Genomic DNA, 72,089 nt, shown 5'->3' on the forward strand with positions numbered 1-72,089 from the left:
TTCCAATGCTTCGGGCCAGGCTGGGGATGTCAGTTAAATCCGCTGGTGATAGGCTGAAGTTTGGCCTGTTTACGATCTTCCCATGCGTGCAACCAGTTTTCATGAAAGCAACAACTGTGCCGCGAGAAGCTAGCAGGGCACAGAAGTCACCGTGCCCAGCTATAACTTCGTCAAGCGCATCAACTTCGCCCTCAATATGTTCGAAGGTGCCTGGCAGGTCCTCAACCGAAGGTTCAAATTTTTTAGAACTAGCTCCAACTGAGTTGAAGACCTACTTCAGCCGTTGCACGCATCGGTTGCCGAAGTTTAAGCATTTGTCCTGAAGCTCTTTCAAGGATTTTTGCAAATTCGAACTCTTTTCGACTTCGGCTTCAAGCTTCATATCAAAATTCTTCTTTTCTTGCTCGAAGCTTTCTGACTTTAGGAGGAGTTCACTGTTTAATCTGGCAATTTCAGTCTGGGCTTCTGCCAATGAACCCTCCATTGTTTGAAGAACAAAATCCTTCTTTTCAAGAGCAGCTTCATGATCTTTTATTTTACTTTCTAAGCCTTCAATTATAACCTCATTTTTCTTATCTTCGAGGTCTTGTTGCATCCTCAAGGCTTTACTTAGTAGCATACTCTGTGCAAAACAACCTTCATCAGAAATTACCTTCATCATAAAACAATAAAAAGCTCAGGGAAAAATTTTACCTTGAAGTTGGAATAAAATAAACTGCTGACGATATGCTATCGTCGGTAGAGACTGATGTCAGCTTCAAGCTTCGGAAAACCAACACTCTTCGATAGAATGCTGATAATCTTTGCTCCAGTTCGATCTCGAATACACCCTAAGCCTTCTTTGTTAATTCCGCCGAAGAGCATCGCTCCTGGCTGGTAGTCACAAGATATAGCATACTCCTGCAGCTCCTCTTTCTCAGCCTTGGATAATTCTTGACCAATTATATTTTGAAAATTGAAGCCTTTTTCTTCTGAAATATTTTCGGCAATTTCCTTCCCTTTTTCAGGCATTGTGGCCAGGGTTTCTTCGGCAGCTGCAGCAGCTTCTTCCGTAGCCATCTCCAAGAGCATTTTATTAATATCATATAATGTGCTTTCCAGATTGGTAGCTTCGACAGTAGCAGCTTCGGTAGGAGCAGCTTCGATAGAAGCAGCAGCTTCGGCAGCTGGTGTTATTTTTGACCCTGAGGCCGGCGGTGGCGTTTCTTCAATAGCTTCTATAACAGTAACAATCCTTCACTTTTTTGGCCCAACCACCTTCTTCGCTGCTGAAGGTGTGTCCTTCTGTAAAAGCTTCATCAGTTCCGGCTCCAGTGGACTTAGCAGCTTGATAGGTAAGGATTTAGTCATTACCTTTAAAATTTCTTCTACTTCGGCAGCAGAAGGTGTCGAAGGAGCTCCCTCTTCTATCTTAGCCATCTTTGGCTCTGCAGTTGCAGTTCTTCTCCTCTTCAAGGTCGCCACCTTCGGCTCAGGACTAGTTTTCCTCTTTTTAAAGATTTTTCATCTTCTTTTACCATCCTAGCAGCCTGTCTGCTCAAAACACTGACAACTCTCTTCCTTTTTTACCCCTTCGACACCCTTGTTGAGACGCTCGTAATCAGGATATTCAAAATTCAGAGCGTTCATTATGCGGTTTAACCTTCGTTTCGGTCTAGTACCGAAGGCCATAGTCATCAGTTGATCCTCTTTTTTGGTGTAATTTCCCAGCACTTCATTACACACTGTTTCAATCATTTCTAGCCACTCTTGGCAAGGTTCTTTAAATTGTTTTTCAAATTTAAACTGATAAGGAAGTCGCACAAGCTCAAGTCCCTTCTTCGTTCCTTTTAGTTTCGGCATGCTAAACTCGCTCAAGGTCGGAGATGTTCTGTTAGCCAAATATGCTTGAACTAGATCTCTGGTGCTGATCTGTTCGGCTACCACCCTGAATTCTGCTACAACTTGTTGGCATGGTGACCCCGACGTCATGCGGCACAGGGGTCTAGTCAACCCGAAGCTTAAACTCAGCGGGCTCATCACTAGCGTCTTCAACTTCTCCCTCTTCTTCTCATCGGCCTTAACATAGAACCACTCACTTTTCCAACCGGTTGGCCATTTGGTGCGATAGCTGAGCACTGGGGCCTTCATATCCTTGCGATATGCGAAGTTATAACAACCAAAGTTTTCATGCAGCCCGTCTTCTCTGGCTTTCGTCTGGTAATGCAGCTCATGCACTCGGCAGAAAGCTTCAGCATTCGGGTCCATTTGGCTTCGAAGGGCCCAGATGAAGACGCTGAGCCTAACGATAGCGTTAGGGGTCAGCTGATAAAGATAGATTTCGTAATTATCCAAAACCTCCCCAATCATCTCGTTCAAGGGAAACCGTAATCCCGCTCTGAAAAAACTTTTGAAAACTACCACCTCATCACTTTTCGGTGTCGAAGTGGTTTCTTCCCCGGCAAAATGAATCAGCTTTTTCTCAGCTTCTCTGAAGTAGCCCAGCTTCGTCATCATGGGCATATCAGCTTCAGAAATGGTAGATTTTCCAAAATCCAAGTGACTAGGTTTTGACGGGATCAGAATGATGTAGTCTTCTTCTTCCTCATCAGCAATTTCTTCCTCAACATCTTGTTCAGTTTCGGCAGCATGTGCACCTTGTTCAATGGCTTCCTCTGTCACAACTAGTCTCGATTGTCTCATCACTTCGGAAATTGGTGCAGTCTCAGTGGCTTTGGCCTGCTCTCCATCACGGGTCACCCTCGCAGTTGAACGTACTCTGGCCATCTGATGTTGAATTTCTTGCAGTTCTTACGAAGTTGATGATTTTTACAATTATGACGAAGCTTTCTCTTATGCCGAAGCTAAATCAAGTTGATGCTTTGCTCGAGAATGCGATGAAAAAGCTTCGGCTATGGTTAAATTTTTCAGCAGCACAACAGTGCAATGTCAATGAATGCTGTGGTAACTTCACACATACCCGTCTGTTTATATAGTGCTGTAGGTGTAAAGGTGTATCGTCAAGTTACTCGCACCCGCTGAACAGTTACCCGCACCCACTGAACGGTGGACCACTCGGCGCGTGGGAGGTGCGAGGCATGTATTTGCCGCATGGTGGGCCACCTCGCGCTCGAAATATTTTAATCGTTTCTCGGCAATGAGCTCAGGAAAGGTATTTTTCGGACCTTCGGCATTCTGAAGCCTTGGAGATTTTTTCACGGATCAAGCTCGTTACGAAAAACGATGTAGCACCACAAAGGGGCTACTGTTGGGGGTCTGCTTCGTCGCCGAAGGTCCTCTAAGAAGAAACACCTTCGGAAGATCAGCACAGAAGTAACGTCGAAGCTACCTTCCAGGGAGCTTCGGCATAACGACGCGCCTTGAGACGAAGGGTTGCACCGACTTAAAGATGAAAAGACAGATCGGTCCATTATAATTTGTGTCATGATTGTAATTAGTTGTAAAGGACATAAATGTAATTTTGACCGGGCTACGCCTCGTGCCTATAAATAGATGAACAGTACCCCCTTACTGTTCACGTTGACTGGTATTCGCTCGTGCGTCACACTTGTACTTTCACCTTTTGTCAAGCCGAAGGTACGAGTGTAATTCAATATTGTTCTTATTTATTCATGTAATATAATAAAGATATGTTAATAATGTCATATGATTATCCATGTTATTTCTCATGTTTCATATGCTTCGCCTTTCATTAACACATACTGAGATGATGAAGGTACGTCATTTATGACCTTCGTCCGAAGATCGTTATATCTTAAGAAAAATAATGTTCCGAAGGACAAAGGATATTAACTATTAACCTCTTTTTTGTGTTGCCTTGTTCTTAATTTTTAGCATTTAAGAACAAGTCTCTAACAACTCGCCTCCTGCAAATATGCGTGAGATGAGGAGCGGATGCGGGATGTTGTGAATATTGGGAGAAGATGCGGGATTCGTTGGAGTGAGAAAAGTCTGGTTTTCTCCCTAAAATGATTTTTCGGGTTGGTTTGCGTGGTTTCTTAGAGTTGTTCTAAGCGGAGGACCGACCTAAGCCTCTGTATATCATGTGATCGTACATTGTCCTAGGCCTAAACAAGGTGTTGTTTGTTTCGGGACCAAAGCCAGTAACGGTAATGGTATATGGTTGCGGTGCCATCCATTCCGATGCAAGCATTAACAAATTTCGTTTGGTTTGCGAGGCTGAGGGATGACGAGGGGAGCATAACTTGGATACCGCTGGGTGGAGACGGTAATGAGATTCTATGCGTCCATTTTTTATCACGCCGTCACCTGATACGAGCGGGCTCAACCAAACATAATGAGATTTGTGAAGCTGTTTGTTTTATGAACGCTTACCTTCAAACGCGGCCATGGCGATGGATGAGGAGAGGGCTCGCAGCGCTGGTCATCCATGGCTGCTCAGCACGTCGTCCACGGATGCGGATGGATGAGCGGACGGGGCTCAGCACGTCGTCCACGACTGTGGACGGATGAGATGGGGGAGGATTTTGCTAGCACCCAATGGAAAGTAAAATCCAAAATAAATAAAGTTCACCACCCAATGGAAATTAAAATATGTTCTCTGATTTAGGAGTGCGTTCAATCAAACGGGCATAAATAGAATGAGCACTGGACTTGTCCCTTGATCATGGCAAGCATTCAATCAGACAGTGCGTTCAACTCATATGGAAAGCAGAGATTTACTCGTTTATTCAATCAGACAGGAAAATGTGAGCAAATTATGTCACCTGCTATGCGAAGGACCAGGGTCGGTCCTGATATTTTGGGGCTAATCCAAAATCAATATGGAAGCCCTATAAGAAACTTTGATTCTGCTATTTTTTTAACTATGATATCTAAAAAATAAAAAAAGTTGATGATTTACATAATTTTTTCAAAATAATGTGACTGGAGACTGTTACAGTATTTTATGAGTTGTAAAATTATACAGATTATGTAATATAACTCTATATTTGCTTCACTACCGAAATACGGGCCTTTACCGAGTGTCAGGCTCTTTACCGAGAGCTTTTTATCGGGCACTCGGCAAAGAAGCCTTTGCCGAGAGCCACACTCGGCAAAGTCCTGCTCTCGTTAACGAGCTCGTTTACCGAGTGCGGGACACTCCACACAGAAACACACTCGGCAAAGAGTGAGTATTTTACTTTTAATTTTTCAAACTAGCCTAAACCTTAAAATCACAGTAAACCAAATTTAAATACATTAGAGCAAATTTTCTGAAAACAAATTTCAGCAAACTAAACATGGATTAAGCAACATAGGTTATCAGGGTGGGCCCTCCGGTAGGCTAGAATTAAGCAACGCGATAGGCACATGTGTACAACACCTTACGTCCTTCCCGCATCAATCAATATTTAGTATTCGTCATAAGCAGAATGTTGCACGACCTCGAAGAGATGATTCCAGAAAATCAGAGAGACGCAACAAAGAAACGAGAATAGAGATTTACCTATAACATATATGTATTTGGACATAATATGGACAAACGGGGCCCTACTGATCTTGGGGCCCTGAGCGGTCGCATACCCTCAGGGCCGGCCCTGCGAAGGACGAGGTAGAGATTTTGAAAGGGAAATAGGGTCAAACCTTTTCCTAAATGATTTTGGTGGTTGAATTGCGCAACACAAATAATTGGACTAACTAGTTTGTTCTAGACTATAAGTTCTATAGGTGCCAAAGGTTCAACACAAACCAATAAAAAGTCCAAGATAGGGTTCAAAAATAAAGGAGCAAAAGAAACCAAAGGCTACCCTGGTCTGGCGCACCGGACTGTCTGGTGCACCACCGGACAGTGTCCGGTGCACCAGGGTGGATCAACTCCAACTCCTCACCTTCGGGTTTCTGGAAAAGCCACTTTGCTATAATTCACCGGACTGTCCGGTGTGCCAGCGGAGCAACGGCTACAGCGCAACGGTCGACTCCAACGAAAACCTGAAAAGCGCTATAGTGCGCGGACAGTTCACGCAGAGTCAGAGCAGGCGCCAAAAGGCGCACCGGACAGTGAACAGTGACTGTCCGACTGTGCGGTGCACCACCGGATTTTTCGGTGGCCCAGGCTGACAGAGCTCCAACGGTCGGACCCTAACGATTGGGTGATGTGGCTAGCGCACCAGAAAGTTTCCGGTGGTGCACCGTACTGTCCGGTGCGCCCATCGACAGCAGCCCAACCCCAACGGTTGGTTTGGTGGTTGGGGCTATAAATACCCCCAACCACCACCACTTCAAGGCATCCAAGTTTTCAGCCATTGCATTCAATACAAGAGCTCTAGACTTCACTCCAAGACACAAACAAAAGATCAAATCCTCTCCCAAGTCCAAGATCACTCCAAACAGTTAGTGACTAGTGAGAGAGAGATATTTGTGTTTATTTGGGTTCTTGTCACTTGGATCGCTTTTCTTCTTCCTCCATTCTTGTTCTCAAGCAACTTGTAATCAAGCAAGAGAGACACCAAGTTGTGGTGGTCCTTGTAAGGGGTCTAAGTGACCCGTTGATTAAGGAGAAAAGCTCACTCAGTCTAGGTGACCGTTTGAGAGAGGGAAAGGGTTGAAAGAGGCCCGGTCTTTGTGACTACCTCAACGGGGAGTAGGTTTGCAAGAACCGAACCTCGGTAAAACAAATCACCGTGTCATCCGCTTTATTTATTTGTGATTTGTTTTCGCCCTCTCTTTCGGACTCGACTTTATTTCTAACGCTAACCCCGGGTTGTAGATTGTGCTTAAAGTTCATAAATTTCAGATTTGCCTATTCACCCCCCTTTAGGCGACTTTCAATTGGTATCAGAACCCGGTACTTCATTAGAGTCTAACCACTCGAAGTGATGTCGGGAGCATCCACCAAGAGGGAGATTGGGACCGGCGGCGACAAGTCTGAAAACTCGGGGAGAACCTGAGAGCACCTAGAGGGGGGGTGAATAGGTGATCCTGTAAATCTTAAAACTTAAGCCACAAAACTTGGTTAAGTGTTAGCACAATAATCACCAAGTGGCTAGAGAGAAGTCTTAGCAGAACACAATAACCAACAAGAGATCAATCACAGAGATGGCACGGTGGTTATCCCGTGGTTCGGCCAAGTACAAAACTTGCCTACTCCACGTTGTGGCGTCCCAACGGACGAGAGTTGCACTCAACTCCTCTCAAGTGATCCAATGATCAACTTGAATACCACGGTGTTTTGCTTTTCTTTTCTTATCCCGTTCGCGAGGAATCTCCACAACTTGGAGCCTCTCGCCCTTACACTTGAAGTTCACAAAGAAACACGGAGCAAGGGAGGGATTAGCAACTCACACAAGACTCAAAAATCAGAGCAACAACACGCACACAAGTCGCAACAAGAGCTCGCAACACAACCCAATGAGTTTACAACTCAACTAGAGCTCTAGATGCTATCACAAAGAAACAAATGCGTGGAATCAAAGTCTCGATGCTTAGGATTGCTTTGAGTATGCTTGATGTACTCCTCCATGCGCCTAGGGGTCCCTTTTATAGCCCCAAGACAGCTAGGAGTCGTTGAGAGCAATCTGGGAAGGCAATCCTTGCCTTCTGTCGTCTGGCGCACCGGACAGTCCGGTGCACACCGGACACTGTCCGGTGCCCGATTTCTTTCCTTAACTGGCGCAGCCGACCGTTGGCAGCCAGAGAGCTGTTGGCGCACCAGACATGTCCGGTGCACACCGGACAGTCCGGTGCCCCCTTCTAGCCGTTGGCTCGGCCACGTGTCTCGCGCAGATCGCGCGGCCGACCGTTGGCCCGGCCGACCGTTGGCTCACCGGACAGTCCGGTGAATTATAGCCGTACGTCGCCGGTAAATTCCCGAGAGCGGCCACTTCGCTTGAACCACCACCGGACAGTCCGGTGCTCCCAGACTGAGCAGATTCTTGGCTGCTTGAGCCAAGACATTTCCAATTGGATTTTTCCTGTTTCCAGCACTTAGACACAATACATTAGTCCATAAAACAATGTACTAAGTCGGAGAAACATACCTTTATCCTTGGTTTGTACTTTGTCTACCATTTTACATATTAGCATTTGTGTTAGACACTAAATCACCAAAATACTTAGAAATGGCCCAAGGGCACATTTCCCTTTCAATCTCCCCCTTTTTGGTGATTTATGCCAACACAATATAAAGCAAGTAGAACAAGTGCAAAATCACTTCAAATAAAACTTAAATTTGTTTTGAATCAGATTCGGCATATATGGATCACTCTTTGCCACCACTTGGTTTGTTTTTGCAAATCAAACTCAAATTTCTATCTCTAAGTCAAACACACATGTTAAGACATAAAGAGAGTCATTCCAAGAAAAATTGATTCAAGGTTTCAAAAACTCACCCTTTTTCCATAATCAACATTTCTCCCCATAACATTTCTCCCCACAAGAAGCCAACTTTTGACAAGAGAGACAATAAAAGAGTTTTGTCAAACCAAAAGCTCTATTCTACTATTTTCAAAATCTCTCAAGTGGTAGCTGATCCATTTATCACTTTGGCCTTTATTTTCTCCCCCTTTGGCATCAAGCACCAAAACGGGATCAATTTTGGCCCAGGAACCCCATTGCCTCACCAAAATCTTCAATAAGAATACAAAGGCAATAAGAGTACATGAGATGAACTTGGAATAAGTTACCCTCTCATCGGAGTGCAGTGGAAGTCTTTCATGGTCCAAGTCCACCTTTTCCCTTTCAATCCTTCTTTGAGACTAAATCAAGCAAACTCAAGCATATGGTTAGTCTCAAAGGGTCAAGTTGTAACACATCTCCCCCTAAACATGTGCATCACTTTGCAACGGACTTGTGAGGTCCAGGGAGTGTTTGTACAACTTGAGCACCATTACTAAGCAACAAAATGCATACGGAACATGATCAAAGGCATAAACACATGTATGCTATAAATCAATCCAAGTTCCGCGAATCTAAGACATTTAGCTCACTACGCAACCTGCAAAAGGTCTTCTCATCTAAAGGCTTGGTAAAGATATCGGCTAGCTGGTTCTCGGTGCTAACATGAAACACTTCGATATCTCCCTTTTGCTGGTGGTCTCTCAAAAAGTGATGCCGGATGTCTATGTGCTTTGTGCGGCTGTGTTCAACAGGATTTTCCGCCATGCGGATAGCACTCTCATTATCACATAGGAGTGGGACTTTGCTCAGATTGTAGCCAAAGTCCCTGAGGGTTTGCCTCATCCAAAGTAGTTGCGCGCAACACTATCCTGCGGCAACGTACTCGGCCTCAGCGGTGGATAGGGCAACGGAGGTTTGTTTCTTAGAATTCCATGACACCAGAGACCTTCCTAAGAATTGGCACGTCCCTGATGTACTCTTCCTATCGACCTTACATCCAGCATAGTCGTAATCTGAATATCCAATTAGATCAAAGGTAGACCCCTTTGGATACCAGAGCCCGAAGCAAGGCGTAGCAACTAAATATCTAAGGATTCGCTTCACTGCCACTAAGTGACACTCCTTAGGATCGGATTGAAATCTAGCACACATGCATACGCTAAGCATAATATCCGGTCTACTAGCACATAAGTAAAGTAATGACCCTATCATTGACCGGTATGCCTTTTGATCAACGGACTTACCTCCTTTGTTGAGATCAGTGTGTCCGTCGGTCCCCATCGGAGTCTTTGCGGGCTTGGCATCCTTCATCCCAAACCGCTTCAGCAAGTCTTGCGTGTACTTCGTTTGAGAGATGAAGGTGCCGTCCTTGAGTTGCTTCATTTGGAACCCAAGGAAGTAGTTCAACTCGCCCATCATTGACATCTCGAATTTCTGCGTCATCACCCTGCTAAACTCTTCACAAGACTTTTTATTAGTAGAACCAAATATTATGTCATCGACATAAATTTGGCACACAAAAAGATCACAGTCACAAGTCTTAGTGAAAAGAGTTGGATCGGCTTTCCCAACCTTGAAAGCATTAGCAATTAAGAAATCTCTAAGACATTCATACCATGCTCTTGGGGCTTGCTTAAGTCCATAGAGCGCCTTAGAGAGCTTACACACATGGTCGGGGTTCCGTTCATCCTCGAAGCCAGGGGTTGCTCTACGTACACCTCCTCCTTGATTGGCCCGTTGAGGAAAGCGCTCTTCACATCCATTTGGAACAACCTGAAAGAATGGTGAGCGGCATATGCTAGCAAAATACGAATGGACTCTAGCCTAGCCACAGGAGCAAAAGTCTCCTCAAAGTCCAAACCTGCGACTTGGGCATAACCTTTTGCCACAAGTCGAGCCTTGTTCCTTGTCACCACTCCGTGCTCGTCTTGTTTGTTGCGGAACACCCACTTGGTTCCCACAACATTTTGCTTAGGACGAGGCACCATCGTCCAAACTTCATTTCTCTTGAAGTTGTTGAGCTCCTCTTGCATGGCCAACACCCAGTCCGGATCTAGCAAGGCCTCCTCTACCCTAAAAGGCTCAACAGAAGAGACAAAGGAGTAATGCTCACAAAAATTAACTAATCGAGATCGAGTAGTTACTCCCTTGCTAATATCACCAAGAATTTGATCGACGGGATGATCCCTTTGAATCATCGCTCGAACTTGGGTTGGAGGTGCCGGTTGAGTTTCTTCCTCCATCACATGATCATCTTGTGCTCCCCCTTGATCACATGCCTCCTGTTGAACCTGTTCATCGTCTTGAGTTGGGGGATGCACCATAGTTGAGGAAGAAGGTTGATCTTGCTCCTTTTGTTCCTGTGGTCGTACTTCACCAATTGCCATGGTTCGTATAGCGGTCGTCAGAACATCTTCTTCATCTGCATCATCAAGATCAACAACTTGCTCTCTTGGAGAGCCATTAGTCTCATCAAATACAACGTCGCTAGAGACTTCAACCAAACCCGATGATTTGTTGAAGACCCTATACGCCTTTGTATTTGAGTCATAACCTAACAAAAACCCTTCTACAGCTTTGGGAGCAAACTTAGAATTTCTACCCTTCTTCACTAGAATGTAGCATTTACTCCCAAATACACGAAAGTACGATACATTGGGTTTGTTACCGGTTAGTAGCTCATACGACGTCTTCTTGAGGAGGCGATGAAGGTAGACCCTGTTGATGGTGTGGCAAGCCGTGTTCACGGCTTCCGACCAAAAGCACTCGGGGGTCTTGAACTCTCCTAGCATCGTCCTCGCCATATCGATGAGTGTCCTGTTCTTCCTCTCTACCACACCATTTTGTTATGGTGTGTAGGGAGCGGAGAACTCGTGCTTGATCCCTTCTTCCTCAAGGAACTCCTCCACTTGAAGGTTCTTGAATTCGGACCCGTTGTCGCTCCTTATCTTCTTCACCTTGAGCTCAAACTCATTTTGAGCTCTCCTTAGGAAGCGCTTGAGGGTCCCTTGGGTTTCAGACTTATCCTACAAAAAGAACACCCAAGTGAAGCAGGAAAAGTCATCAACAATAACTAGACCATACTTACTTCCTCCTATGCTTCTTGTTGCCTTGAGAGCAAGAGGTTGAGGCTCATTGATTGGACCATTCAATGCGTCGTCCACGTATCTTGCTTCCTTGATCATCATTCGCCCGCTTACAAACTTTCCAAGTATCTCCTCGGGCGTCATCTTGGTGTACCTAGGATTCTCACGAATATTGTTTACAAGATGAGGATCAAGGACAGTAAAAGACCTTAGCATTAGGCGGACGACGTCGTGGTCCGTCCATCGCGTGCTTCCATAGCTTCTTATCTTGTTGACAAGGGTCTTGAGCCGGTTGTACGTTTAGGTTGGCTCTTCTCCCCTTATCATAGCGAACCTCCCGAGTTCGCCTTCCACCAACTCCATCTTGGTGAGCATTGTGACGTCATTCCCCTCATGAGAGATCTTGAGGGTGTCCTAGATTTGCTTGGCATTATCCAAGCCACTCACTTTGTGGTATTCATCCCTGCACAATGAAGCTAGAAGAACAGTAGTAGCTTGTGCATTTTTATGAATTTGTTCATTAATGAACATGGGACTATCCGTACTATCAAAGTGCATTCCACTCTCTACAATCTCCCATACACTAGGATGGAGAGAGAACAAGTGACTACGCATTTTGTGACTCCAAAATCCGTAGTCCTCTCCATCAAAATGAGGAGGTTTACCAAGTGGAATAGATAATAAATGAGCATTTGTACTTTGAGGAATACGAGAGTAATCAAAAGAAAAGTTTGAATTGACCGTTTTCTTTTTCTCGTAGTCGTCGTCGTCCTTTTGGGAAGAGGAAGATTCGTCGCTGTCGTAGTAGACGATCTCCTTGATGCGCCTTGTCTTCTTCTTCCCGTCCTTGCGCTTGTGGCTCGAGCCCGAGTCGGTAGGCTTGTCATCCTTCGGCTCGTTGAAGATAGACTCCTTCTCATTGTTGTTGACCACCATCCCCTTTCCCTTAGGATCCATCTCTTCGGGCGATTAGTCCCTTCATGAAGAGAACGGCTCTGATACCAATTGAGAGCACCTAGAGGGGGGGGGGGGGTGAATAGGTGATCCTGTAAATCTTAAAACTTAAGCCACAAAACTTGGTTAAGTGTTAGCACAATAATCACCAAGTGGCTAGAGAGAAGTCTTAGCAGAACACAATAACCAACAAGAGATCAATCACAGAGATGGCACGATGGTTATCCCGTGGTTCGGCCAAGTACAAAACTTGCCTACTCCACGTTGTGGCGTCCCAACGGACGAGAATTGCACTCAACTCCTCTCAAGTGATCCAATGATCAACTTGAATACCACGGTGTTTTGCTTTTCTTTTCTTATCCCGTTCGCAAGGAATCTCCACAACTTGGAGCCTCTCGCCCTTACACTTGAAGTTCACAAAGAAACACGGAGCAAGGGAGGGATTAGCAACTCACACAAGACTCAAAAATCAGAGCAACAACACGCACACAAGTCGCAACAAGAGCTCGCAACACAACCCAATGAGTTTACAACTCAACTAGAGCTCTAGATGCTATCACAAAGAAACAAATGCGTGGAATCGAAGTCTCGATGCTTAGGATTGCTTTGAGTATGCTTGATGTACTCCTCCATGCGCCTAGGGGTCCCTTTTATAGCCCCAAGGCAGCTAGGAGTCGTTGAGAGCAATCTGGGAAGGCAATCCTTGCCTTCTGTCGTCTGGCGCACCGGACAGTCCGGTGCACACCGGACACTATCTGGTGCCTGATTTCTTTCCTTAACTGGCGCAGCCGACCGTTGGCAGCCAGAGAGCTGTTGGCGCACCAGACATGTCCGGTGCACACCGGACAGTCCGGTGCCCCTTCTAGCTGTTGGCTCGGCCACGTGTCCCGTGCAGATCGCGCGGCCGACCGTTGGCCCGGCCGACTGTTGGCTCACCGGACAGTCCGGTGCACACCGGACAGTCCGGTGAATTATAGCCGTACGTCGCCGGTAAATTCCCGAGAGCGGCCACTTCGCTTGAACCAGCCTGGCGCACCGGACACTGTCCGGTGCACCACCGGACAGTCTGGTGCTCCCAGACTGAGCAGATTCTTTGCTGCTTGAGCCAAGACATTTCCAATTGGATTTTTCCTGTTTCCAGCACTTAGACACAATACATTAGTCCATAAAACAATGTACTAAGTCGGAGAAACATACCTTTATCCTTGGTTTGTACTTTGTCTACCATTTTACATATTAGCATTTGTGTTAGACACTAAATCACCAAAATACTTAGAAATGGCCCAAGGGCACATTTCCCTTTCAGAACCCACTCAAGGGAGTCCGGCCACAAGCACAAGGAGGAATCCTCTTCCTCCATCAAGACACAACGGAAAGGTGACAAGAAGAAGATGAAGAAAGTGGTCTACTACGAGACCGACTCTTCGTCACCTTTCACCTCCGGCTCCGAATCGGCATCCGACACTTCTAAGCGCCATAAGCACAAGAAGTATAGTAAGATGCCCCTCCGCTATCCTCGCATTTCCAAACGCACTCCTTTACTTTCCGTCCCATTAGGCAAACCACCAGTTTTTGACGGTAAAGATTATTCTATGTGGAGTGATAAAATGAGGCATCACCTAACCTCACTCCACAAAAGCATATGGGATATTTTTGGGTATGGAGCGGAGGTACCGAAGGAAGGGGACAAGGACTATGATTCGGAAGAGGTCAACCAAATCCGGCACTTCAACTCCCAAGCCACTACTATACTCCTCGCATCTCTAAGTTGAGAGGAGTATAATAAGGTGCAAGGGTTGAAAAGTGCCGAAGAGATTTGGGACGTGCTCAAGACCGTGCACGAAGGAGATGAGGTGACCAAGATCACCAAGCGGGAGAAGATCGAGGGGGAGCTCGATCGATTCATGCTTAACCAAGTGGAGAAGCCACAAGCCATGTACAACCGGCTCAAGACCTTGGTCAACCAAGTGCGCAACCTCGGGAGCACAAAATGGGATGACCATGAAATGGTCAAGGTTATTCCAGGATCACTCGTTTTTCTTAACCCTACACAAGTTCAATTAATTCATGGCGATCCTAGATATAAGCTAATGTCTCCCGAGGAGGTTATAGGAAAGTTTGTGAGCTTTGAGTTGATGATCAAAGGCTCCAAACAAATCATCGAGCGAGGCGCCACCTCCACACCCGAGGTGCAACCCGTTGCCTTCAAAGCAACGGAGGAGAAGAAAGAAGAGTCTACGTCAAGTAGGCTTCCCATCGACGCCTCCAAGCTCGACAATGAGGAAATGACGCTCATCATCAAGAACTTCCGCCAAATCCTCAAGCAAAGGAGGGGGAAGGATTACAAGCCCCGCTCCAAGAAAGTTTGCTACAAGTGTGGTAAGCCCGATCATTTTATCACTAAATGTCCATTATCAAGTGATAGTGACAGGGGCGACGACAAGAAGGGAAAGAGGAAGGAGAAGAAGAGATACTACAAGAAGAAAGGCAGCGATGCCCATGTATGCTGGGAGTGGGACTCCGATGAGAGCTTCACCGACTCCTCCTCCGACGAGGACGCCGCCAACATCGCCGTCAACAAAGCCCTCCTCTTCCCCAACGTCGGCCACAAGTGCCTCGTGGCAAAGGACGACAAAAAGAAGAAGGTAAAATCTAGAGCTTCTACTAAATATGCAACATCTAGTGATGAGGCTAGCTCTAGTGATGATGAGGATGATTTGCTTACACTTTTTGCCAACCTTAATATGCAACAAAAGGAGAAGTTAAATGAATTGATTAGTGATATTCATGAGAAGGATGAACTTTTGGATAACCAAGAGGACTTTCTTATTAAGGAAAATAAGAAGCATGTTAAGGTTAAAAATGCTTATGCTCAGGAAGTAGAAAAATGTGAAAAATTAACTAGTGAGCTTAGCAATTGCCATGACACTATATCTAACCTTAGAATTGAAAATGCCAAATTAATTGCTAAGGTTGAGAAATTAAATGTTTGTGATGATTCTCTTGTCAACCTTAAAAATGATAATGCTAGTTTGATTGCTAAGATTGACAAGTTGAATGAATCACTTTCTAGCCTCAAGATTGAGAATGATAAATTAATGTCTAAGGCTAAAGATTTAAATGTTTGCAATGTTTCTATTTCCAATCTTAAGAATGAAAATGCTATTTTACATGCTAAGATTGATAAATTAAATGCATGCAAACCCTCTACATCTACTATTGATCATGTTTCCATTTGTACTAGATGTAGAGACATTAATGTTGATGCTATCCATGATCACCTAATTTTAATTAAACAACAAAATGATCACATAGCTCAACTTAGTGCTAAAATTAATGAGCATGAGATAGAAAATGAAAAATTCAGATTTGCTAGAAGCATGCTCTATAGTGGGAGACGCCCTAGCATTAAGGATGGCATTGGCTTCCAACAGGGAGGAAATGTTAAACATAATGCCCCTAAGAAATTGTCTAACTTTGTTAAGGGCAAAGCTCCCATGGTTCTGGATAACGAGGGCTATATTTTATATCTGCTGGTTATCCCGAACATAAGATTAGGAGAATTCATTCTAGGAAGTCTCACTCTGGCTCTCATCATGCTTTTATGTATAAGAATAAGGCATCTAGTTCTAGGTAATCCACTCATGTTAAATTGCCTAAAAAAAAATCTCCTATTGCATCAAATGAACCTAATGTTTCATTTAATACTTTTGATGCTTCTTATGTTTTAACTAACAAATCAAGCAAAGTAGTTGCCAAATATGTTGGGGGCAAACATAAGGGGTCAAAGACTTGTGTTTGGGTACCCAAGGTGCTTGTTTCTAATGTCAAAGGACCCAAGACCGTTTGGGTACCTAAGAATAAGGCCTAAACTTGTTTTGTAGGTTTATGCATCCGGGGGCTCAAGTTGGATCATTGATAGTGGGTGCACAAATCATATGACAGGGGAGAAAAGGATGTTCTCCTCCTACGAGAAAAATGATGATCCCCAAAGAGCTATAACATTCGGGGATGGAAATCAAAGTTTGGTCAAAGGACTTGGTAAAATTGCTATATCACCTAACCATTCTATTTCCAATGTTTTTCTTGTAGATTCTTTAGATTACAACTTGCTTTCGGTTTCTCAATTATGCAGAATGGGCTACAATTGTCTTTTTATGGATATAGCTGTTACTGTCTTTAGAAGAAGTGATGATTCAGTAGCATTTAAGGGAGTATTAGAGGGTCAGCTATACTTAGTTGATTTTAATAGAGCTGAACTCGATACTTGCTTAATTGCTAAGATTAATATGGGTTGGCTCTGGCATCGCCTACTAGCCCATGTTGGGATAAAGAATCTTCACAAGCTTCTAAAGGGAGAGCACATTTTGGGACTAACCAATGTTCATTTTGAGAAAGACAGGGTTTGTAGCGCATGTCAAGCAGGGAAGCAAGTTGGTATTCATCATCCACACAAGAACATCATGATGACCGACAAGCCGCTTGAGCTACTCCACATGGACCTATTCGGCCCGATAGCTTACATAAGCATCGGCGGGAGTAAGTACTGCCTAGTTATTGTGGATGATTATTCTCGCTTCACTTGCGTATTCTTTTTGCAGTAAAAATCACAAACCCAAGAGATCTTAAAGGGATTCTTGAGATGGGCTCAAAATGAGTTCGGATTAAGGATCAATAAAATAAGAAGCGACAACGGGACGGAGTTCAAGAACTCTCAAATTGAAGGCTTTCTTGAGGACGAGGGCATCAAGCATGAGTTCTCTTCTCCCTACACACCTCAACAAAATGGTGTAGTGGAGAGGAAGAATAGAACTCTACTTGACATGGTGAGGACCATGCTTGATGAGTACAAGACTTCAAACCAGTTTCGGGCTGAAGCAATTAACACCGCTTGCTATGCCATCAACCGACTCTACCTTCACCGAATCCTCAAGAAGACATCATATGAACTCCTAACCGGTAAAAAGCTCAATGTTTCATATTTTAGAGTCTTTGGTAGCAAATGTTTTATTCTTGTTAAAAGAGGTAGAAAATCTAAATTTGCTCCTAAGGCTGTAGAAGGCTTTTTACTTGGTTATGACTCAAAAACAAGGGCATATAGAGTCTTTAACAAGTCCACTGGACTAGTTAAAGTTTCTTGTGACATTGTGTTTGATGAGACTAATGGCTCTCAAGTAGAGCAAGTTGATCTTGATGAGCTAGATGATGAAGAGGCCCCATGCGTCGCACTAAGGAACATGTCCATTGGGGATGTGTGTCCTAAGGATTCCAAAGAGCCCACACAAGCACAAGATCAACCGTCATCTTCCATGCAAGCATCTCCACCAACTCAAGATGAGGATCAAGCTCAAGATGATGAAAATGAAGATCAAGAGGATGAGCCACCTCAAGAGGAGGACAACGATCAAGGGGGAGATGCCAATGATCAAGCCAAGGAAGATGATCAGGGTCAAAGACCGCCACACCCAAGAGTCCACCAAGCGATACAAAGAGATCACCCCGTGAACTCCATCCTTGGTGATATTCATAAGGGGGTAACCACTCGATCTCGTGTCACACATTTTTGTGAACATTACTCCATTGTGTCTTCTATTGAGCCATATAGGGTGGAAGACGCATTAAGGGATTCAGATTGGGTGTTGGCAATGCAAGAGGAACTCAACAACTTCACAAGGAATGAGGTATGGCATCTTATTCCACGTCCTAATCAAAATGTTGTAGGAACCAAGTGGGTCTTCCGCAACAAGCAAGATGAGCATGGTGTGGTGACAAGGAACAAAGCTCGACTTGTAGCCAAGGGATATTCACAAGTCGAAGGTTTGGATTTCGGTGAAACCTATGCACCCGTAGCTAGGCTTGAGTCAATTCATATATTACTTGCCTATGCTACTTGCCATGGCTTTAAGTAAGCTCTATCAAATGGACGTGAAAAGTGCCTTCCTCAATGGACCAATCAAGGAAGAGGTCTATGTTGAGCAACCTCCCGCCTTTGAAGATAGTGAGTACCCTAATCATGTTTACAAACTCTCTAAGGCGCTTTATGGGCGCAAGCAAGCCCCAAGAGCATGATATGAATGCCTAAGAGATTTCCTTATCACTAATGGCTTCAAAGTCGGTAAATCTGATCCTACACTCTTTACTAAAACCATTGCAAATGATTTGTTTGTATGCCAAATTTATGTTGATGATATCATATTTGGGTCTACTAACAAATCTACTTGTGAAGAGTTTAGTAGGATTATGATTCAAAAATTCGAGATGTCAATGATGGGGGAGTTGAAGTATTTCTTAGGATTTCAAGTGAAGCAACTCCAAGAGGGCACCTTCATCAGCCAAACTAAGTACATTCAAGACATACTCACCAAGTTTGGAATGAAGGATGCCAAGCCCATCAAGACACCCATGGGAACCAATGGGCATCTCGACCTCGACACGGGAGGTAAATCTGTAGATCAAAAGGTATACCGGTCGATGATAGGATCTTTACTCTATTTATGTGCATCTCGACCGGATATTATGCTTTCCGTATGCTTGTGTGCAAGATTCCAAGCTGATCCTAAGGAAGTTCACCTTAGGGTCGTGAAAAGAATCTTGAGATATGTAGTTCATACACCTAAGTTTGGTCTTTGGTACCCCAAGGGATCCACTTTTGATTTAATAGGTTATTCAGATGCTGATTGGGCAGGGTGTAAAATTGATAGAAAGAGCACATCAGGGACTTGTCAGTTCTTGGGAAGATCCCTGGTGTCTTGGGCTTCAAAGAAACAAAATTCAGTAGCTCTTTCTACCGCCGAAGCCGATTACATTGCCGTAGGCCATTGTTGCGCGCAATTGCTTTGGATGAGGCAAACCCTTAGGGATTATGGTTACAAATTAACCAAAGTCCCTCTCCTATGTGATAATGAGAGTGCTATCCGCATGGCGGATAATCCCGTTGAGCACAGCCGCACTAAGCACATAGCCATTCGGTATCACTTTTTGAGGGATCACCAACAAAGGGGGGATATCGAGATTGCTTATGTTAGCACCAAAGAACAATTAGCCGATATCTTTACCAAACCACTAGATGAGAAAACCTTTACCAAACTTAGGAATGAGCTAAACATTCTCGATTCTCAGAATTTTGATTGATATTTTGCACACATAGCTCATTTATGTACCTTTGATCATATCTCTTTCATGTGCTATGACTAATGAGTTTTCAAGTAAATTCTTATGCTAAAGCATAGATTGAAAGGGAAATGGAGTTCTCGGCGAAGACAAGACTTCCACTCCACTCTATCGGTATTATTTACCCTTCGCCGTCACTCCGCATCGCTCTCCACTTTGGTATAATCTTCACTCATATTCATTTGTACCTTTGGGGAGAAAGTAAAAGGGCTCTAAAGACTCCGTTTTTGGCGATTAATGCCAAAGGGGGAGAAAGTATTAGCCCAAAGCAAAAGGACCGCACCACCACTACAATTTCAAAAAATTTCAAAACAAGTTTAATTTGTTAAATGTTTTTCAATTGGTATCTTTGAAATTAGTATTCCTCTAAGAAATTATATCTCAATTGGTATGTATATTTTAAGGAGGAGTTTTTCAAAAATTTGGTATCTAAAATATTTGATCTTCTTTCAATTGGTAAAAACCCTCTTGAACACTAAGAGGAGAATTTCATTAAGGGGGAGTTTTGTTTAGTCAAAGGAAAAGCATTTGAAATAGGGGGAGAAAATTTCAAATCTTGAAAATGCTTCTCGAAATCTTATTCATTTACCTTTGACTATTTGCAAAAAGACTTTGAAAAGAATTTCCAAAAGAATTTGCAAAAACAAAACAAGTGGTGCAAGCGTGGTCCAAAATATTAAAAGAAAGAAAGCAATCCATGCATATCTTATGAAAGTATTAATTGGTTTAAAATTCCAAGCAACCTTTGCACTTACCTTATGCAAACTAGTTCAATTCTGCACTTATATATTTGCTTTGGTTTATGTTGGCATCAATCACCAAAAAGGGGGAGATTGAAAGGGAAATAGGGTCAAACCTTTTCCTAATGATTTTGGTGGTTGAATTGCGCAACACAAATAATTGGACTAACTAGTTTGCTCTAGACTATAAGTTCTACGGGTGCCAAAGGTTCAACACAAACCAATAAAAAGTCCAAGATAGGGTTCAAAAATAAAAGAGCAAAAGAAACCGAAGGCTGCCCTAGTCTAGCGCACCGGACTGTCCAGTGTGCCACCGGACAGTGTCCGGTGCACCAGGGTGGATCAACTCCAACTCCTCTCCTTTGGGTTTCTGGAAAAGCCACTCCGCTATAATTCACCGGACTATCCGGTGTAGCACCAGACAGTCCGGTGTGCCAGTGGAGCAACGGCTACAGCACAACGGTCGACTCCAACGGAAACCTGAAAAGCGCTACAGTGCACAGACAGTTCACGCAGAGTCAGAGCAGGCGCCAGAAGGCGCACCGGACAGTGAACAGTGACTGTCCGGTGCACCACCGGACTGTCCGGTGGCCCAGGCTGACAGAGCTCCAACGGTCGAACCCTAACGGTTGGGTGACGTGGCTGGCGCACCAGACAGTGTCCGGTGGCGCACCGGATTGTCCGGTGCGCCCATCGACAGCAGCCCAACCCCAATGGTTGGTTTGGTGGTTGGGGCTATAAATACCCCCAACCACCACCACTTCAAGGCATCCAAGTTTTCAGCCATTGCATTCAATACAAGAGCTCTAGACTTCACTCCAAGACACAAACAAAAGATCAAATCCTCTCCCAAGTCCAAGATCACTCCAAACAGTTAGTGACTAGTGAGAGGGAGATATTTGTGTTCATTTGGGTTCTTGTCGCTTGGATCGCTTTTCTTCTTCCTCCATTCTTGTTCTCAAGCAACTTGTAATCAAGCAAGAGACACCAAGTTGTGGTGGTCCTTGTAAGGGGTCTAAGTGACCCATTGATTAAGGAGAAAAACTCACTCGGTCTAGGTGACCGTTTGAGAGAGGGAAAGGGTTGAAAGAGACCCGGTCTTTGTGACCACCTCAACGGGGAGTAGGTTTGCAAGAACCAAACCTTGGTAAAACAAATCACCATGTCATCTACTTTATTTGTTTGTGATTTGTTTTCGCCCTCTCTTTCGGACTCGACTTTATTTCTAACGCTAACCCCGGGTTGTAGATTGTGCTTAAAGTTCATGAATTTCAGATTTGCCTATTCAGCCCCCCTCTAGGCGACTTTCAGATTTGCAATGCTCATTATGTGAATCTAAGAATGTTTTATTGCAATTCTTGTTTGCTTGGATAGTGAAAAAAGATCAGATTTCTAAACTACGTGGGATAGACACGGAACCCTTTATGTAACGTTGTCTCTAAGAAGGTTGACACTAAGTATACACCAATTTAGAATTTGACTCTTGTTTGGACTGTGAACGCTTAGGCCTTGTTCGGTTATTTCAATTCCATGTGGATTAGTATGTATTGGGATGAATTTTAACTTGCTATGGATTTAAACCGACTCAATACCACTCAATCCACATGGATTAACGGCGAAACGAACAAGCCCTTAATATATATATATATATACATATTGGGGGCCTTCATCCTTCGAAGGTCCTCAAAAATACGACTAACATGTTTTCCAAGTATAATATACTGTCACAGGAACCTTCGGTCTTAAGATAAAAGTGTGCACGGTATGAAAGGCGCGATCTGGGAGAAGGATGAATCAGTTCCGAAGCTACGGATGAAGGAGCTTCGGCTTAGCGACGGAAAATGTAACCGACTTAAACGGGAAAAGGCAGTTTAGTCCTTGTTAAATTACCCTTAGTCAATAGTAAGTGTCAAGGGCATGGATGTAATTTTACACAGGCTACGTCATGTGCCTATAAAAAGATGAACAGTAGCATCGTACTATTCACGCTAACTTGTAATCGCTCGCACGTCACTCTCAGACTTTTGCCTTCTGTCAAGCCGAAGGTACAAATGTAATTCAATATCGTTAATCTTCATTCATGGTTATTCAATAAGAATACAAATGATCTAATGATTTGAGATGACTATTCATATTTTTTATATGTAACTCATGCTTCTGCTTTCCATTATATATTGAGATGATGAAGGTATGCCCTTCATGACCTTCGTCTGAAGATCATTATATCCTAAGTGAGATAATGCTTCGAAGGACGAAGGTTTTTTACCATTAACATTTGTGTTGCCTTGATCTTAACTCATTGTATTTGAGAACAAGTCCCCAACATTGGCGCCCACCTCCGGTGAACTCATTCGACCACCTTCGGCAAGTTGTGACCTTCGTCATGCTGCCGAATAAAGCTTCAACGCTAGGGGCTGCATTGCAGCCACTGGACGTCAACCAAGAAACACTGCGTGAAGCTAGAAGCCAAAAAAGGAAGGCTACAAGCCCAACGCCTTAGGAGGAGGAGTTGGATCAAGAAATAAGGGACCTCAAAGCCATCCATCAACATGTGAGAGCACCTAGAGGGGGGTGAATAGGTGATCCTGTAAAATTCAACAACTAATAGCCACAAAACTTGGTTAAGTGTTAGAACGATAAAACCAAGTGGCTATAGATCAAGCTCTTGTGAGTCACAATAATCACACAGAAAAGTAATCATAAGAGACACGCGAGTTATCCTGTGGTTCGGCCAAGTACAACACTTGCCTACTTCCACGTTGTGGCGTCCTAATGGACGATGGTTGCACTCAACCCCTTTCAAGTGATCCAATGATCAACTTGAATACCACGGTGTTCTTCTTTCTTATACTTTCTCCCGTTTGCGAGGAATCTCCACAACTTGGAGCCTCTCGCCCTTACAATTGATGATCACAAAGAAGCACGGAAGTAAGGGAGGGAAGAGCAATACACACAAGACTCAAAACCAGAGCACAATCACGCACACAAGCCACAACTTGAGCTCAAAACACAACTCAAGGAGTTCTCTACTCAATTGGAGCTCAAGTCACTATATCAAAGAATTGAATGCGCGAGAATGGAGTCTTGGTGCTTAGGAATGATCAAAGAATGCTTGGATGTCTCCTCCATGCGCCTAGGGGTCCCTTTTATAGCCCCAAGGCAGCTAGGAGCCGTTGGAGGCAATCTTGGAAGGCTAATCTTGCCTTCTGTCGGGTGGCACACCGGACAGTCCAGTGCACCACCGGACAGGCACTGTAGCATGTTCGGTGCGGATCTCCTTCCTAATTTGGCGCAGCCGACCATTGTAACTCTGGCATCGGTTGGCGCACCAGACACTGTCCGGTGCACACCGGACAGTCCGGTGCCCCTTCCGACCGTTGGTGCTGGCCACGTGTCGCCCGCAGATCACGCTGTCGACCGTTGCGAAGTTGACCGTTGGCTCACCGGACAGTCTGGTGCCTCACCGGACAGTCCGGTGAATTTTAGTTGTACGCCGTTGAACTTTTCCCGAGAGCGACGACTTTGCCGCGGACGACCCACCGGACAGTCCGGTGAATTATAGCCGTATGCCGCCGTCGAGTCTCGAGAGCGGCCTATTCACCTTGGACCCATCTGGCGCACCGGACACTGTCCGGTGCACCACCGGACAGTCACCGGACAGTCCGGTGCACCCAGACTGAGCAGCAGTTGGCTGTACACAGCCAACACTTTTCCAATCCAATTTTTCCTGTTTCTTGCACTTAGACACACAACATTAGTACTCAAATCAATGTATTAAGTCTAGAAACATACCTTCTTGTTGATTTGCACTTCATTCATCATTTGGCATATAATAACCCACTTAATATGTGTTGGACACTTAATCACCAAAATATATACTAGAAATGGCCCAAGGGCACATTTCCCTTTCAATCTCCCCCTTTTTGGTGATTTATGCCAACACATCTAAAAGCAACAAATAGAAGTGCAACATCAATGCAATTGAGAACAAAAATAGTCTTTGACAAGATTTGACATATTTGGATTGTTCTTTGCTACCACTTGGTTTGTTTTTGCAAATCAAATTCATTTTCCTATATCTAAGTCAAACACACTTGTTTGGGCACAAAGAGAGATAATTCAAGAGTAAAAATGATTAAGAGCCAAAAACTCCCCCTTTTCCCATAATCAAACATTCTCCCCACAAGAGACCAAATTTTGACAATAAGAGTATTTCGACACATCAAAAATTCTAAATTTACTATTTTCAAAATTCTCAAGTGGTAGCTGATCCATTTGCTTTGGCCTTAATTTCTCCCCCTTTGGCATTAAGCACCAAAACGGGATCATTATTGGCCCTTTAACCCCATTGCCTCACCAAAATTGTCAATTAAGAGCAAAAAAAGGCAATAGGAGCTTAAGAATGAACTTGGAGGTTTGTAGACTAATACCGGAGTGCAGTGGAAGTCTTTGCATGGTCCAAGTTCACCTTTCCCTTTCAATTCACATCAAGTAAACTCAAGCACAAATGTTAGTCTCAAAGGGTCAAGTTGTAGCACTTCTCCCCCTAAATATGTGCATTACTCACACATGGACTCGTGAGGTCCGGGGATCCCTTGCACAACTTGAGCACCATCAATAAACAACAAATCTCATAAATGCATAAATTAACGTGATCAAGGGCATAAAACACATGTATGCTTTAAATCAATCCAAGTTACGCGAATCTAAGACATTTAGCTCACTACGCAGCCTGCAAAAGGTTTTCTCATCTAAAGGCTTGGTAAAGATATCAGCTAGCTAGTTCTCGGTGCTAATATAGAACACTTCGATATCTCCCTTTTGCTGGTGGTCTCTCAAAAAGTGATGTCGGATGTCTATGTGCTTAGTGCGGCTGTGTTCAACAGGATTATCCGCCATGCGGATTGCACTCTCATTGTCACATAGGAGTGGGACTTTGCTCAGATTGTAGCCAAAGTCCCGGAGGGTTTGCCTCATCCAAAGTAGTTGCGCGCAACACTGTCCTGCGGCAACGTACTCGGCCTCAGTGGTGGATAGGGCAACGAAGGTTTCTTTCTTAGAACTCCAAGACACCAGGGACCTTCCTAGGAATTGGCATGTCCCTGATGTACTCTTCCTATCAACCTTGCATCCAGCATAATCAGAGTCTGAATATCCAATCAAGTCAAAGGTAGACCCCTTTGGATACCAGATCCCGAAGCAAGGCGTAGCAACTAAATATCTAAGAATTCGCTTAACGGCCACAAGGTGACACTCCCTTGGGTCGGATTGAAATCTAGCACACATGCATACGCTTAGCATAATATCCGGTCTACTAGCACATAAATAAAGTAAAGACCCTATCATAGACCGATATGCCTTTTGATCAACGAACTTACCTCCTTTGTTGAGGTCGACGTGTCCGTCGGTTCCCATTGGTGTCTTTGCGGGCTTGGCGTCCTTCATCCCGAACCGCTTGAGCAAGTCTTGTGTGTACTTCATTTGGGACATGAAGGTGCCGTCCTTGAGTTGCTTCACTTGGAACCCAAGGAAGTAGTTCAACTCGCCCATCATCGACATCTCAAATTTTTGTGTCATCACCCTGCTAAACTCCTCACAAGACTTTTGGTTAATAGAACCAAATATTATGTCATCGACATAAATTTGGCACACAAATAGGTCACCATCACAAGTCTTAGTGAAAAGAGTTGGATCGACTTTCCCAACCTTGAAGGCATTAGCAATTAGAAAATCTCTAAGGCATTCATACCATGCTCTTGGAGCTTGCTTAAGTCCATAGAGCGACTTAGAGAGCTTACACACATGGTCGGGGGTACTGTTCATCCTCAAAGCCAAGGGGTTGCTCCACATACACCTCCTCCTTTATTGGCCCATTGAGGAAAGCACTCTTCACATCCATTTGGAACAACCTGAAAGAGTGGTGAGCGACATAGGCTAACAAAATGCGAATAGACTCTAGCCTAGCCACAGGAGCAAAAGTCTCCTCAAAATCCAAACCTGCGACTTGGGCATAACCTTTTGCCACAAGTCGAGCCTTGTTCCTTGTCACCACCCCGTGCTCGTCTTGCTTGTTGCGAAACACCCACTTGGTTCCCACAACGTTTTGCTTGGGACGTGGCACCAGGCTCCAAACTTCATTCCTCTTGAAGTTGTTGAGCTCTTCCTGCATGGCCAGCACCCAGTCCGGATCTTGCAAGGCCTCTTCTACCCTGAAAGGCTCAATAGAAGAGACAAACGAGTAATGCTCACAAAATTAGCTAATCGTGAGCGAGTAGTTACTCCCTTGCTTATATCACCCAGAATCTGGTCGACGGGATGATTCCTTTGAATCGTCGCTCGGACTTGAGTTGGAGGGGCCCGTGGTGCTTCTTCCTCCATAACTTGATCTTCTTGTGCTCCCCCTTGATCACACTCCTCCTCTTGAAGAACCTGTTCATCATCTTGAGTTGGGGGATGCACCATCGTTGAGGAAGAGGGTTGATCTTGCTCTTGTTGTTCCTATGGTTGCACATCTCCAATCGCCATGGTGCGAATTGCGTTCGTTATAACATCATCCTCATCTACATCATAAAGATCAACTTGCTCTCTTGGAGAGCCATTAGTTTCATCAAATACAACGTCGCTAGAGACTTCAACCAAACCTGATGATTTGTTGAAGACTCTATACGCCTTTGTATTTGAGTCATAGCCTAGCAAAAACTCTTCTACAGCTTTGGGAGCAAATTTAGAATTTCTACCTTTCTTCACTAGAATATAACATTTACTCCCAAATACACGGAAGTACAAAACGTTGGGTTTGTTACCAGTCAGAAGTTCATACGAAGTCTTCTTGAGGAGGCGATGAAGGTAGAGCCGGTTTATGGCATGGCAAGCTGTGTTCACAGCTTCCGAGCAAGACCGCTCGGGCGTCTTGAATTCTCCAAGCATCGTCCTCGCCATGTCTATGAGCGTCCTGTTCTTCTTCTCTACCACACCGTTTTGCTGTGGTGTGTAGGGAGCGGAGAACTCGTGCTTGATTCCTTCCTCCTCAAAGTACTCCTCTATTTGAAGATTCTTGAACTCGGACCCGTTGTCGCTCCTTATCTTTTTCACTTTGAGCTCAAATTCATTTTGAGCTCTCCTTAGAAAGCACTTTAGGGTCCCTTGGGTTTCTGTTTTATCCTGCAAAAGGAATACCCAAGTGAAGTGGGAAAATCATCAACAATAACAAGACCATACTTACTTCCCCTGATGCTAAGGTAGGAGACGGGTCCGAAGAGGTCCATATGAAGTAGCTCTAGAGGTCTTGATGTGGTCATCACATTCTTGCTGTGATGAGTACTTCCCACCTGTTTACCTGCTTGACAAGCTGCACAAGTTCTATCTTTTTCGAAACATACATTTGTTAGTCCTAACACATGCTCTCCCTTTAGAAGTTTGTGGAGGTTCTTCATCCCAACATGTGCTAGACGGCGATGCCACAGCCAGCCCATACTAGTCTTAGCGATTAAGCATGCATCTAGATCAGCCTCCTCTTTCGAAAAATCAACGAAGTAGAGTTTGCCATCTAGTACACACTTAAACGCTAATGAACCATCACTCCTAAAGATAGATACATCAACATTTGTAAACAAACAATTGTAGCCCATGTGGCATAATTGACTAACAGACAGGAGATTATAGCCGAGCGACTCTACTAAAAATACATTAGAAATAGAGTGCTCATTTGTGATGGCAATCTTGCCCAAGCCTTTGACCTTGCCTTGGTTCCCATCTCCAAAGATAATCGTGTCTTGGGAGTCCTTGTTCTTGACGTAGGAGGTGAACATCTTCTTCTCCCCTGTCATGTGGTTTGTGCATCCGCTGTCGATAATCCAGCTTGAGCCCCCGGATGCATAAACCTGCAAGACAATTTAGGCTTGGGTTTTAGGTACCCAACTCTTGTTGGGTCCTACAAGGTTAGTCACAATATCCTTTGGGACCCAAATGCAAGTCTTGTCTCCCTTGCATTTGGCCCCCAACTTCCAAGCAACCACTTTCTTATTTTTACATGAAAGAACAAAATCAGTGTTGCAGGCATGAAAAACAGTAGCAAATTCATTATGCATTTTCCTAGGCACATGATGAATAACATTTCCCTTCCTAGGCCTACTTCTACCATGCACAAAAGTAGAACTTGAAGCAAACATAGCATGTGAGTCATAAGCATCATAACTCCTATTGTAATGAGCATTCTTAGAAAATTTTCTATCATAAATGAACACATGATTCCTTTCAATGCTACTAGCCATAGGGGCCTTCCCTTTCTCCTTGTTGGGAATGGGAGCCCTTTGGCTTGCTAAGTTCTTGGCTTCCTTTCGAAAGCCAAGTCCATCCTTAATGGAGGGATGTCTACCAATTGTGTAGGCATCCCTAGCAAATTTTAACTTATCAAAGTTATTTTTGCAAGTCTTAAGTTGGTCATTAAGACTTGCCACTTCACCATTTAATTTTGTAATAGAAGTAAGGTGTTCAACACATGCATCAACATCAAAATCCTTACACCTATACAAATGACAACATGCTCTACACAAGAACTAGTTTTATGAACTACTTCTAGCTTAGCAATTAGATCATCATTCAAAGTCTTTAAACTAGAGATAGATTCATTGCAAGTAGATAACTCAGAAGATAGTAATTCATTCCTCTTAATTTCTAAGGCAAGAGACTTTTGAACACTAATAAATTTGTCATGTTCCTCATATAAAATGTCCTCTTGCCTCTCTAGTAGTCTATCTTTTTCATCTAAAGCATCAATCAACTCATTAATTTTATCTACTTTTGATCTATCTAAGCCCTTAAATAATTCAGTATAGTCTACTTCATCATCACTAGATTCATCATCGCTTGAAGTAGTATACTTAGGAGTTTCACGAACGCTTACCTTTTTCTCCTTTGCCATGAGGCAGGTGTGGCGTTCGTTGGGGAAGAGAGAGGACTTGTTGAAGGCTGAGGCAGCGAGTCCTTCGTCGTCGGAATCGGAGGATGAGCAGTCCGAGTCCCATTCCTTTCCGATGTGTGCCTCGCCCTTTGCCTTCCTATAGCTCTTTTTCTTCTCTTTCTTCCCGCCCTTTCCTTGTTCCTGGTCACTAGAGTTATCAGGACAATTTGCTATAAAATGACCAGTCTTACCGCACTTGAAGCAGGAGCGCTTTCCCTTTGCTTTGTTCTTGTTAGGGTACTCCTTGTGTCCTTTCAATGCGGTCTTGAAGCGCTTTATGATTAGGGTCATCTCGTCCTTGTTTAGTCCGGCCGCCTCAACTTGTGCCACCTTGCTAGGTAGCGCCTCCCTGCTGCTTGTTGCTTTGAGAGCAACAGGTTGAGGCTCGTAGACGGGTAGAGGGCCATTGAGAGCATCATCAACGTATCGTGCTTCCTTCACCATCATCCGCCCGCTCACAAACTTCCCAAGAATCTCCTCGGGAGTCATCTTTGTGTACCTGGGATTTTCACGGATGAGGTTCACAAGATGAGGATCAATAACAGTGAAAGACCTTAGCATAAGTCAGACGACGTCATGGTCCGTCCATCTCGTGCTTCCATAGCTCCTGATCTTGTTGACCAGGGTCTTGAGCCTGTTGTACGTTTGCGTTGGCTCCTCTCCCCTGATCATGGCAAACCTTCCTAGCTCGCCTTCCACCAACTCCATTTTGGTGATCATGGTGGCGTCGTTCCCCTCATGCGATATCTTGAGGGTGTCCCATATTTGCTTGGCGTTGTCCAAGCCGCTCACTTTGTTGTATTCATCCCTGCACAATGATGCTAACAAAACAGTGGTAGCTTGTGCATTCTTATGAATTTGTTTGTTAATGAATACAGGTTTATCTGTACTATCAAATTGCATTCCATTCTCAACTATCTCCCAAATACTAGGATGGAGAGAGAAAAGGTGACTACGCATTTTGTGACTCCAAAAAGCGTAGTCCTCTCCATCAAAGTGTGGAGGTTTACCAAGAGCAATAGAAAGCAAATGGGCATTGGAATTATACGGAATATGAGAATAATCAAATGAAAATTTTGAGTTAACCGGTTTCTTTTTCTCGTCGTAGTCGTCGTCTCTTGGGGAAGAAGAAGACTTGTCGCTGTCGTAGTAGACGATCTTCTTGATGCGCCTCTTCTTCTTCCCGTCCTTCTTCTTATGACTTGAGCCAGAGTCAGTGGGCTTGTCATCCCTTGGCTCGTTGAGGAATGACTCCTTCTCCTTGTCGTTGACCACCATCCCCTTTCCCTTAGGATCCCTCTCTTCGGGCGATTAGTCCCTTTCGTGAAGAGAATGGCTCTGATACCAATTGAGAGCACCTAGAGGGGGGGTGAACAGGTGATCCTGTAAAATTCAACAACTAATAGCCACAAAACTTGGTTAAGTGTTAGAATGATAAAACCAAGTGGCTATAGATCAAGCTCTTGTGAGTCACAATAATCACACAGAAAAGTAATCACAAGAGACACGCGAGTTATCCTGTGGTTCGGCCAAGTATAACATTTGCCTACTTCCACGTTGTGGCGTCCCAATGGACGAGGGTGCACTCAACCCTTTTCAAGTGATCCAATGATCAACTTGAATACCACGATGTTCTTCTTTCTTACACTTTCTCCCATTTGCGAGGAATCTCCACAACTTGGAGCCTCTCGCCCTTACAATTGATCACAAAGAAGCACAGAAGTAAGGGAGGGAAGAGCAACACACACAAGACTCAAAACAAGAGCACAATCACGCACACAAGCCACAACTTGAGCTCAAAACACAACTCAAGGAGTTCTATACTCAATTGGAGCTCAAGTCACTATCTCAAAGAATCGAATGCGCGAGAATGGAGTCTTGGTGCTTAGGAATGATCAAAGAATGCTTGGATGTCTCCTCCATGCGCCTAGGGGTCCCTTTTATAGCCCAAGGCAGCTAGGAGCCGTTGCAGGCAATCTTGGAAGGCTAATCTTGCCTTTTGTCGGGTGGCGCACCGGACAGTCCGGTGCACCACCGGACAGGCACTGTAGCATGTCCGGTGCGGATCTCCTTCCTAATTTGGCGCAGCCGACCGTTGTAACTCTAGCATCGGTTGGCGCACCGGACACTGTCCGGTGCACACCGGACAGTCCGGTGCCCCTTCCGACCGTTTGTGCTGGCCACGTGTCGCCCGTAGATCAAGCTACCGACCATTGCGAAGTTGACCGTTGGCTCACCGGACAGTCCGGTGAATTTTAGTCGTACGCTGTTGAACTTTTCTCGAGAGCGACGACTTCGCCGCGGACGACCCACCGGACAGTCCGGTGAATTATAGCCGTACGCCGCCGTCGAGTCCCAAGAGCGGCTTGTTCACCTTGGACCCATCTGGCGCACCGGACACTGTCCGGTGCATCCAGACTGTGCAGCAGTTGGCTGTACACAGCCAACACTTTTCCAATCTAATTTTTCCTGTTTCTTGCACTTAGACACACAACATTAGTACTCAAATCAATGTACTAAGTCTAGAAACATACCTTCTTGTTGATTTGCACTTCATTCATAATTTGGCATATAATAACCCACTTAATATGTGTTGGACACTTAATCACCAAAATATACTAGAAATGGCCCAAGGGCACATTTCCCTTTCAACAGGTCCACAGGAAGAAGGAGAAGATGCTTCGTCTTTCCGATCTTTAGAGGAAGATCGATGAGGCTGCTGAGGAAATGCGTCATCTCACTCAAGATGACCAGGATCGAAGACCTCAACGCAGAGAGCTTTGTCAGGACAATTCCTACGATGATGATGAATGGTATGATGATTTCCATCATGTAAATTTTGCTTTTGATGATGCTTCTCCTCTATTAGCAGAATTGCAGGCTACCCCATGGCCCCCATCATACAAGCCACCCCAGCTCCCTATGTATGATGGGCACTCAGACCCAAAGCAGTTTCTAATGAGCTACGAAGCAACCATGTCTTCATATGAGGGCAACACAGCAGTCATGGCGAAATCCTTTGTCATGGCAGTAAAAAATGTCGCACAAACCTGGTACTCTTCTCTCTGGCCAGGAACAATCACATCATGACAGAAGCTGAAGGACATACTGCTCACCAGCTTCCAAGGGTTTCAGACAAAGCCGGTCACTGCTCAGGCTTCGTTCCAGTGCATGCAAGACCATGGAGAATACCTTCAGGCGTATGTCCGAAGGTTCTTGCGTCTGAGGGCACAAGCACCCACAGTGCCCAATGAAATTGTCATTGAAGCCATGATCAAAGGGCTTCGGTCAGGACCTACGGCTCAATACTTTGCCAAGAAACCTCCTCAGACCCTGGAGAAGCTCCTTCAGAAGATGGATGAGTACATCCGGGCTGATAATGATTTTCGCCAAAGAAGGGAAGAAGCCTATAGGTTTTCTGAAATGACTAGGGGCTTCAAAGGAAGAATTCACCTTAGGCATGTCAAATCAATCCATAACTCCAGCCAGAGTGATGATAGAGGAAGCCAGCTGCAAAAGCCACAACATAGCTCCCAATCCTCAGGACAACAGCAAAGCTCTTTTAGGCCACCAGCCCCAAGGGGTAGGGGCGGCAGGGGCTTCAGAGGAAGGTATGGCGACCAGCCCAGGAAGCTCTATTGCTTATTCTGTGGCGAAGATAAGGGCCACACTACAAGAACATGCCAGGTCACTATTTAGAAGCAAAAAGAGATTGCCGAAGCAAAGGTGCGGTAGAATCAGCCGAAGCAGGTCTTACATACTGCTTCATGCTATCCCCTCTACGTACCAGAATACGTAGGTAATCAACCTGCGGCTTCTATTGCTTCAGCAAGTCATTCACAAGCTTCCTGGGCCCAGCTCCCATTACCACCACCATTGCCACCTACTCACACCCGAAGCCAGCAGCCAGAAGGGCACCAGCATGCCCAACAGCAGCGTGACTTCCAGGAGGAGTCCGAAGCTCGTACAGTCAACAGTATTGTACCAGAATCGAAGCATATCTACTGAAGAATATCATGTTCTTAATGCATCTTTATCTTTTATGCCATTTTATTTTTTGTAAGAAATAAGTAGTTAAGGACTAAGTTTCAATTTCTTGTAATAATTCTACTTACATCAATGAGTAAAAATATGCCTTCCTTGCAGTTTTCTGAAGCTCGAAAATCAATCCTAAGGGAACGGAGTGAGTTCCGAAGCCACAAAAAATCGTTCCTAAGGGAGCATAGTGTAAGTTTTCTGCTCAAAAGTCATTCCTAAGGGAATGCAGAGCCAAAAATTAAGTTCTGAAGTTGCCAAAAGTCGTTCCTAAGGGAGTGCAGCGTAAGTTTTCTGCTCAAAAGTCGTTCCTAAGGGAATGCAGAGCCAAATACCACCGAAATATAATGTGAAGAAGCTCAAAAGTCGTTCCTATGGGGATGTAGAGCTTAAATGCCACCGAAATAGAAGGTGAAGAAGCTCAAAAGTCGTTCCTAAGGGGATGCAGAGCTTAAAAGACTCAAAAGACGTTCCTAAGGGGATGCAGAGTCTTGGGTGTTCTAGTGTGGGCGCGTGTGTGTGTCTTCGACATCACCATCATTTTTGCTTCATAACATCATATCATTCCGCATAACATTACATCATACAACATATCGCATCAACAACAAAAAGGATTGAATACGAAGCAAATCTTCGGCAATAATATGATAGAAAGAAAATGTGATGAGGCACGAAGCGAACATCGGGAAATACACTTATATCAAACTTACTAAAGGAGGGATCTCTTTCTTTACGAAGCATGAAAAGAAGGGAAGGTGTTTTTTCGCCGAAGGCTCAAAAATGGTACGTGAGTAAATTTCATGCATCGTAAAGAAATATATTACATGTCTGATTAATTGTTTCATACATCAAATGTAACAAAGTATTATTACAATAACATCTAATCTTCCCTAAGAATTTTTTCTGTAGCTTCGTTCAAAAGTTTATTGACGACTTCGTCGATAATGGAGTTAGCAATGCTTATAACATCTACTGCTTCTTTCATCTCCGGACCAGCCAGGGGATTGTACGGCTCCGGCAGCGGTGATAGCTCAGCTGTAGTAGGTAAATTATTAGTTCGAAGCCACAAAGTAAGTGCCGAAGCTAAAATTCAAAAACAATAGCTATGTGCCTTTCGTGTTCAGCAGCTTCTTCAGCTCGCCTAGCTTCTTCTCGGGCATCATGGGCGCCTTTTTCATTCTTCCTTATAATTTCGTTGGCCGATTCTCGGCCACCGTTCACCCAAACATTAGAATAAAACTTTCCGCCCATCAAAGTCACCTTAGCTGAAGGATCTTTTATGTCGTCTATGGAGAAGGCAGCTTCGGCTTGGGCTGTAGTTTTGACGTGATCGCATCCAGCCTTCTCCAGAATAGCCGCAATCCCAGGGCGCCAGAAAAAGCGCAAATATCTCCGCGATCATTCAGAATTTCCTCAAAAGCTTCGGCTTCCCCGCTTATCCACTCAATAACGCCCTCGGGGTCGCCTCGGATAAAAATTTTCTCAGAGGAATACGCACCCACTTTGGAAAAGCTAGTTTTTAGTTTCTTCACGCAATCCAAGGATTTTTCAAGACATCTTTCCTTGGATTCGCGAAGCTCCTCAATATTTTTCTCTAGCCTGGCCTTCCACCATTCACTAATTTCTTGGCTAGCCTTTGCGACCTCACAATTTTCTTTGGCTTCGGCAAGTTGTTTCCGAAGGTCTTCAACCTTGGCTTTATGAGCTTCGGCCTGGGCATTGTATTTCGCCGCATCTTCCTTCACTTTACTCACCAATGAAATTAGAATTTTGTCCTTCTCCATGGCTTCGTCTCTCAGCTGAATTACCTCTGAACGAAGATTGCCAAGGGCTATCGCGTGTAGCTTTCATCCTCCGCATTCTTTTGAGCCCTGAGGGCATTGCTCAGAATTAAGCCTTGCGAAAAAGGATAAAGGTTTAGCATGAGAACAAAAACTTTATTCCCAAATTCTTAAACTTTAAGTTTACAAATTATGTACCTTCAGGTTGTTGTATGCAAGGCTGTCCGCGTGGTCATCTTTTGACATGGCGGAAAGGCCAACCTCGAGCTTCGGAAATCCCATACTTTTAGCCATCTCCCGGCAGACAGATATCTTTTTGTTGTCCGGGAGACAGTATAAGAAATCATCTTCGTCTATACCATTGAACACCAAGGCCCCTTTTGGATATTTCAGTTTTCGGGCGTAATAATTGGCCTCTGCAATCTCTTCTTCAGATAACCACTTTCCCGAAGCATGACGAATAATAAAATCAAGATTCTCGGACACAGCTTCGGGACAACAGGATTTAGCTTCTTCGGCTATTTATTTCTCCGCAGTTATGCCAAACTGTGGAGATTTAGCCCCTTTTTTAATTGCAGCGGGCTTGGTCTCAACAGGTACTGAAGGTACAACTTTGGCTTCAGCCTCGGCCGTAGTAGCTTCGACAATTTTCTTTGCGGGAGTAGGAGTTAATGCTTTTGTGGTTTCTATGACAGCGTCTAGCACGCTAGACATTCTCCTTTTAGGAGTTGTGGCGGGAGCCTTTGTCACCTTCGGCAATTCTGCCTCTACCGGTGGGCTCAGAATTTTTGGTAGCAGCACTGTTTTTCCAATTCTGGTTCTTTGCCACACCATCTTTGGCCTCGGCCGACCCGACTATAGGTATCTTCGGCAATGTAGTCGACCCTTCGGCTTCGGCCTCGGTGCGAGCAACTTGTTTTGCCTCGACAGCGGAGGAGGTCCCTTCACCAAATTCAGGCACTACGGCCGTTTTGATATATCGTGGCTGGTGGGTCAAAACCTTCATTTTCTTGCCCTTCGGCACAATAGTGGTGGTCGAAGCGACAGTCTTTCTCTTTTTCCCTTGCCTTCACAATGGGTAGCAGTAATCAGGGTATATGAAGCCAATTGCATCAAAAACCATGTTCAATCTTTTCTTGCCTCGACCCCCAAAGGCTGAGGACAAAGCATCATCTTCCGCCCTGGTGTATGCCCCAAGCAACTCATCGCTAGTTGCATCAATGCATTTCAACCAGTCGTCATTCGGTTCATCAAACCAGTCCCTGAATCTGAAGGTATATTTCAATCGAACTAATCCACCTTCGGTGGACCCGGCAGCAGTATCCTTCGGCATCTCCCAGTTATCTACAAGTGGCCACACTCTGTAAGCTATGTGCTCTTGAATTATGTCCCTTGTGCCAATAAAAGCACAAACATTGCTGAAGGCTTTCTAACATGCTTCAGCATCACTTTCAATAGTCACCTTCGGCCTTCGAAGGCCGAAGTGAGACCAGATGGGGCGTTGGATAATTCCCTTAATATCCTCCCTCCCAATCAGATTATTCTTAACATAAAACCACTCCTCCATCCAGGCCCCGAGCCATCTTTTCCGGTATGTTGGAACCAGGTAGCTTGCATTAGAGCGAGCAATAAATCCATAACAACTGAAGTTGTTGTGATACTGCTCTTTGTCGGTGGCCTTCATCTCATATAACAGTTCATGCATACTACAAAAACACTTCGCGCTCGGTTCCAGCCCTTGGCTTCTCACAACCCAAACAAATAAGCCCATTCTAATTATAGCTTCAGGAGTAAGTTGATGAAGGAAGATCTGAAATATCTTTAGCACTTCAACCAAAAATCTTCTTAAAGGGAACCGAAGTCCTGCCTTTAGAAAGCTTTTGTAAATAACCATCTCATTTTCTTTAGGAGCAGGGGCAGTGCTGTCTCCTCCAACCCTCACAATAGACATGTCACGAAAGTTTCTTCCCCTCATAGCATCAACATGGCTTTCCTTAATAGTCGATTTTCTGAAGATGGTATGGCTTGGTCGCCACAGCCGGTCTTCAAAATCTTCATCACCCCTTTCCGCATCAAAGTCATCACTATCATCAGAATCTTTAGATAAATCTGCCATTATCTCTTTTGTGATTTTCTCTGTATTGGTTTTTGCCATGGATTCGTAAAACCGAGCAATAAAAGGGTCAGCAACCTTCTTCTCCTCATACATCTTCTCCTCCTCAGATATTTTCTTCTCTTCAGACATCTTCTTCTCTTCAGACATGGAATAAACACTTGTCTTTAAAATGAAGCTTGAAAATCAGGCGAGAGCTGATAAGCAAGAGTTAAAAATCTGAGAAAATAACGCAAGCAACAGAAATGGCGCATCAAATGTCGCCGTTGGGGGCTTCTATTTATACGACTAGTGCATTGCAACTTGGTGGTCCCCATCTGTCATTGACTATCGCTATTCTAGCGAAGGGAAGATGTTTTTTCGGACCTTCGGCTTAAGGCTTGCTTTCACATCACAGTCCGAATTTGTTGTTACAAGAACAAATTAATACTGCGAGGGGCTACTGTTGGGGGCCTTCATCCTCCGAAGGTCCTAAAAAATACGACTAACATGTTTTCCAAGTATAATGTACTGCCACAGGAACCTTCTGTCTTAAGATAAAAGTGCGCACAGTATGAAAGGCGCGATCTGGGAGAAGGATGAATCAGTTTCGAAGCTACGGATGAAGGAGCTTCGGCTTAGCGACATAAAATGTAACCGACTTAAAGGGGAAAAGGCCATTTAGTCCTCGTTAAATTACCCCTTAGTCAATAGTAAGTGTCAAGGGCATGGATGTAATTTTACATAGGCTGCGTCATGTGCCTACAAAAAGATGAACAGTAGCATCGTACTATTCACGCTGACTTGTAATCGCTCGCACGTCACTCTCAGACTTTTGCCTTCTGTCAAGCCGAAGGTACAAATGTAATTCAATATTGTTAATATTCATTCATGGTTATTCAATAAGAATACAAATGATCTAATAATTTGAGATGACTATTCATATTTTTTATATGTAACTCATGCTTCTGCTTTCCATTATATATTGGGATGATGAAGGTATGCCCTTCATGACCTTCGTCTGAAGATCATTATATACTAAGGTAGATAATGCATCGAAGGACGAATGTCTTTAACAATTAACATTTGTGTTGCCTTGTTCTTAACTCATAATATTTGAGAACAAGTCTCCAACAATATATATATATAGGGCAGGTATAACGGGAGCCCTGGGCTTCCAATAGTTAAAGGAAGCCCAGGCCGGCCACCCTGCAACGTGGTTCAACCCAACGCGCCGACTCAACCAGGCTGTTGGGTGCGCCACCCACCCCATGCGCGCAAAAAAGGAATGCCTGCATGAGTCAAACACGTTCCCTTGCATGCACTGTGACAGTTTCTATTTTTAAATGCTTTATTTCCTCCATAAATTTAGGATCGCTGCAATAGACATGCAGCTAGACACGTAACGACCATTTTATGATATATACTGATACTAAATATGCTAAACTGTGTAGATAATTATGCAATTCGGTATACTGCATAAAAATCTGTTACCAGTTGCATGCGCACGAATTTATGATGGAAAGAATGTGCAATGAAAGGAAATAAATTGCACGCAGAGAAACAAAAAATCGTATTTAATGTTTTATTTTGTTCATAAATATAGGATCCCTCCAACAGCCATGCAGCTAAACACATTAGAACTAGTTTATGATATATACTGATACAAATTATACTACACCACTAGTACAATTTGGCTCTATACAAGTGGTAGGCTTTTTACATCACAGGCGGTTCGGTTAGAAAACCGCCTGTGATGTCCTAGGCGGTTCAGTACGCATGTGATGTAATAGTATCACAAGCGGTTTTTGTTTAGGACCGCCTGTGGTGCTCTATCCTTTTCACAAACGGACCCTAAGGAAAAACCGCCTATGATTGTAAAAATATGAAAATACAATTTAAATATGAAAATAATTTTAATTTTTAACAGAAATATGCAAATACAATTTAAATAAATTAATATTTAATTTTTAACAATAATATGCAAATACAGTTTAAATGAATTATAATAGCACACATAGATAACTAGAGAGATTTTAAATTAATTGGCAACCACAATTCATAGTCGATCATACATGATAACAAATACAATTTGATTCATACAATTTTTCGTGAACTACCATTTTTCCGCATGTATGGCTTTAAGTTCTTATCAATTTTCTTTTCCACACGCTTGATTCTCTCTGGACCGTTAAAGACGAACATCTCTTCATACTTATTGTATTCCTCATCTTGGTCTCCCACATTCTCAACTCCAACAATTTTTTGCTTTCCAGAAATAACTACATGCATCTTCTTATCTGCTGGATTGAGTACATAGAACACTTGTGCAACACATTCAGCGAGAACCCATGGGTCATCTTTATATCCTACTTTCTTTAAGTCTAACAGTGTGAGTCCGTAGTTATCCACTATCACCCCCACGGGATGTTGTACCCATTGGCACTTAAATAAGGGTATTTTCATGCTTGGGCCATAATCAAGTTCCCATATTTCCTCTATGAATCCAAAATATGTGGTCTTATGTCCATGTAGGTCAAAAGCATCGATACGAACACCGCTATTTTGTGCAACACTTTTCATGTCTTTTGATTTAGTGTAGAATGTGTACCCATTGATGTCATATGCTTGCCATGATGTCACAAAACACGATGGCCCAGAAGCCAAATTCTTCATTGTTTTCTCTTCCAAAGAGTCTCCGAATGGGATGTTTTTGTCCATTAACCATTCGCTGAAACGATGTTTGTGCTCCCTCATGATCCAGTCCTCTGTGCGGTTCTGATTTTCTTTACGAAGCTCATCCAGGAGTTCCTCTATGTAAGGCTCGGCTATCGTGAGATGTTGTAGTACACTACCATGAGCACAATGTACTAGCTTGTAATCCTCAACACGAAAAGTTTTCTTGCCCATTCTCCCTCTCCCACATAGTTTACCCTCATGTTTAGGTACAGGCACACCTATCATTGTTCCGTCACTGATGTAATCTATACAGGTCTCAATCACTTCTTCTGTAGTGTATCCCTCCATGATTGAACCCTCTGGGTGAGCACGATTTCGCACATAACCTTTTAATACTCCCAGGTATCGCTCCAACTGAAACATATGATGCAAATATAGTGGCCCTAATATTTTTATCTGATCCACGAGATGTATGATTAGGTGTACTTGCATATCAAAAAATGATGGAGGAAAACACATTTCAAGCTTGCACATAGTCTCGATGATGTATGCCTTTAGATAGTCCAAGTCTTCTAAAGCTATTACTTTTTGTGAAACTGCATTGAAAAAGTAACACAAGCGTGTGATGACAACTTTGACATGCTCTGTTTCGAGGGCTCTTACCGCAATTGGGAGGAACACCGTCATCATCACATGGCAGTCATGAGAGTTGTAGCCAAATAGAGACAAGTCCTTCATCCTGACTAGTCTGCTGATATTGGATGAGAAACCTGTGGGCACTTTGACCCCATGCAAACATTTGCAAATCTTTCCTCAACTGACAAGTTGTAGCTAGCTGGGGGGAGGTAAGGCTTCCCTTTGCCACTATCCACTGGATGAAGTTCCGGTCTGATTTGAAGATCTACTAGATCATTGCGTGATTTGAGTCCGTCTTTTGTCTTACTCGGCATGCCCAGCAAGGTTCCAATGATGCTGTCAAAAACATTTTTTGTTACATGCATCAAATCAATGCTGTGGCAAATTTCCATATCCTTCCAGTATGGGAGGTACTTGAAAAAAATTGATTGCTTCTTGAAAGTTGTGTAAGTTGAAGGGTCAGTTCTCTTTCTCTTTTCTCCTTTGTTTTTCCCTTTCCGAATGCAACATGAATGTTCTTTACAATTTCAAAAACAAGTTTCCCACTATAAGGCTTTGGTGCACCTTCACTTTCCAGTTGATTGTTAAATTCCGCTTTCATCTTTCGGTAATTATGCTGCTTCATCAAGAACCGTCTGTGTCCCATGAACACCAACTTCTTGGATGATTTAAGGTACATGGAAGCAGTTCCATCGACGCACACTACACAACCATTCTTTCCTTTAGTCTTTTGCCCTGATAGTGTGGCGCCACCGGGAGAATCATGGATGGTAACAAATATAATTGCTCTTAAGTTGAAATACTCATGGCAATACTCATCCCATATTCTAACTCCTTCATTCCAGAGCTTTGTCATATCTTCCATAAGAGGTTCTAGGAACACATCAATATCAACACCAGCTGATTTCGGACCTTGAATAAGAATAGTCAACATAATGTACTTTCTTTTGTGACACAGCCATGATGGAAGGTTGTACATCGTTAAAGTCACGGGCCAGGTGCTATGTACACTTCTTTTTTCACCAAATGGATTCATTCCGTCTGTACCCAAAGCAAATCTTACATTTCTGGTTTCTTTGGCAAACTCAGGATACATAAGATCGAAATTTTTCCATTGTGATGCATCAGCAGGGTGTCGAATCTGTTTGTTATTCTGCTTGCGATTTTCAGCATGCCAACGCATAAGCTCAGCCTCCCTAGGATTTGAGAACAAACGTTTTAAGCGATCAATTATTGGAAGATACCACATCACCAAAGCTGGGTTCTTTGACTTCTTTTTCCCATCCATGTCATCAAAAGTGTCATCGTCACTTTCAGGTCCAATAGTGGATTTCTTGTTTTTATTTTTCTTCGGGAATTTTTTTACACAGTCTTGATTGTAGCTCTTCTTGTATCGACTGACATTGCAAACTGGGCATCTTGATGCGTTCTCAAAATCGCCACGATACAGAATACAATGGTTCAGACATGCATGAATTTTTTGCATACCCAGAGCTATGGGAGATATAAGCTTCTTCACTTTATAAGTGCTTGTTGGTAGTTTGTTGGGTTTTGGTAGTAATTGGGACAGAAAATTCAAAAGATCTGTGAAGCTAGTATCAGACCATCCGGCGCTAGCCTTCAACTTCAGAAGTTCTAGAACTGTACGCAGTGTAGTAAACTCTTTGTCACAACCCTTTGATTCATCATATAAAGGTTCTTTTGAAGCACTTTCCAGTCCCTCCATTTTAGATAGCCCTTTCTGCGATCCCACAGAACTCAACATTTCTGGTTCCATATGGCGCAACATCTCTTCGCAATCAAATTCTTCAAAATCTTGATTAGCATCCACATTATCCACTTTACCATCAACTTTAAGATCTAAAATTCCGACAACTCTCTCGTCATTACCAGGCACTTCACACGGATCCAACTCACCATGTTCTGACCATATCGTGTAATTGTTTTTAAACCCTCTTTTTAGCAGATGTGATTGGATTACTCCTGTATCTCTCCAAGCTATCTTATTATCACAATCGATGCACGGACATAATATCTCCTTGCTCTTTCGCAAATTCGCGTGCTTTTTGGCCGCTTCAATAAAGCTTCTCAAATTTCGAATATAGGACGGATGTGGTCTTGGCACATTGTACATCCAACCTCGGTCCATTACCTATCCTTATATTGATTAACATCAATAAAATCATTAATTAATTGAATTCATCCATAAAACATGAAACGAATTGATATGTATGAAAATGAAACAAACATTGCAACAATAGATACCTTGAGGTGAGACAATTGTGTTTTTAAAGAATCTTTAAACTAGATCAACTATTATAAGTCCAAATCTTGAATTCCAAAGCTTTTCTTCAAATCCGTTCTATATTACAAAATTGAGGCAAAAAATCGCATCAAAATGAGAAAGAAAACAAATGGAGATCATATATATGCATAAACTATTGAAATCAATCAATAAACTCAAAAACAAAACCTTCTCCCTGTAGATCTAAAAAAAACCCGCCGCCGCTACAGTGCTGTGAATTAGGGTTCTGTGAGTTAGGGTTCTGGAACCCGTGGGGGGCTAGCCCTTTTATAGTGTACACACATCACAGGCGGATATTTAGCAAAACCGCTTGTGATAGATAACATCACAGGCGGTTTTTTAAGTCGACCGCCTGTGAAGTTAATTTATCACAGGCGGTCGAAATGAACAACCGTCTGTGATGTTGTCTATCACAGGCGGTTTTGCTAAATATCCGCCTGGGATTCTTTACAATATAAAAGGCTCGTTGGTCGGCAGGAACCCTAACTCTTCTTGCCCGAGCTGACACAGTTGCGCCGCCAGGCTGCCGCCGTGTCCCCGTCCCCGAGCACGAACCCGAGCGCCGCCGTCCCCGTCCCCGTCCCCGAGCTCAAGCGCCGCCGTCCCCGAGCCCGAGCACCGCCGTCCCCGAGCGCCCGAGCAACGCCGTCCCCTTCACCGAGCCCGAGTGCCGCCGTCCCCTTCACCGAGCTCGAGCCCCGCCGTCCTCGTCCCCGAGCCCGAGTGCCGCCGTCCCCGAGCGCCCGAGCAACGCCGTCCCCTTCACCGAGCCCGAGCGCCCGCCGTCCCCGAGCCCGAGCGCCGAGTCCCCGAGCCCAAGCGCCGTCGTCACGGTCCCCGAGCCCGAAGCGCCGCCGTCCACGAGCTCTGTCTTCTTCCTCTCGATAAGGTCGAAGTTCAGGTTCCATTTCTTCTTCCCCGAGCTCTTAATTCAGTTCAAGCAATGTTCAGGTTCCATTGGCTACAAGCAAGCAATGTTCTATTGGCTACAAGCAAGCAATGTTCAGGTTCCATTGGCTACAAGCAAGCAATGTTCTACAAATTGTGTATATGCATTCTTATTTCAGTTCAAGAGCCAAGCAGAATTGTGTATTTCATTGTGTATATTTCAGTTCAAGTACTTGGAGTATTTCATTGTGTATATTTCATAAGTGCATATTGACAAATTGTGTATATGCATTCTGCCCAATCGATGGCTATCCCTGATTATCAGTGCTTAGATTAATTACTGTTGGCGTTTTCACTTACATATATTGTCAATATGCTTATTGCTTATTGTTTGGTTGTCAATTACTTCTCATGTATCAGTTTTTTTATTTCCTTTATCCTTGTTGATTAAATGTTTGTATACCATTAAGGTGTTAGTATCCTTCGAATGAAGTCTATTTTTAGTGTTTTTTTGACTACCTATCTTTGTTTGATAATCATTAGGCCAAATGTGCTTATGGCCACATACATCATGGAAGTACATAGCCATGATAATGTTATTATCTCCCTATGTTATAAGACTTGTTCTTATCTCCCTTCTAAGTTTTTTGAATACCTATCTTTGCTTCCCAACCCTATGTTATAAGACTTGTTCTTATCTCCCATCTTTGACTTGTTCATAGCCATGACAATGTTATTTGGACCCTTCTTTTTGCCCTATAAGCCACATCCTTGTTTTCCCTCTGATCCCTGCCTTTGTTGCGATATCAATTTTGATTGTGAGACTTGGTCATTTTCAGTTTCAGAGATGGAAAAAGAGCCATTTGACATGGTTGAGAGCTCAGTTCGAGTCATCGAGACACATGTTGACATCATTCGCAGTCTAGTGATTGATGGGGTTGTGGATACTAGTGAACCGGAATCAGTGTACACACTTAAGACCACTTTGTTTCAAATTGGAGATGTATGCGACATGCTTGAGAAGTGTGCTCTGTCCATCAAAAAGTATGCTGACTCCAAGAGGGCTAAAATTATTCAAGATGAAGCCCTGCAATATGCTGAAGATGATGAAGCTGCAAATGATTTGGAGGAACTCCCAAGCCCAGATCTCCTTACTCAAGCCGACATATTGGAAAAATATTTTGGAATTGAGTATGATAGCGACCAGTCAAGGGGTTGTTGATGTTTAGTCCTAAACAACACAATATGAGTATCGTAGGTTTCACTCTTAGAGATAATGTATTTTGTATGAACCTCTTAGAGAGTGTTAAGTCAATGAACTATCTTCGAGTACTATTGGGAAGTGGATCTCTTTGATGTATTTGTTTTCCCTAGTGATATCGATGGTGCCGAGTAGCACCAAATTTGGACTTATGTCCATATCTATAGATGCTAGTAGTTGAGCACTAGCGCCTACAATCTTGACTACCTCATCCCTATTCTCTGTTTGGGACTTATATGGAGAATGGCATCGGCTGAATGCCTGAATCGGGTCGGGAAGCACGAAGCAGATAGAAGTGCACTTTCCAATGTAGTTAGACAGAGAAGGCATCGTTGTGATGTTATAATGCTGAAGGACACCAAGAAGAGATTATGGCCTGTCATCCACCACCACTGCCCGTTATTTGTGGGCTTCACCGAGGGCTGGAAACATTTGGTGACAGCAAACGACCTTCGGGCTAGGGACGTCTGCGAGCTTGTTAAGGGGCCAGACGATGGTGAGCCGGTGTACTATGTCCGGATGTGTGGTCACAAAATTTAAAGCCGCCCCGGCTTCATGTGTGCGCTTCTCTTCTCTTAGGTGGGGTGCTAAGTGATCTTAGTAGCCGACATAAGAGAAGAGAAGCGCACAGATGAAGCCGGGGCGGCTTTAAATTTTGTGACCACACATCCGGACAGAGTACACCGGCTCACCATCGTCTGGCCCCTTAACAATCTCGCAGACGTCCCCAGTCTAAAGGTCGTTTGCTGTCACCAAATGTTTCCAGCCCTCGGTGAAGCCCACAAATAACGGGCAGTGGTGGTGGACGACAGGCCATAATCTCTTCTTGGGGTCCTTCAGCATTATAACATCACAGCCATGCCTTCTCTGTCTAACTGCATTGGAAAGTGCACTTCTATCTTCTCCGTGCTTCCCGGCCCGATCTTGCCTCGGAGGCGGGTTTGGGCTTTCTGTTTGGGGAGTAAAGGAGGGACACAAAGGCGGGTTTGGGCTCGATTTCTTTTGAATCACCTTTTCTCCAAGTTCCCTTATTGATGGAACCAGTATATCAGACTAACAGTATATCCCTTTATCGATGGAACCAGCTTGAATGGCAGACAACGAGCAGCCTAGGATGGATGTGGTCTGCACCGGTGCATCTAACAAAGTTGATGAAGACGCGACCAAACTTGAATGGCAGACAACGAGCAGCTCCGGTGAAGGGAGCGGGGAGGATAGTTCTAGTGACGACAATCCTTGTACTCCTATACCTCCAAGGAAGAAAAAAACATCAGATGAGCTTGATGCCGACTATATTCCCAACGATGAAGAGGTAAATAGAAATATTCCGACTATATTCTAAAATAATGTTCATATATGAAAGGCCATTAATTGTTTCAATAAATAGATTTCAAATGAAGAGAAGAAAGAGGATGCATGTTCTACACGAAACATGGAGGATGCTCTGATGCCTGAATCATCTGTTTCACATAAGCGGAAACGAGGGCGACGAGGTCCGAATCAGATGAAAGAAGGTGCAGTTATGTACGTAACAAAACTAAATGCAGAGGGGTTTCCTGAAGGACCACTTGACGTGGTTACAAAGTTTCGAAATTCCTGCGGGTCTACTGTTAGAGATATAGTGCCAATCACACTTCAAAAATGGAAGGATTTAGATGAAGACACCCGCAATAAGCTATGGGCTAAGTTGTCTGAGTCATTCAAGTTCCCAAAAGGCACATAGGATGCAGTAAGGAAGTCGATGCTCTCTGCTATGGCCAAGATGTTTTGTGGGTGGAAGGCCGAGATGAATAGGGAATTTGTTAAGAAGAATAAGGTTCCTCCGCCCAAGAAAATGGGGAAAATCACTCAAGCTCAGTGGGAGGAATTTGTTCGTCAGAAGACCGATCTGAAGGCCAAAGAACTGGGCGAAACTAATTCTCAGAGAGCGAAGATGTACAAACACCCCCATCGCCTGGGGTCAACCGGATATCACCATAAAGTTGTGCAGTGGAACAGGATAATCGAGGAAGCTATAGCTAACGACACTTTGGACCCAATATTAAAAGATATCGATGAGCGAGCTATTCGTTGGATCTTAGGTCGGGCAGGTTTGAGTGAGGACGACAAACTTTTGCATCCAGAATTGGTAGGCGAAGTTTCGACAAAAATTCAAGAATATGCAGATAAGAGAAAAAAAGGAGAATTTAAGCCTCGGAGGGAGAATGACATACTAACTGTAGCACTAGGCAATCCTGAACACACTGGACGGGCTCGGGTAATCTCTTCTAAGATTTCCTGGAGAGAGGCGTTTCCAGAGTATGCGTCGTCATATAGGAAACACGAGAAGTCAAAAAGGACCCTTGAAGAGACTATTGATGAAAGGGTACAAAAGGCTATTAATGACGTGATGAACAAAATGAAGAAAACAGAATGCATATCATTTGAACTCAAGCCAAGCCACATGAGTCCACCTATAGTCCCTAGCAGCGTAGGATCTATGCAAGACTTCACCAAGTACCCTGTAGACGATATTGTTGAGGACAAGCCTTGCTTTCTTCATATTCCAATCAATCGATCTAGGACAAAAACAAAGCAAGCTGCTACTGGTTTGGTAAAACCAGGACTTGTTAACTACAAGGATAATCTTGTCTCGCCACACTATGCTGTGGTCCAAGTTCTAGAAATCACAGACAGTGGTTGTGAAGATTGGGAGATAGATTTTCCAGTTGAGGGGATCATAACTTTGCAGGAGGCAATGAACGAGTTGGTCCTTTGGTATCGACGCGACATCAAGTTGGGTGATGAGCCGAATTCAACACCAATGCAACAAAAAGATAGTTCGATCATTCCACACCCCATGGTGCAGGAAAATATGACACCGACCTCCAAAAAAATCGTTGAAACAATCATATCGCCTCTTGCGAAGGAACTCGACGAGGGGTACGTAGACAAAATTGTTCCTCAGAATGTCGACGTCAACATCAAAAAGGAACCAAAGGTTGGCACCAATGTTGAAGGGCCAACTATTTCAAAGAAAATTCATCAGCGAATCGCCACTTACGATGTCAAGAAACCGTCAGAATCAGTGTCACGCTACCTGCATAAATTGCGGAGAGTTATGACAAATCAATCAAAAGCGGAATCAGCATCTCATGGAGTAGGCACACGGTACCAAATAGACAATTTCGAAGTATGGGAAGAAGATGGAATGATTCATACTCGAGAATCATTACGTCTTAAAAATCCAATATCTCGGTATACAAGAAGGAGGATGTTCCTCCAAAATTTGTGAATGGGAGGCCGTTCTTGACGACGGTGCAACTTTCTAAGTTGTCGACTCCGGAGATTAGAATGCATGAGTGGTACATGGTGGCTAGCAACAAATACAAACTCGAGGACTTCACATTTGTTGTGCCAGAAGATGCATTTTGGAGCAATGATCATATAGATCCTGTGCGACATTTATTCTTTGACGATCTCTGGTCGTTGTACCACCGACAAAGGATGGAAACCAACTACTTAACCCTCTTTTGCTTGTAAGTACCTCTAAACTTTCATATTTGTTAGTTTTGTACACGCACACATAAACGAGAGTCTAACGATTAACACTTTTACACGTAGGATGCAATACATGGATGATAAGAAGAAACAACTTAAGACAGGGTTTCTTGACCCGTTGATGATATCCCAAGCTCGCTACAAAGAAGTTGCTCGGAGGCATGGAGAAGAATACAAAGACTTGGACGATGCTGAATTTGAGAAAGCCGTCAAACAGAATCAGAGAAAGAAAATGAAGGTAATGGCGGCATACATTGGACGAGCCATGTATAATCATGTACAACATGGCAAGGACTTAATAATATCTTCGCACCACTTTAAGTAAGTTATCGACATGGTTTAATTTTGAACTATAAATTATGGCAATCTTGATTTTAACATGTGTTTTCGTCTATGTCTATATAGTGACCACTACATTTGTATCATGATCTTTCCAAAGGATGGTAAAGTCGTGGTCTTCGACTCACTGAGAATGGAAAAGGCTACGTATAATGACTTCTTGAAGATTTTAGAAAAGTATGATTATTATTGCACACTTGTACTTATTACAACTTAACAAATGTATTCTTAATCTCACAATGCTATTCTTATATGCAGTGCATACCGTTTTTATTGGAAAGATCTTGGCGGCGAACATCCAGAGGATAAGCCTAATTTGTCAATATCATTATTTCCATATGGTGACAAACAACCTCCGGGTACTGTCATGTGCGGTTATTATGTATGCGAATGGTGTCGTGTCACCTTCCATTACATGGTCAATCGTGAGGATGTAAGTTCGCTATCATTGTCTATGTTGCAATTTTTATGTTATATTGTTGCTCATCACATTACTCTTAGCACTGCTTGTTTTTTGCTTTCATTGCAGGTTCCTAAATCCAAGATCAATGCTGAATGGTTAGAAAGAGATATGGTTTTCGTCGCGTGGCTAACGTTGTAAGAGACTTGCTTTACTTTATGCGCCGTGAAGTTCTTCATCAACAAGGGCTATTCTACAATACAAATGGAAATTTGCAACAATTCCCAGAACTAAGTTTGTACACAATATCACACAGTGTTTAGGTCTTTAGTTAGGAACTTTAGATGTTTAGTTGTCTATGGAACTTTGAGATGTTTAGTTGTCTATGGAACTTGATATGTGTATAAATCTGTGTATGACGATGGAACTTGATATGTGGATGAATCTGTGTATTATGGAACTTGATATGTATAAATCTGTGTATGCAATCTGTGTGAATCTGTGTATGAAATCTGTGTATAATCTGTGTTTGAAAATTCTGTATATGAATCTGTATATTGAAAACCGTCTGTGAATTATATTGTATGCAGTCGGACTTATATTAAAAACCGCCTGTGATGTGTGGCTAACACAAGCGGCTAGGATAAGAAACCGCATGTGATGTGTGTCTATCACAGGCGGTTCCTTTGAACTGGACCGCCTGTAATGTGTGTCTTTCACAGGCGGTTTTTTATTGACCGTCTGTGATGTTGTTTTACATCACAGGCGGTGCACCACAAGTGGTTCCTGGAACCGCTTGTGTAGAGGCGAACCAAACCGCCTGTACAGAGGTTTGCTGTAGTAGTGCACGGTGTAGGTATTTATGCAATTCGGTACACTGCGTAAAAATCTGGCATGTTGTTCACTGCTGAACGCATCTCCGGGTTGGAGTGTAAAAACCTTAAGTTTTGAGCATAAAATCCCTCAATGATAAGTGTAAATACCGAGCTAATGTGAGAGGTTGATACCTCTAATAGGTTGTTATTAGGATCCTATTTTTTGGCAGATCCGAAAAACATGGCAGCCGCATGCATACGGTTTCTATTTTTATATAGATCCAAAAATTATGGCAAAATGCATGCATGAGTCAAACACGTTCCCTTGCATGCGCGTAAATTTTGGAAAGATATGTGTGGCGGTTTCTATTTTAAATGCTTTATTTCCTCCATGAATTTAGGATCGCTGCAACAGCCATGCAACTAAACTCGTAATGACCATTTTATGATATATACTGATACTAAATATGCTACACTATGTAGATAATTATGCAATTCGGTATACTGCATAAAAATCTGCTACCAGCTGCTTGCACACGAATTTATGATGGAAAGAATATGCAATGAAAGGAAATGAATTGCATACATAGAAACAAAAAATCGTATTTAATGTTTTATTTCCTTCATAAATATAGGATCCCTCCAATAGTCATGCAGCTAAACGCATTAGAACTAGTTTATGATATGTACTGATACAAATTATACTACACGTTGTAGGTATTTATGCAATTCCTTACAGTGCGTAAAAAACTGGCATGTTGTTCACTGATGGACGCATCTCCGGGTGGAGCGTAAAAACCTTAAGTTTTGAGCATAAACTCCATCAATTATAAGCGTAAATACCGAGTCAATGTGAGAGGTTGATAGCTCTAGTAGGTTGTTATTAGGATCCTATTTTTATGATAGATCCGAAAAACATTGTAGCCGCATACATGCGGTTTCTATTTTTATACAGATCCAAAAATTATGGCAAAATCGTATGAGTTTCCATTGCATGTGCGCAAATTACGAACAGCATAAATCAAGGAATTGCCTTTTCAATGTGCATGCAAAAAATACGCATGCATCAAATTGATATACGAACTTCGTGTTTAAGCATAAAATCGTACAGTTTTTAGTGTAAATAATACATGTGGTAGGCATAAAACACAATAATCGAAAAAAACACAAATCGAAAGAGGTAGTTGCCGGAGGACGTCATCGACGACATAAGCACAGATGTATGTCGTCATTTGGGCCGCCCGAACTGCGCCGGATCAGAAGATGTCATGTGCGATCGTCGCTGCGCGCATCTCGCACCTTCTGTGACGCCGCTCGAACCTCGCGCCTCGTGTGTCGCCGTCGCTACTCGCACATCGAGGGGCGTCGCTTGCTCGTCGGCCTTGGAAGTGCCGCCGCCTCGGGGCCCCGGGGACGCCGCCGCTTGCCCGCACAAGCGCACTGCCGTCGCTCGCCCTCTGGATCAGGGAGCCGCCGCCGCCGACCTGGGAACCGCCGCCTCTACTCCGGATCGAAGAATCGCCGCCACCGCACGTCGAGGTCGGGGAGCCGCGGCCACCGCAGCCACTGGCCGGGGGTCCACCGCCGCGCGCGCTATCGGGCAACCGCCGTCGTCGCACGCGCCGTCACTAATGAATCGGGATGAGACGTAAAAAACTGAACCTTGGCACTCTGGATTTTCTTTTATAGACGTCTGGACATGATCCGGCTCGACCGGATTGCATTGTCTGGCCTGTGCTTCCTCTAGTTATTGGAAGCTATATATATATATGTGTGTGTGTGTCAATTTGATGTGATGACCGAACAGTTTTATAGATATATGTTGCTCCCAGAATGTATGCGTGTAATTGTAACGCACCTACACTTATAGTTACAGGTAAAAAAGGAAAAAAAAGTGGTCCAAAAGGGCACGCAAAGGCATGGTTCAGGCTGCTGTTGTGTGCACTGACTCTGTCGTGCCGTGTTCTCATCCGCCAAGCGTCCCTCGCCAAGAGTTGCCGCCGAGGCTTGGTGACACTTTCTGAGCCGCACACTTATCGCGACCGATCCACAATCCATGGAAAAAATAATGCGTCGCCGCCAGCCTTTGGTCCAGATAATGCACATGCTTGAATTATTGTGGCGCTGAGGCTATGGCGACTCCGGCTCCAACCATTCATGCCAATTTGGTCCTTGAAAATATTGATTAGAGTCCATTATCTTGGTTCAAGAAATTATTGATTTCTGCATGTACAAACACAATGTCAGGTATAACGAGAGTCTTGGTTAACTCATACATTTGACTGAACAATCTAGACCTGTCTTGCTAATTCACTCATGGGGAAGGGTGTCTGTTGTGTATTTGGTAAAATGCACTAATAACCATACCAAGTCGAGCATGCCCAGCAACAAACAAGTACCTTGCATCGGAGAGTTCTAAAATCCAATCGTGCTCCTGCAACTTGAGAGGCCCTCATAAGAATTGAATTGCTCAAATAATTCGATGCAAACATCACCCCCTAGCTGCTCAAAGTATATTATTCCATGGCCTGCAGATGCCCCCAAGATTTCACAATAATTATAGAACTAAGAAGGAAGAAAATTAAAGAAATGCCAATTGGTTGGTCCGGAGAGGGAGGGAGCACAAGAAATTGAACATAAATAGCTGCACAACAATCTAAAGATTTCTCCTTAGATTAACTGGTAGGTCTTTCATGCATCCTAAAGCCCACCCTCTTGACAATGTGCGAGATAACAAGTGCCTGTCCAAGGGAGATGTTAATGGACAAAACAAAAAAAGAAGATATCTAAAAATAACTGAAGTCTACAAGTTGTGGTTAAATGGCATTGGTAGTTGCCTAATTGGTTATATACAATGGCATGCTTGATAGCATGCAACTCTGAGTAATGTTGAATAACAAACAAAGAGCATATTCAATGAAACAAGAAAATGAAGCAAACATAATGTAAAAGAAACTAAACATTGTAATGAATACAAAGTAGCACAACTTACAATGCACTTGGTTTCATGTTACCTGCAATAATTACAACAGTGTTATCAGTGTAAGTTCACCTCTTCATCCACTATATTTCATCCGTGAGTTGCACCTATTTCCTAGTGAAAGTTTTTCTTCATTCATAGTGATCTTGGTAGTGCTTCACTATCAGGAACTTTGGTTCCGCAACTTGGACAGCTCACTAAACACATGTGGAGAAAAGGTCAAGGTATTATAGGACTGCCATTAGTGAACCGGCATGCAAGCAGCTAGTTGGATGCTCCAAGGATATTTTTTAAGAGCTTGCAATGACTAAATAAAAAAGGATAGCTTATATGTTAGGCCACCATCAAGAGCATGCATGCAAATACGAAGAGATTGTACATATATGCATCTATTATCTCTATGCATAGTATTTCAAACGGGAAGAAATTATTTCTAGAGATCCAAACAACAGTAAAGCATGTCATCAAACATAAAACAAACTACCTCATAGGTCCAAACAGATCTACATGGCTGAATTTGCACTTCACGCTGACGCCAATAATTCTAAATCAATTCCCTAAACTTAGCAGAGCATGTCATCAAGGTCCTAAACTTTTTAAATACTCATCCAATGCCACATATTCACTATCTGTATTTCATTTTAATATTTCTATTCGTATTTGATTTTAATTTGGATAGTAAGTAGATATATCCCTACATAATTCCTGTAACTATTTTCAGATGAAAATAACCCCTAAAAGATCGAACAGAGCTGTTAGGGCCGGGAACAGAGCACGTCACATAGCTACAGGGAGGAAAGATCCATGTTGCTCCACGGGGATTGCGTGATGGTGCTCTCGCTATCCAAGCATTTTGCTGAGGACCTCCACCTGAGAGGCACCATGGATCTCTAGGATTCCCTTGTGATGCTCAAGAGGGTTTAAGCTGCGTCACAGAGCATGAGACTAATGGCCAACAAGAAGAGAAGACCAAAATTTTTTGAACAGTCTCCTGCGATAGACACCGTAGTCTGCGAAGTTCTCCTAAGACCATCGAATGCTAAGCAAGTGTAGGTCAATAAATTAAAACAACCTATAAGCGATTCTACCAATAAGTTGAAGAATGCGATCAAGAATAGTTTCTACATGAAAAACCACTTTCTGGTGTCCAACAGTGAGCATACATCTTTGAGCCAGTTGGCACGACACTTGTCAAATAGTTACCTGATGTCCAAGCATGCTCATAAGAAGAAAGTTGTGCCTAGGTCGTCCCCCTGCCTCCTAAACCTCCAAAATCTATGAAGGAGGTTCTGAAGGACTGATTGTGGAGGTTCTGAATCTAATAATTCCTAATTTATCTTGTACATCCATATAAAAATTTAGATATTCATATTCAAAGGTTAAGAGGTTCAACTTAGATGAATTTATATCTCCAATGAGATGGAGTAACTTGTTTTACATCTGAACAGATTTTGTCTAGGTGTTTCCCACAAATATATCAATCTACATAAACTTACAGCACGGGTTCCACTTTCTTCTTGAATGTAATGTATTTCTTATAAAGAGTGTTTTACCATTAACATGTTGTACATGAGACCTAGTTACTAGAAAAACAAAATCCATTAACCCAAACACATGAAATCTAAAATTCTTAGAAGAATCATCACTTATAACAAAGTGCAATTGGTATACACTATGTTTAGATATACACTTTGAACATCTCAAGGACAATGTGTGGAGAATAATTCAAGGGTGGAATGAACTATTACTGTCAGATGCATGAATCATGGACTATTAGAATATATAACACTACAACCGGTAATATGGTTTCAGATATACCTGCTCTTCAGTGAAACCATTAGCGGCATGCGTTATAGATTTTTCAGAAGAATTGCCTATATGCAAAAGGGAACAAAAACTCTAATCATTAAATATCTGAACAAATAAATTACTTGCATAGGTCGAAAACACACGATTGAGTTTTGATAGACTTAACGTTGGTCTCGGCTGTGTTGTTGTTTGCGTAAATCACTCTTATGTTGTTTGTGAAGATTTCGGCTAGTTTGTTAGGACCTCCTTGTAGACGATTTTCTTGGTGTATGTCCCACAATCTATTGTGGGGTTCTTTCTTACACCCTTCCTCGATCTCTTCTTTCCATCGATGGCTGGGGTGACACAAATCTTTATGTTCGATTGGGTTGTCGCTCTAGATAGAGCAACATATAGTTGGCCATGAGAGAACACTGGTTCGCGCTAGTACACGCCAACATTGGGAATAGTCTGACCCTATGCTTTGTTAGCCATCATTGCAAAGCTAAGACTTACAGGAAACTGCTTTCTTTTGAACTAGAAAGGGAATATCTCTTCATCGGAGGGACACAGAAGTATACGCGGCAGGAAAATCCGTTTTCTAGCGTGCTGACCCAGTACAATTTCTGCGTCAATGCTAATTCTTTGGTAACCACGAACAACCAGCCTAGTGCCATTGCAAAGTCTATTCGCAGGGTCTATATTCCGAAGCAATATAACAAGGCATCCAATCTTGAGCTTCAAAACATGCGGGGATAGCCCATTAGGCGTTAGTGTGTTTAGGAACTCAGGTGGGTAGTAGTTATGGGGATCATCCATGGCGCTATCGAAACTATAGTACACCGTATGCTCCCCTTGAAAATGATCGATCATCTTAACATTTATCATATCCACCCAATTGTTCCGCGTTGATAATAACACTCGTGAAGTAATATAGGTGGAATCTAATATATTTTCATTGAGATTTGGGAACACTAAGTCAATTAGATCGTCAAGATCACTCTCACTCCCACTATAAGGCACACATACCTCGTCAGGAATACGAATGTCAACATCACTATTTGTGACCTCAGTTCCACCACCTATGCATATCAAAAACTCCGCAAACCAAGGGTCATTTTTTGCCCTCATATTGCTAACAAGCTTTTAGTGGGACATGGACTCCCATAGGTAAGACATCCGTAGCTAAGAAGCGACTACTTGAGCCCTTAACCCTTTACGAACAATAGGGAAGACCTGTCTGAAACCCCCACCAAAGACAATGGTTTTACCACCGAACGACAGTCCGGGCCAACCCATTATATCGCGCATGCTATCATCTAATGCCTCCATGGATTGTCTCTTAGTCATAGAAGCCTCGTCCTAGATAATGAGAGATGCTTTCCGTAGCAAATCTGTGGTTCCACTATGCTTCTTAAAGCTACATACAACGGCATCGTCAATAGTAAGAGGTATCTTGAAGCGTGAAAGGGCGGTTCTTGATCCAGACATTATGGAAGCAACAATGCCAGATGTAGTTGTTGCCACTGCAATCTTGTCCTGGCTGCGTAGCGTCATGATCAGCACTCTGTACAGATAAGTCTTCCCGGTGCCACCAGGTCCATCCACAAAGAACAATCCACCCTGATCAGTGTCAATGGCAGACATAATCTTATCATAGGCGACCATCTGTTCCTTGTTAAGAGAGTCTTTGAGAGCCAAATATGCCGATGCAGGTTCGATACTTTCCTCCTCATAAACCTCCCTAGCAGTACCTATAGCATCGTCGTACGCGTCAATGATAGGAGGAAGAGGGAATGTCTTTATGTCCTTTCCCATTGACTGCAGCATGTTCCTAATGTCAATCAATACCATATGATCAACATGAGTTTTGCTCTCACTCCTATGTTGATAGTCCTCTGACATTGCATCTAGGTGTTTCCGCCAGAGTACGGTCACATTGCTTGGCTCACATTACACCAATATTGTGGCAAAAAGCCGTCGCAGCGCCGATGGCATCTAGAAAGGAGCAAGTTAAGTGAGACACTCATCTAGTGTGTTGTCCAACTCAAGCAGTCCCCTTCTCTCTGCTGCCTCACAAAAAGACGGTAGCGTGACGCCATCTACTGTCCTTAGATCCACATAGGAGGTGGCGCCAGTCACGTGGTTTAGGAGAACACGGAGATAGTAGCGCTCCCCTCGGCTGGATGAGTAGAGACTATTCTACCGACTTGTGCACCCATATTTCATTTCCTTCATTGCCATACTTTGCCCTTACCACTTTGCCCTTGCCCGAGCCTCCTCGTGTAGCCTATTTTCCTCAAAATATGATGTTAACATTGACCTATCAGCACCTGGACGGTTTACGACTCGCTCGATAATTTGCCGCTTGTGAAACGCCACCATGTGCATGTTTGGAAGATGGAGCTGCAGCTGCATCACAGGTGGAGATTTCTGACTAAGCTCAAAGCCATATATCCTCCATAAGGCTTTTGGAGGGGTCACCAACCTTGCATCTTTATACTGCTTGATCTCATCTACATCATCATTTGCCTTGCTTGCATCTCTCATTATAATAGACGCATGATCATGGCCTTTATATATGTACTTGAATAATTATTTAACAGCCTTGATGCTCCCGCATGCCTCAACATTGATGTGACAGTTGAAGAGCCAAGGGAGGTAAGGATTATAAGGGACAACCCATCTATTGTCCAATTCACACCCTTGAACCTTTTCCTTACGCCCATCTTCACGACGTCTATAAACAGGATGAGTCTGTCCCACAAAGTTGCATCACAGAAAGGCCGAGGGTAATGATTCTTGCACGATGCACGACCCTTATTGCATGGGCAATTAGGTTTTAGCGACCCGCACGGACCATGCATCATATGTTTGATAACCATCTTTTGTAGTCCATGGTACTTTTTACCTGGGATATCGACTGAGATCAAATGGTCATACTACTTAGGGCACGTGAGCTTGTACTTCCTCTGCATGATTAGTAAAAAATGGGTAACCCCACTTCTGAAACTCCATGACCTAGACGTAAGCTCGGACCTTACGTAGAATATCATGTTTAATCAGCCTATGCTTTAACTCTTGTAGCTTCGAATGAAAGACACGCACTACAAAATCCGGACGATCTTGTGGTGTCTGCCTAGGGATAAGCTCCCTCCTTATCTCATCCCAGTTGGGATTACATGTAATGGTAAGAAAGATGTCTGGTTTCCCAAACTTCTACAGCAGATCCATAGCATCGATATACTGACGTCTCATGTCATGAGAACCACCAATAAATGACGACGACAACACAGTTCGCTTCCCAACATTTTCTGCTCTCATGTCTCAATCTAACATAGTATTCACCAAGCCCTGGTATAGGTCTGCCCGTAACGGATCCTGGTTCTTATGTATGAAATCTAAACAGGAGCTCCCAGTCTTGATGTACGTGTCTACTGCGAACTGCTGGAAAAGTCGCTTACCATGAAGTATTGGATTGAATACAACTGGACGAATCTGGAATTTGTAGCAGTAATAGTCACGTACGGACACACATAGATGATTAGGAGATTTTGCATACGCAAGGATTGGCACACCCGGATTTAAGGGATAAAGCCAGTTGCGTCTCATATGTGCGCCAAAGAAGAACAACACATATAATGCCTAAGTGTATAGAGATAAATGTCACAAATATTATTACATAGCAGAAGTAACTTACAAAAATAAATGATAACAATAAAGCGAACTAATAATTATTCCTTGGCGCCAAGCTAACTGGGAGATGCCACCTAGATAAGCTCGTACTCCCCATTGTAGACCTCCTCCTGGACTACCTGCTCTTCACCTATGGGGGGGTTATATATCGCAAGGGTGAGCTCACAAAAGATCATAGCTCAACAAGTTGTGGGGAATAATATGCATAAACTCACCAAAGGTGGGAGTTGATGTGAAGTGTAAGGCTGATCAACAAATAAAGGTTAAAGCTGAGCATTGCTTTTAATAAGTTGGTCAAATTTTATTAGCAGTTACTAAATGTAAGTATATACCAGCCTAAACTAATAGTAGATCAAAATTAATAATAAACCACAATGCGATGCAAACGACAAATTAAATTTACTTCCATAAATTAATCATGTGAGTGTCCGAGCCGCTCATGACGTGAGCACAGCTGATGTACCAGTTTTACATTCTGTAGAGGTTGCACATCTTTACCCACAAGCCATGCTACCCATTTGCCAAGGGTTCTAGAAGTCCCATTCATCTCTAACGAGGAGACGAGGCAGGGTAGAACTACGAGGCCTTTCCAAAGTTCCACTAGATCGAGAAAACCCGCTACGGATTTAGGAAGAAGGAAGCATAGGAATCACCTGTCCAGAAAGCTAGGCATTCCGACCCAAGAACCTCCCTATACTCTGTAACGACGCCTCCCCGCTTGCCCCTTTCAAGTAAGGTAATCTCTCCTTAGTTTTTCTAATTACTTGGCCAAGGGTGTCCCATTCCACCCTTGTGGTAGCATTGTTTTCCTAGGTAGTTCTCTATGTTCCAATTAGCACAATAATCTTATCATGAACAATAAATAATCAACAGTAATAATAAAGAATGATCATGTGTCAAATTTATCTCAACACCCAAAACCACATATGGCAATAGCAGGTCTACCCAAAAGTTTAGTGGTGATCAAGGCACAAGATAAAGCAGACTAGGGTGACCTATTGGGTCCCATCAAATTAAGCCTAAACATGCCATAGTGATTGTAATACCCAAATTGTAAAAGTATGAAGATAGAGTTGATCTCCTTATTTGTGTGATTTTTTTCCACATGAGAACACCCACAGTTAAATTGAGCAACTCACTAGAGGCATCCAAAATAATTCTTGTGTCATGCTGAAGTTTAATTGTTTGTGCATGCACTCATAAAGGCAATGACAATGGAAATATACAAATGGTGAAATAGGCATTAAACCTAATTTTGGAAATTCAGATTTGGAGAATATAAATATTATAAAGAAAAATATAGATAAATAAATATAATTCTTTAGGCCAGTACTTTACTTGTGACTTAGATAGAATTTGGACTATGAACTTTAAACTTGAATTGAAATGGGAAATTAGAAATTGAGAAAGAAAATAGAAAAGGAAAAAGTGAGAGACCAGATCAGATTTTGGGTCGTTTTCCTCCTCGGCCGGACCAACTCGGCCACCAACCAGCCCACTAGCGAGCCCGCTCGTCTCCTTGCCTGTGAATGACACATGGGCCCAATACGTCAGCTGCCTCCTCCCTGTTATGCACCATCTCAGCTAGACACCACCGTGTGGGCCCCCTCTATCGCGCTTATCTTCTTCCCCATCTTCGCGCAACTGAGTCCGTCCATCTCTCAATCAGCGCGCAGGCACCGGGACCGGGGTAAGTGACCCGTGCCGTGTGCGGCACTCTGGCTGATAAGATTCACCTCCATGGCTTCCGCTCGGACCAACTACCTAACTCCGCGAATCGTTGCAGCAAAGTCCATATTTACCCCCCAGCGTCTCTGACTCCGTCTTCTTACTCGGTTTGTTGCAACTGAATCCGGTGGAGCCGCCAGGAATCTCGGGTCCGACTCTGCCACCACTCCACCTTGATGCTTGCCCAGCCGTAAATAGATGGACGACCACCTGCGCTTTCCCTTGACCCATGGTTAGATTCGCCTGCGCCTCACAGCTATGTCGCGACCACCACCGGGGGAGGAGAGCAGGAGGGTTTGCGTGGGTTGCCATCGTCGTGATTCCGCTCATCTACCATCGTTCGGTATGCGTGGCATGGTCATCGGGGATCTCCAGGCGCGTAGAAGCTCGTTATGGCAATGCCGGGCGGGATGGCACTCTTTGTCACCGAAATTTCTCACCAGAACTGAACCTCTTTCGTCGGTCCGCTGCGAGCCGAGAGTAGTGCCCTCCACACCATGCCATCCGGTAAGACACCTTCGATCATGTTCACGTGAGCATGAATTGTTGTTTTGCGCGTTCCTTAGGACGATTAGACCGCCGAATTGCGGGCGTCGTTTCTGCTGCCATGGCGCCACCACAGGAATTGGGCACCGCCGTTGGCAGAGCGATGAGGGTGAGAGATAACATGGACTGGTCGTCGATCTCGCGAATAACAGTTCAGATCAATCTAGGGTGTACCTTTTCGATTAGGGGAATCTGGTCTCTTGAATCGAGATCGGGCGGACGTCTTGCGTATCCCCTATTTAAAATTGTGGTCATTGGATCTTAATCCAAGGCTCGCGTAGCGTAATGGTTCGGGGATGTGAGACCTAATCCGGGTCGTCCGTTTCTAATCGGACGACCGAGAACCCTTCATACTGTTTCGACCTGGGAATTAAACAAAAGAACCCCTCCGTTTTTAAGGAATGAACCCGCGGTCCAGAACTATAATAAGATCGTTGCAGAGGAGCCCAAGAAATTCTAGTTAACACCCTGCAGTTCTTTGTATTATTCCGCACAGTACAGAGGAACAGAAAAACAACTAAATTCAATTAGAAATTGATTTTTGTATATAAAAATAATTGCAGAAACTGATTTAATTCATAGAAAAGTCATATTAAATCCTTTTTAGTCCATTCTAGTTCCTATAATTTTGTACATGGTAACAAAATTTTAACATGAAACCCCTACTAGAATTGATTACTCAATTAATTTTGTAGCAAGCACATACGAACTTCAGAAATTCATAACTTCTTCGTTTTAATTCACCTGTTCCAGTTGCGTTAGCTCCATATAAATATTTACTACACAGTAACAATATAAATTATACCATGTTGCATACTTGTATAATTAGATATTTGTTTACCCTATGCCTACTAGATTAACTTTTCTAAACCAAAGTTAACTTGTCCATAATTATAAGTTGATTAAAATATGATCTCTAGTCAAGTTATAATTAAGATTTAGGTTGATTCAATTATTTATGAAATATTCTCTCATATGATGTATGCTAATCAATTTATAATATAGTTTAATATCTGAAAGTCGCCTAGGGGGGTGAATAGGGTGAATCTGAAATTTACAAACTTTAAGCACAACTATAAGCCAGGGTTAGCGTTAGAAATATAAACGAGTCCGAAAGAGAGGGCGAAAAACAAACCACAAGCAAATAAGGTGGATTACACGGTGATTTGTTTTACTGAGTTTCGGTTCTTGCAAACCTACTCCCCGTTGAGGTGGTCACAAAGACTGGGTCTCTTTCAACCCTTTCCCTCTCTCAAACGTTCACTTAGACCGAGTGAGCTTCTCTTCTCAATCAAACGGGACACTAAGTCCCCACAAGGACCACCACACAATTGGTGTCTCTTGCCTTGGTTACAATTGAGTTGAACACAAGAAAGAATGAAGAAGAAAAGCAATCCAAGCACAAGAGCTCAAATAAACACAAGTATCTCTCTCTCTCACTAGTCACTATTTGATTGGAATTGTCTTTGGACTTGGGAGAGTATTTGATCTCTTTGGTTGTGTCTTGTATTGAATGCTATAGCTCTTGTATGAGGTGTGAAGGCTGAAAACTTGGATGCAATGAATGGTGGGTGGTTGGGGGTATTTATAGCCCTAACCACCAAATGTACCGTTGGTGGAGGCTGCTGTCGCATGGCGCACTGGACAGTCCGGTGCGCCAGCCACGTCACCCGACCGTTAGGGTTCGACCATTGGAGCTTCTGTCTTCTGGGCCACTGGACAGTCCGGTGGTGCACCGGACAGTCACTGTTCACTGTCCGGTGCGCCTTCTGGCTCCGCTCTGACTTCTGCGCGCACTGTAGCGCATTAACTGCTCTCTGCAGACGACCGTTGGCGTGAAGTAGCCGTTGCTCTGTTGCTGCACCGGACAGTCCGGTACTACACCAGACAGTCCGGTGAATTATAGCGGAGCGGCTCCCAGAATTCCCGAAGGTGAGCAGTTCGGAGTTTGGTTCCCTGGTGCACCGAGCACTGTCCGGTGCGCCAGACCAGGGCACACTTCGGTTGTCTTTTGCTCTCTTTATTTGAATCATTTCTTGGTCTTTTTATTGGTTTGTTGTGAACCTTTGGCACCTGTAAAACTTATAATCTAGAGCAAACTAATTAGTCCAATTATTTGTGTTGGGCAATTCAACCACCAAAATCAATTAGGAAAAGGTGTAAGCGTATTCCCCTTTCAATCTCCCCCTTTTTGGTGATTGATGCCAACACAAACCAAAGCAAATATAAAAGTGCAGAATTGAACTAGTTTGCATAATGTAAGTGCAAAGGTTGCTTGAAATGAAACCAATAATCATTTCTACTTGATATGCATGGATGGCTTTCTTCTAATTTAAAATTTTGGATCACACTTACACCACTTGTTTTGTTTTGCAAAGTTTTGGAAATTCTTTTCAAAGTCTTTTTGCAAATAGTCAAAGGTATATAAATAGGATTTTGAGAAGCATTTTCAAGATTTGAAATTTTCTCCCCCTGTTTCAAATGCTTTTCCTTTGACTAAACAAAACTCCCCCTTAATGAAATCCTCCTCTTGGTGTTCAAGAGGGTTTTAGATATTAATTTTAAAGAGGGTATATTAATTTGAAATTATATCAAAAAATAAGATACCACTTGAAAAACATACCAATTAAAAAATCTTTTCTTAATCCATATTTGAAAGACTACATTTTTGAAATTGGTGGTGGTGCGGTCCTTTTGCTTTGGGCTAATATTTTCTCCCCCTTTGGCATGAATCGCCAAAAACGGATACTTGTGAGTGAAATATAAGCCCTTTTCAACTACTTTCTCCCCATATGGTAAATAACATATGAGTGAAGACTATACCAAAGGAGAGTGTGTTGCGGAGCGACGGCGAACGATGAATAATCGATGGAGTGGAGTGGAAGCCTTGTCTTTGCCGAAGACTCCATTTCCCTTTCAATCAATGACTTAGCTTGAAGTACACTTGAAAACCACATTAGTCATAGCAAAGAAAGAGATATGATCAAAGGTATACAAATGAGCAATGTGTGCAAAATATCAATCAAAATTCCTAGAATCAAGAATATTTAGCTCATGCCTAAGTTTGGTAAAAGTTTGCTCATCTAATGGCTTGGTAAAGATATCGGCTAATTGTTCTTTGGTGTTAACATATGCAATTTCGATATCTCCCTTTTGTTGGTGATCCCTTAAAAATGATACCGAATGGCTATGTGTTTAGTGCGGCTATGCTCAACGGGATTATCCGCCATGCGGATTGCACTCTCATTATCACATAGAAGAGGAACTTTGGTTAATTTGTAACCATAGTCCCTGAGGGTTTGCCTCATCCAAAGCAATTGCGTGCAACAATGGCCTGCGGCAATATACTCGGCTTCGGCGATAGAAAGAGCCACAGAATTTTGCTTCTTTGAAGCCCAAGACACCAGAGATCTTCCCAAGAACTGGCAAGTCCCTGATGTGCTCTTTCTATTAATTTTACACCCTGCCCAATCAGCATCCGAATAACCAATTAAATCAAATGTGGATCCCCTAGGGTACCAAAGACCAAACTTAGGAGTATAAACTAAATATCTCAAGATTCGTTTTACGGCCCTAAGGTGAACTTCCTTAGGATCGGCTTGGAATCTTGCACACATGCATACGAAAAGCATAATATCCGGTCGAGATGCACATAAGTAGAGTAAAGAACCTATCATCGATCGGTATACCTTTTGATCTACGGATTTACCTCCTGTGTCGAGGTCGAGATGCCCATTAGTTCCCATGGGTGTCTTGATGGGCTTGGCATCCTTCATTCCAAACTTGGTTAGAATGTCTTGAATGTACTTCGTTTGGCTAATGAAGGTGCCCTCTTGGAGTTGCTTCACTTGAAATCCTAAGAAATATTTCAACTCCCCCATCATAGACATCTCGAATTTTTGAGTCATGATCCTACTAAACTCTTCACATGTAGATTCGTTAGTAGACCCAAATATGATATCATCAACATAAATTTGGCATACAAACAAATCATTTGCATTGCCATTACCTAGAAATTAACAAGAAAGGATTTATAGCCACAACTAAAAAGACCTAGTGTTGCTAACTTTCTTAAGAAGTTGCATACAATAGCATTTACATAGATATAACTTATGCATTGCATTCATAAGATTGCAACCTTGCGGCCAGAGAGTATGTGCTGATTTAGGAGCAAGGAGGAGCCCAGGAGCCAGTTGTCGAACCTGTCATAGAAGAACTCCCCGCTGCACCAGCATCTGAAGGCAATCCCTGGTTTTATGCATAACGCTTATTATGCTAGTTTGCTGCAACTATTGTTTGTCGGATTATATTGTGCACTTAAGTGTAGGAATTGATTGAAAACATAGTTGCATGAATTCAAGGATTCCTTTCATGAGATGAATACTAGTATGCTAGGTCGAGTAGTGGCTTTGCTAATTTAAAGGATCTCGGTATAAATCGAGTGATTTTTCTAGCACTCGCGCGAGGTCAGGAATTGAATGTATTCATCTTGATAACGGGAACTATGTTGGTCTCTGGACCCGGATCCTGGGTGGATGCCATGTCCATGAGACGGAAATGGAATTAAGGATTAATGTGTGTGTTGGTTACTTGTTCCCAAATGCTATGAATCAAGAACAAGGCAACATAATTGTTAAATATTAAGGACCTTCATCCTTCGAAGCATTATCTCCTCTCAGATATAATGTTCTTTAGACGAAGGTCATGAATGACATGCTTTCATGATTCATAAGAATTAGAGTACACAAAGACAATGAATGTAATCCATTGGCTCATACACAAATATATTTCATAACATGCACATGGGTATTAACATAATTTATATTACACTGATACCTTCGGCTTGTTCAAAGGTATTGATGTGAGAGCGATTACAATTCAGTGTGAACAGAACGGGGGTACTGTTCACCTATTTATAGGCACGGGACGTAGCCCGGTAAAAGTACATTTATAACCTTAACATTTGTTCATAATTATAACATAAATCACTAGAGGCTAGCTAGTCTTTTCCTCCTCGGCTGGTGCTAAGCCAAAGCTTTCGTCCTTCGGTGGCAGCTTCGGTAATCGCCATCGTTGCTTCCAGATAAGATCTTCGTCTCGAGGACCTTTAGCAGAGAGAGAGAGAGAGTCCTCAAAATCACTTTTTTGATGATGTCTTTGTCTTGAGGACCTTCGGCGGAGAAGAAGACCCCCAACAGTAGCCCCTTCGCGGTGCTAGATCGTTTTTTATAATGAGGTCGATCCGCGAAAAGTACGAAGGCTTCAGAATGTCGAAGGTCCAAAAAACACCTTCCCTGAGCTTGTTATCAAAAAATGAATAAAATATTCACAACACTTATTGGTCCACCGATCAGTTAGTACGAGCGTCTTGGTGGGTCGCCTTCTTATCCTGCAAGGCTATATAAACAGCCAAGTTGGTGAGAAGTTACCACAACATTCATTGCTATTGCACCATTGTGCTGCTGAAAATTTTCACTGAAGCCTAAGCTTTCTGCATTACGTTTCGAACAAGCATTTCACCGCTCAAGCGCAACTTCGTTTGCTAGAGTCTGATCATCGAAATGGCTAGAGTAAGATCAACTGCTAGGGTGACCTGCAAGGGAGATGAGACTGAAACGACTGAGATAGCTCACATCTCAGAAATGATGAGGCGTTCTGGGTTGGTTGCGCAAGAAGAAACTATTGACGAAGGTATTACTAATGCTGAAGCTGAACAGACCGTGGCTGAAGCTGAAAGTGAAAATGAAAGTGAGGATGATGATAGTATTCTATGTCCGACTAAGCTCAGCCATATTGAATTCGGGAGATCCACAATTAAAGCTGAGGATTTAGTTATAATGAAGAAACTAGGATATTTTGGAGAAAATGATGATGAACTGGTTCGTTTTGCTGGAGAGGAGACGATTCGAGAGCTGAAAGACGATGAAGTTGTAGTCTTCAAGAGCTTCTTCAGGACAGGGCTTCGGTTCCCCCTTTATGAGATGATTTGTGAAGTTTTGAAAAAGTTTGAAATTACCTACACCAGATGACCCCAACACCATTGTTAGGCTCAGCGTGTATATCTAGGCTCTTCAAAGCCAAGGAAAAAGTGCCAACATTGAAGGATTCTGTCTGGTGCACGAGCTTCATTATCAGACAAAGGCAAGAGTCGATAGCCTGCACAAGAACTTCGAATGCTACAACTTTGCATACCGGAAGGACACAAAGGCCCCCGCGATTGGCTACCACACCAAATGGCCGACCGGGTGGACAAATGAGTGGTTTTATGTGAAGGACGATGAGAAGAAAAGGGAGAAGCTCATGAGCATGGTAATGAGTCTCTTGAAACTGAACTTCGGCATGACTCGGCCTCTGTGCAATATGCAGCTGGGGTCCCCATGCCAACTTGCTGATGTGGAGTTTAGAGTTGTTGCTGAGCACATTAGCACCAGGGACTTGGTGCAAGAATACTTGGCGAACAGGACATTTCCAAACACTGGTGGTTGGGGAATGGCGAAGAAAATCGTATAGGTACGTTTGTCATATTTTAGCTTCGTAAGTATGTTAGCTTTGTGCCTAACAAAAGTTTATATTTTGGTGTAGCTGAACTGTCTCCTCCTCTAGAACCATACAACCCTGATGTCGATCCAGCCCTAAAGGGTACTCTCGATGAAACTAGAATAGCGAATACAACAATTGATGAAGCTATAAATAGACTTCTAAAAGAAGATGCTAAGGGAGTCCTGAAGGACGATGATTATACTATGTATAAAAACATTTGTAGAATTTTTTATGCTATTTTTATGTAATAAACAATTGCAAGCTTTGTATCTCATGATATAATATATTTCTTTGTGTAGCGTGAAATTGTCATACATACTGTTTTTTAGCCAAAGGCAAAAAAACACCTTCCCTTCTTTTCACGGTTCATAAAGAAAAAACCCTTTTTCGTCGAAGCGGCATTATCAAACTCGAAGGTCTTGCATAAGAAATACCATTGGCAAAGTAACAACATTAGTCCTGAAATCCTTGTTGTAGGTCTTGTATGAGAAATTCTTTACCGTTTAATAGCAACGGGTAAAGTTGCAGCATCCTTTCATAATTCTTTGTCAAAGAGACACTTAGCTTCGAAGGTTAACCATTGTTGACGAAGGAGCAATTTCCCTTCTTTTCCACTATTTTGAATGATGCAATGTAACACCCTAAATTCATCAGTTAAAGACAACCTAGTTTATATTATTAATTTCCACTAGAAAAGAAAAATATTGACATTTTCAAATAATGGAATTGGTAATAGAAACATAAATTAAATAATTTTTGAATAAATAAAATCTATCAAGTGTTTGAAGCATTCATGTCGATGCATATGTTCTGGTTGATTTGAATTTCAAATCCAATTTGTACATTTCATTTTGTGAGAAAAAAATCACTTTAAAATAATAATTGTTTGTTAAATAATATATTCGCCGAGATAAGTATTTTTAGTTAATAATATTCCTGAATTTATTCTTATATAAATATGTTTATACATTAATTGAATTTATTATCTAAGTTTGTAACAGAAAGGATTTGGAAAATAAAACATAAGAAAATAGAGAACGAAAGCTCAGCCTTTCACGTGCTCACCCTCCCTCCCTCTCCTTTCTACCTATGACTGGTGGGCCCCACCCCACCTTCTCTTCTCTCTCCTCACTCTTTTCCGGACAGAACCAGGGCAGCCATTTTTATATTTCTTTCTTTCTTTTCTCCGTGCTAGATGTCGCTCGGTCGATGCAGGATAGCAGCCAGCTCAAACAACAATCCCTCAAGCCAACATCCACTTCACATTGGGGCCCACACGTCAGCACACTGTTCATCTTCCCCGCGTCTCCCATGTCTCTGCTCGTGATTTAGAGCAGTGCCGGCTTGGCACCTTGACACATCGCCTTCCCCCATGAGTGGAGAAGCCGCCCGCGACCCTTCTCCTGCCCTCATCAGTGCATCATCTATCCTTCCCATCTCTCTCTCCCACCACGACGTTGATTATTCCTCTTCACACCATTAATGGTTGTAATCGCTCTACTCTCCTCTTTAATTAGTCATCCGTTTCTTCCCCACTGGCCACTACGCACGCTTGTCCCTCTCCCTTCCTAGTGCTGCTATGCCATCAATGACGTCCGTCTTTCTGCGCTCCACCGACGACCACTCGTCTCCCCATCTTTCGGCTATAAAACTGACACCCCATTGAACCCCTCCCATAGTTTCTCTACTGCTCGCTGCACATGTTCCATGTACCAGCTGATGCTTGCCGACGCCCCGTCGATGACCTACGTCGGAGTTCTCCCGCTCGTGCCCGACGTCCCACCTATGCGGCCAGCCGAGCCCCCGTCCCATGCTCGCCATCCATCCTCTCACCCCTTGTGATGAGTACATCACTTCTATACATACAATGAATGAACCGATAACACGATCGCGTGCACGACAGCTAAATCTCCAGGTACGTTCTACCCTAGTCAATTGTGTTTCAGAGCTTACGCTTGGGGCCATGGATGTTTTGATGATTAGGAACCTTGGAGAGGACCAGCAAGGACTTGGAAAATGCCAAGGTGTTGAGGAGGAGCAGCAAGGGCGCCCACTAAGGAGAACAAGTCTGACTACGCTGCGATTCCATCTCGGGTTCCAGGACCAGTATGCACTAAAATGGACGCCCAGGATGCATCTAGACTTCGATTGCGACGGACTTGATATGGTTGGAAAGATAAGGAGATTATCAAAACAACCCAACTGGTTCCACCTTAAAATTTATCCGGAGTCAACAGGAATCATCGAAACAATTCAGCGTTCAGATTCTGTTTTGGTGCTACGACACCGTCTGTTGGACCTTTAGGCCGTGTATCGCGTCGGAGCCTATTAGGGGCGAGACCAGGGGTCACACACGCCCTAATACTCTATTTATTCAGCAGCTGCCGCCACATTAGGTTTTGGGTTTTTCTTAGATCAATCTGTCATCGAACAGTGTCGCCGTCATTGGTTTATGAGACGCCATCCCATAATCAATACAATTTTGGTTGCGTTTCTTTCCTGTTCTTGCTTGTGTTCTTGATTGTGCTTGCAGGGATAAGCTTTCGTGGCGAGGTCACTCATGTGTCACGGGTGATAACCAACGGAGCCGTGGTGTAGTGATTGTGAGGAACCGTTTGCTCGGAGCCTTGGATCATCAACGTCAAGATCTCCACTCAATCAAGTTATCGTATCTCACGGAAGATCGTGCCACGTCTTCTATCAATTGGTATCAGATTTCCAGGTTGCCCATGTGGTATAATCCTACCTTTAGATTAGTTTTGTTTCGTCCCATAGTCCACAAAAAGCCAAAAAAAAATTAATTACGATCAGTTTATCCCGACCTAAAACCACCGCCTTAGCCTTTGCATAATTCAGTTTTAGAGTCCGCAGTTTTGAGTTCGTGTTCTAGGTTGAGTTTGGTTGCTGATTTAGATTTGTTTTGGGTCAGTTTGATTGTTTCCATCCGCTTCCATCCTACAAAATCGCCCTTCAAAACAGATCCTATCTCTAAAACCGACCCTATCCACAAAACTGAACCCCACCCTCCCAACACCTCGCCAGAAACCCTGATTCGGAGTCCAAACTTAAAACGGCCATAACTTTCGCCTCGGAACTCGAATTAGGCCCATTTTTCAGATCGCACAGAATTAAATTTTGCATCTGATTTTTTTCCGCTTCGCCGAATTCGCAGTTTCTAAAATTCCCAAATTCGGCTTGGAAATAGGAATTCTCATTTTCCAAACATTTATTTCGATTTTAGGGCAAACTTGCAGAAATTCTAGAGGACGCGTCTTTGCACAAAAAAAATCTGAAACTTGGTGTGTTTCCTTCTTATGTGCTGCTACAAAACAGAAAAATATAAAAAAATATTTGAAAAAAAGAAAAAAGAAAAATCGCAAAAAAAGAGAAAAAGAGACAAAAAAAGAATAGCACATAAGCAGAAACACCAGTATTCTGTTCACCTCTGTGATTATTTTTCCCCAAGCCTGTTTCCTTGTTGCACCTAGATACTTGTACCTCCTTTCTTGTGTCTTGGTCCAACTGTTCTATTACATTTTCTAGGCCAGCAACTAGGACGAGTACTTGGAACACTTATTCATCATTGCTATCTGTTACTGACTTGTGTGCCACATATATATATATATATATATATAGTCAGCCTTCCCAGAGCTCCAGCTTTCTCTCGAGCAGAACGTGTACTCCTTTGCAATCACACCCACGCTCGTTGGACAGTCACACCGATCATCGTTTGCCACCTGCATTGCTGGTAAGAACCTTGTAAGAGCGGGGTAAGACGCTTCATAACTTGTGTTCCACCACCACCACCACCATGAGAGATAGTTGTAGGGTTCACATTGTTTTTTGCCTTTTTGTCTCGGTTTTGTGCTAAAAATGACAGGACCAAAGAACCAAATGGACAAGGAGAAGGGGCCTAAGCTTAACGACGATGAGTGTGTCTCTCAGCTGGAATTGAAGGAGATGATGCGCGCGATGACTGAAGCTTTTAAAAAATACCAGGACTCTGCGGCGACATCCAATGAGCAGCTTGATCGACGAGTTGCTGAACTTGTTACACGCATGGATGTACTGGAGGCTCGTCCCCCACCACCAACTCCAGCCCCAGCTGCTGGTGCAGTACTGCTCTCTCCTGTGGACGACGACGACGACAATGTTTATGCACCGCTGCGACGACGCCTCGGACGTAATCGACAAGGTATGGGAGGCAATGGTAGACGTCGTCATCATAATCCTGAACCAAACAATGATCCATTTGCTAAGATTAAGTTCTCTATTGCACCGTTCATGGGTTCTTATGATGCTGAAGCTTACTTAGATTGGGAGATGACGGTAGAACAAAAATTTAATTCCCATCTTGTTCCTCAGCAGCATAGGGTTAGACAAGCCACTAGTGAATTTGAATATTTTGCTATCATTTGGTGGAATGAACTTGTTAACACACGTGCTGCACCATAAACATGGAATGCGTTAAAAGAGGAGATGCGAGCTCGCTTTGTTCCCCCTTCTTATAGACGTGATCTTCAAAAAAAATTGCAACACTTAGATTAGGGAGACATGTCGGTACAGGAATACTACTAAGAGCTTCAGAAAGGTATGCTACGATGTGGGGTAGTCGAGGATCCGGAGGATCAAATGGTTAGGTTTTATGGGGGATTGAGGCAGGAGATTCAGGATATTGTTGATTATAAAGAATACCATTCCATACAATGCTTGTTCCATCTTTCTATGTTGGCAGAAAAAGAATTGTAGGGTCGTCAACAGCGGAGGAGCAGCACCTTCGCGCCACGACAGCCA

The sequence above is a fragment of the Zea mays genome, chromosome 4 (genome assembly GCF_902167145.1).
Source record: "Zea mays cultivar B73 chromosome 4, Zm-B73-REFERENCE-NAM-5.0, whole genome shotgun sequence".
NCBI classification, from domain to species: domain Eukaryota; kingdom Viridiplantae; phylum Streptophyta; class Magnoliopsida; order Poales; family Poaceae; genus Zea; species Zea mays.